Genomic DNA, 72,089 nt, shown 5'->3' with positions numbered 1-72,089 from the left:
CCCTGATTCTAAAGGCTCAGGTTATGACATTACTTTTTTAAATCCTATATAAAAGCACTTTGAAACTAAGGCAGCTCCAAATTCAGTGCAATCGGGGCTTCAGTTGCACTGCCTCTGGGGCTGCCTGACTCTGCCATCTGCTCTTTTGTTTCACACTACACTCATGAACACCGTCTGTACACCAACCTCAGCATCAGTGCCTTAGACATGTTTCAATTGATGTCATCCTCATTTAATTCATGTCCTGCTCGATAGACCTCTTATTATTCTTATTTTCACATGAGGGGACTTGAAGTACATATTGACTAAATTATTCTTAGAATATCCAACGTTGCCCACTTCACGGAGAAGGGGAAGGAGTCATAGGAGACTGGGCACCTTGCACAAGACCAGGTAGCCAGCACATGGCCAAGCTGGGGATATACGCCAGTATCCCATTTGGAAGCCTGTCTTCTTAACTGTCAGGCTGTCTAATCTTATGCTTGCAAGTCAGACTGGCCTCTTCAGGAATTCCTTCCACATGGGAGAGTGTCAAAGGGTAGATGAGGTGCCCACTCCCTGTGTTCACTTCAAGAGCCAGAAGCCCTTTGCCAAGAGGCCCTGCAGACCTTTGCTCAGGTCTCACTTGCCAGAACTATCACACCTGCCCCACCAGGTGGTCATTGGCAAGTGGACCAGCAGCAGTGTGATGGGCTCCTGCCCTCAGGATTCATCCTGCAGGGATGCGGAGCTGGGCTCACCCAAGTCTCCTGGAGAAGGAATCTCAGGACAACTCTGCCTACAGGGACTTGGAAAGGACAGTACGGTGCCCACAGCAGGGTGTCTGCTGTAGGTGTCCACCCTAGAAGCCACGTTCCCAGCATGTTCAAGCAGGCACCAAGCATGTGAAGTCAAAAAGTCCATAGCCTCAGTCTTCCCTTTGGAATTTCAAATCATGACGTCATTGTGCCAGGCACACCTCAGAGAAGACAATGCCTGAAACAAATCTATCCCCATTTGGATCCACCTTAAACTGGAAATCTGTTCTTTGCTCTGACAACATATGTGTTAAAAACCTATGTGCCATTTTTCTGGTGTTACAGATACAGAGTGAGGAAAAAGTCAGATTTGTGGAATTTACATGATAGTGGAGGAAAGACTTGGCCAAGAAAATGTAAATGAAGATTATAATAGCAAGGGAAGGGCCAGAGCTCAGAGTGGTGGGATGAGGTGGGGGATATTTTACAAAGGGTGGTCTAACAAAGCTTCTGAGAAATAGTGACAATGGATAAAGGTTTCAACAACATGAAGGAAAAAGGAGGTAGCTTGATGGAGTTTAGAATTCAAGACTCTGAGGTTCAAGGACATTGAATGCCAGGGCAGCTGCACATTTATACAAACATCACCGCCTGTGCCTCTGGTCCCTCAACTGCACAAAAAGGACATCTCATATGACCATAAGGAGAATTAAATGAATGAGTACCTTTCATGATCCTTGTACTATAGGGCACCTGGGACTGTGTGAGTGCTCAGTAAAAGTGAGCTCTTGTCATCTTTGAAATACTAGTCTGGGTAGAAGTGAGAGTGGTTATCCTAATAGCAAAGATGCTCCTGGGAAACAAAAGGCAAGGTAGGAGTCTGCAGAGTGGAGGGTGAGTGAACAGGGAAGAACGTGGTGGGGATGCGATCTGAGATGGAGGCTGGGGCCTCAATACTCCCCTTAGTAAGTCCCAACTCTGGCTCTTCATCAGATGACCTTCAGATGAGTTAATCTGAATCTCTAAGTGAAGCTCAGGGTTAGATTCTGAAGTTCAGCCAAAGAGGGAAATCACTGATGTCCATTTTGCCTGCTAAAGAAAGGAGCTTAACTTTTTATTTTAAGAGAAACACCAAGCCACTGAAATATCCATGATGTCCTGCCCTCTTCTGCCTTCAACCTTATTTCTGCACATCGAGTTCTTGACTGTCGTTCAAGGATGTCACATTCTCTGAGGCTAGAAGTCTCCTATGACAACTGTTCCTTCCTCTGGACCACCAGTACTTTTCCTTTACCTCCGGATGACACAGAACCTCATAGACTGTGTTGTGTTGTGTCCATGCCTTTCATTCCACACCAGGAGGTAAATTCTTCCACTGTAGGAACCAGTGTCTTGCACATTAAGATACAAAGAGGTATTTTTAAAGAATGAATTTAGGGGCCTTTCTTAGAAACAATGACTAAGAATAAAAGCTAATGTTATGTAAGGACTTCCCTGGTGGTCCAGTGGCTAAAACTCCGTGTTTCCAGTGCAGGGGACCTGGATTCAGTCCTTGGAGAGGGAACTAGATTGCACGTGATGCAGCTAGACTTTGCATGTGCTCAATCACTCATTCGTGTCTGACTCTTTGCGACCCCATGGACTGTAGCCCACCACAACTTCCTCTGTCCATGGAATTTTCCAGGCAAGAATACTAAAAGATCCCACATGTCACAAGGAATATCAAAGATCCCTAGTGTTGCAACTAAGACACGGAACAGCCAAATAAATATTTTTTTTAAATAGATATAAAAGTAAAGCTAATGTTATGCCAAAGTCCCCATTGCCTTGGCAAAGCAGCCAGCTCAACATACATCCAAACAAATGTCAAGCACTGAAAAATGAAGAGACCAAAGATATTTTCATCAGGTCAGAGATAGTTGCTGAAATTGGAACCACATAGAATGTCATGATACAAGAAGGAAAGAAAGACAAAATAAGAATGCAAAATGTGGGTTCTAAGTTTTATTTGCTCCAACAAATTAAAGTAACATAAATCACAAAGTTGGAACAGGAAATGGCAACTCACCCCAGTATTCTTGCCTGGAAAATACCATGGACAGAGGAACCTGGTGGGCTACAATTCATGGGGTCACAGAATTGGGCATGATTGAGCAACTAAGCATAGGTCTTCATCATGGTACACAAAAATGATAGATTCAATTTAGGAGAAACTTTCAAAGAACCAGAAAAAAATGATGGGAAAATGGGATCCCTCAATTTAGACTGATTTAAGACAAAATTGTTTGAAGGCTTAAGTGTGTGTTCTACTTCCTAGATATAAATGTGCTCAGCTTTATGTGCACAATTTATATTGATTTGTCATGTATCATCTGTTTTTCATGACTGTGATTGGCCACCAGTTTGTCATAAGTTCACAAGTGGATGAATATTGAATGGGAAAGAAAGAAAAGTTAGCTTCTGGGGTTTCTCATGTGTTTTACAATACAATAAATAAGAAAAAATTAGGTTGTCAAATAGAGGTTCACAAATAGAGGTGAACTCCATGTAGAACAATGGCAGTCACTTTACTTGGGAACTTACCTTGAACAGCAGTCTACAAACAAAATAACTGTTAAAAATGGCCTTGTGAGTTCAGGGCTGGAAAAGCATTTAAATGTCTGGCTAACTCTCGTTCATGTTGTGATGTATAGCTCTCTTGGGTGCAGACTGTCAAACTGAGTTAATGTCAATGAAAGAAAATGGGAGATGGACTTTCAGATGTTCTCATTCAGCTAAAGAGAAAATTACAGTTCAGAGTTTTTACTAAGGTAGCTTTTCAAACATCCACTCAGTGGGATGGAAACGGTGCTTTAGAAGAGAGGGCGCGTGGGAATACTAAAAGAACTTGGCATCACTCATCATTTTTTACAGCGAATCCAGGCCATCACTTCTGTGCTTTCAACTCAAAAGAGTAAACAGGTGCTAAAGATAAAGTGATCTTCCCTGTAGCTCAGACAGTAAAGAACCTGCCTGCAATGAAGAAGACCCGGGTTGATCCCTGGGTCAGAAAGCTCCTCCGGAGAAGGGAATGGCAATCCATTCCAATATTCTTGTCTGGAGAATCCCATGGACAGAGGAGCCTGGTAGGCCACAGTCCATGGGGTTGCAAAAAGTTGGACATGACTGAGCAGCTAACACTATTACTACTAAAGATAGTAATCACTGGATTCAGGTGGTCACTCAGTTGGTTAGGTGAATCGGGAATAGGTACTTTTAAGCAGCTTCCATCAAACCAGCTGCCTGCATCAACCAGCTGACACCTTCCATTCCCTCTCAGTTCATCCTCGCCAATGTTGGCCACAGCCCGTGACCTTCTGAACCTCGCCTTCTACAGACGTTAGGTCTGGAATGGTACCACAGCAGCCTTTAAAGCTGATAGCAGGGGCATTCAAGATAATCTATATGGGATTTTCTTCATTTTTTTTTTTCCTTTCCTTAACATACAGCAAAACTTGGACTTTGGTAAATGCAAATGTAAAAAACTTGGACTGAAATTTTCTAAAATTCAAATTTTACACTAACTATACCTGTATATATCATTCACTGGGAACCTTAAGTTTCCTTCTGTTTGCCAAACTCAAACATTTGTACAGCATCTGACAGCTATATATTTGGAGCTATCTCATTCTGGATGGTCCTCTGACCAGCAATTTACTTTCAGAACATCACCACTTTTGTCAGTAAAGCAAGGTTTATGCAGTTCTTTGACTTTGTTTTTGTTGGTGGTGTTCATTGGCTTTTATAAAGTATCTGCTGTTATGTTTTGAAAAATAGAATGGAAAACAAAAATTAAAGTGTTGATACTTGTTCTAACAAGTCTCAAAAACTTAACAAAGATGGATAAGATTAAACTGGTCACCTGCCCCAATAAACTACTCAGTTGGCCTGAAGTTAATCGGAAGTTGGTCTGAAGTTAGTCAGCCATGAGCACAATTGTGAAGTTAGAGATCAAAACGTAAGACATACACAATGCTAGAAGTATCCCTAATTGTAACCTGAAACTTGTCTTTTAAATTATTAGTAAAGTTTGTATAGGTCTTTTGTTTTATGAATTCTTTTTCCTCTTCAACTTAGAATAACTGTGTGTTCATGGGAGACTAAAGCTTTGCCTACTGCTATGAGACTAGCTATTGACTGGTGGAGGGATTGCAGGTTATTTAAATTTCTACAGATATGCAACTGAAAAAAAAAATAACCTCCAAATGGATCTAATGCCAAGAGTAAAAGCAAATGAGGTCTTAAGGTCTGAAACTACTGTATATCTGCAGGTGTTAAAAGGAAATGTCCCTGTGAAGACATTACTATACAGGATAAAAGGAAGCATTTGGTGTAATTCAGTCCTATCTCTAATAATTAAACTAACAAGTTTAAGTTAACTAGGAAACATGAACATAACAGTCAATAAAATACTGAGCACAGTGTCAAGTATGAAAACTCAAAATTGGGAGATTGAGTAATTCATGGAAGCTAAGGGAAGAGAGTTAGACAAGGCTGTGGTCCATGTGATCAGACTGGCAAGTTTTCTGTGATAATGGTTTCAGTGTGTCTGCCCTCTGATACCCTCTCACAACACCTACCGTCTCACTTGGTTTCTCTTAGTAGCGCATCTGATCACACGGACCATAGCCTTGTCTAACTCAATGAAACTAAGCCATGCCGTGTGGGGCCACCCAATACGGACGGGTCATGGTGAAGAGGTCTGACGGAATGTGGTTCACTGGATAAGGGAATGGCAAACCACTTCAGTATTCTTGCCTTGAGAACCCCATGAACAGTACGAAAAGGCAAAATGATAGGATACTGAAAGAGGAACTCCCCAGGTTGATAGGTGCCCAACATGCTACTGGAGATCAGAGGACAAATACCTCCAGAAAGAATGAAGGGATGGAGCCAAAGCAAAAACAATACCCAATTGTGGATGTGACTGGTGATAGAAGCAAGGTCTGATGCTGTAAAGAGCAATATTGCATAGGAACCTGGAATGTTACGTCCATGAATCAAGGCAAATTGGAAGTGGTAAAACAGGGGATGGCAAGAGTGAACGTTGACTTTCTAGGAATCAGCGAACTAAAATGGACTGGAATGGGTGAATTTAACTCAGATGACCATTATATCTACTATTGTGAGCAGGAATCCCTTAGAAGAAATGGAGTAGCCATCATGGTTAACAAAAAGAGTCTGAAATGCAGTACCTGGATGCAATCTCAAAAACGACAGAATGATCTCTGTTCATTTCCATGGCAAACCATTCACTATCACAGTGATACAAGCCTATGCTCCAACATAACGCTGAAGAAGCTGAAGTTGAATGGTTCTATGAAGACCAATGGTTCTAAGACCTTTTGAAACTAACACCCAAAAAAGATGTCCTTTTCATTATAGGAGACAGGAATGCAAATGTATGAAGTCAAGAAACACCTGGGGTAACAGGCAAATTTGGCCTTGGAATACAGAATGAAACAGGGCAAAGGCTAATAGAGTTTTGCCAAGAGAACACACTGGTCATAGCAAACACCATCTCCCAACAACACAAGAGAAGACTCTATATATGGACATCACCAGATGGTCAACACCGAAATCAGATTGATTATATTATTTGCAGCCAAAGATGGAGAAGCTCTATATAGTCAGGAAAAACAAGACTGGGAGCTGACTGTGGCTCAGATCATGAACTCCTTGTTACCAAATTCAGACTTAAATTGAAGAAAGTAGGGAAATCCACTAGACCATTCAGGTATGACTTAAATCAAATCCCTTATGATGATACAGTGGAAGTGAGAAATAGATTTAAGAGGCTAGATCTGATAGATAGAGTGCCTGATGAACTATGGACTGAGGTTCATCACATTGTACAGGAGACAGGGATCAAGACCATCCCCATGAAAAAGAAATGCAAAAAGCAAAATGGCTGTCTGAGGAGCCCTTAAAAATAACTGTGAAAAGAAGACAAGCAAAAAGCAAAGGAGAAAAGGAAAGATACAAGGATCTGAATGCAGAGTTCCAAAGAATAGCAAGGAGAAATAAAAAAGCTTTCCTCAATGATCAATGTGAAGAAATAAGGAAAAGAACAGAATGGGAAAGACTAGAGATCTCTTCAAGAAAATTAGAGGTACCAACGGAACATTTCATGCAAAGATGGGCTTGATAAAGGACAGAAATGGTATGGACCTAACAGAAGCAGAATACATTAAGAAGAGGTGGCAAGAATACACAGAAGAACTGTACAAAAAAGATCTTCATGACCCAGATAATCATGATGATGTGATCACTCACCTAGAGCCAGACATCCTGGAATGTGAAGTCAAGTGGGCCTTGGAAAGCATCACTACGAACAAAGCTAGTGGAGGTGATGATGGAATTCCAGTTGAGCTATTTCAAATCCTGAAAGATGATGCTGTGAAAGTGCTGCACTCAATATGCCAGCAAATTTGGAAAACTCAGCAGTGGCCACAGGACTGGAAAAGGTCAGTTTTCATTCTAATCCCCAAAAAAAGGCAATGCCAAAGAAAGCTCTAACTACCGCACAATTGCACTCATCTCACACACTAGTAAAGTAATGCTCAGAATCCTCCAAGCCAGGCTTCAGCAATACGTCAACCGTGAACTTCCAGATGTTCAAGAAGGTTTTAGGAAATGCAGAGGAACCAGAGATCAAACTGCCAACATCCGCTGGATCATGGAAAAAGCAAGAGAGTTCCAGAAAAACATCTATTTCTGCTTTATTGACTATGCCAAAGCCTTCAACTGTGTGGATCACAATAAACTGGACAATTCTGAAGGAGGTGGGAATACCAGACCACCTAACCTGCCTCTTGAGAAACCTATAGCAGGTCAGGAAGCAACAGTTAGACATGGAACAACAGACTGGTTCCAAATAAGAAAAGGAGTACGTCAAGGCTGTATATTGTCACCCTGCTTATTTAATTTCTATGCAGAGTACATCATGAGAAACGCTGGGCTGGAAGAAGCACAAGCTGGAATCAAGATTGCCGGGAGAAATATCAATCACCTCAGATATGCAGATGACACCACCCTTATGGAAGAAAGTGAAGAGGCCCTAAAAAGCCTCTTAATGAAAGTGAAAGAGGAGAGTGTAAAAGTTGGCTTAAAGCTCAACATTCAGAAAACAAAGATCATGGCATCTGGTCCCATCACTTCATGAGAAATAGATGGGGAAACAGTGGAAACAGTGTCAGACTTTACTTTTCTGCAGTGATGGGCTCCAAAATCACTGCAGATAGTGATTGCAGCCTTGAAATTAAAAGACATGTCCTTCTTGGAAGGAAAGTTATGACCAACCTAGATAGCATATTCAAAAGCAGAGATATTCCTTTGCCAACAAAGGTCCGTCTAGTCAAGGCTGTGGTTTTTCCATTGGTCCCGTATGGATGTGAGAGTTGGACTGTGAAGAAAGCTGAGTGCCAAAGAATTGATGCTTTTGAACTGTGGTGTTGGAGAAGACTCTTGAGGGTTCCTTGGCCTGCAAGGAGATCCAAACAGTCCCTCCTAAAGAGACCAGTCCTGGGTGTTCATTGGAAGGACTGATGCTGAAGCTGAAACTCCAATACTTTGGCCACCTCATGCAAAGAGTTGACTCATTGGAAAAGACCCTGATGCTGGGAGGGATTAGGGGCAGGAGGAGAAGGGAACAACAGAGGCTGAGATGGCTGGATGGCATCACCGACTTGATGGACATGAGTTTGCACAAACTCCAGGAGTTGGTGATGGACAGGGAAGCCTGGCATGCTGCATCCATGGGGTCCCAAAGAGTCAGACACAACTGAGTGACTGAACTGAACTGAACTGAAGGGAAGAGAGGAGCATCAGAAAAATTAATCTGTTATGTTAGGATCTTGGCATCCTTAGTTGGGAATATCTGAGTCAATGGTTCAGTCACTGCTTGGCTCCAGAGTTGTACTATAGACATCTTCAGCATCAAACTTTTTAAGAGAACCATTTTCTTGCCCAATCCCTCATCCTGCATCTTCTTTCCGCACTGTCCCCTCTTCAAAATGGAAATTGAAACTTGAATTTAGGAATCTGAATCAGACACAAACAGAAAAGAAGCTAGTCATTCCCAGTGAACACGTGTCCAGAAGCAAGGTTTGTCTCCAGTCCCGGGGGGAACGTGCTATGAAATGCTGACAGACCCTTCACTTCCAGCAGATGGTGAGGACGGGCATGTTTGTAGAGCTGTGCTGACATCTGTCTGTGAACCTTATCTCCATGGCATTGATAGCTCATGGTGAACGGTGTCCAATTCATGATCTCCGAAGAAGAAGATTTAGCTTCGGGACCAGGGACCAGACTTGATCACTCAAGAGTTTTTATGTAGCAGAGTTTTATTAAAGTATAAAAAGGGACAGAGAAAGCTTCTGATATAGACATCAGAAGGAGGACAGAGAGTGCCCCCCTCGCTAGGGTCAGCAAGGGAGTTATATACTTTTCTAGTTGATTATTAACAATAAATCAAAAGAATGTCTCAAGGTTGTAAAGATCTTACTAGACCCACTCCCACAATTTACAATTTAAGATGACAGGATTAGAACTAACAATAGAAAGATCTTACCAGACCCATTCCCATAATATACACCCGAAGATAACAGGATTAGTTAGAAGGTTTTCAAGTAGGACAAACTGTCCTCAAGCAGGATGCATTATTGTTGTATGATCCTTAGTACAGACTTTAAACTGAGCTATTTGTTGTGCAATCAACAATTCCAGTCTTAAAGAAAAAAATATTTTATGTGACTAAGACTAAGGAATGTAGGGAAAAAAAAAAAAGATGCTTGTCCTTTCCTCCTTGAGAGCCTCAAACCCCTTTCTCCTCCTGGGGGACTCTGGACTACTTACCAACCTGCCTAGGAATTGACTCTCTCATTCCGCCTTTTCTTTTAGGAGAATTATGTTGCCAGGGGAAAAGGGCGTCGTTTTGCTTCCATAACTACTTCCTGCTGTTGAGGGGTGTCATTCTCAAATTGTTGAGGCAACATATTCTCCTAACCCTGATATTGAGGATCTCTGATTCAGGGGCCCCAAGTAATAGTTGGAGGAGGCTGTGGCACTCATAGGAGCCTGGACAACCATTTGTAACTTCAAAGGTTTCAGACAAAAAAAAAACATTTTATGTGAGTAAGACTAAGGAATGTATGGGGGGGGGGGGGGTGGTGGTGGGAGGAGACATTTGTCGTTTCTTCCTCCTTGAGAATTCCAGACCCTTTTCTCCTCCTTGAGAGCCCCAGACTCCTTTCTCCTCCTGGGGGGACCCCGGACTTCTTATCAAGCTGCCTAGGAATTGACCCAGCATCAACCACACCACCCAAACAGGAAATTCACAACTAAGGCAAGACGCTACACTTAGTATCAGGAATTCATATTCGAACTGACAAAGAATCCTCACATACATTTGACAAACCCAACTAGCATCAGCTGTCCCTTGAAGAATGATTTTCATCCTGGATAAAACATGAGAAGGAAAGCAGACAAGAAGGAAGTGTTATTATGCAGCCTGTTTAACCGTCCATCTCAAGCGGTGGCTGTGGATAGCTGGTTTTAGCCTCATATTTTCCTAAATGTAACCCTAGGTCCATCATTAATTAGCTGTGTCCTTGGGTAAGTTATTGAATGTCTCTCAGTTTCAGTTTCACTGGTTGAAGGATGAGAATTGTGGGTAACTCACCACAAGAATAAATAAGATAAGAGATATCGGCAAAGCACCTGACCATTAAAAAGTGCTCAGTAAAAGTTACTCTCCCTGCTTTCCTTATAAAATAGTCTCCATTACTATGATCTGAATTCATAAGTGCTCCTTCATTGAAAAACAGATCACTGGGGCTATGAACATGAAATGGCTGTATTTTTCCAGTCACTCCTCTCAACTGTCCTCACGTGAATGCCCTTTCCTGTCCCTGAATGTCATCACAGCCAATTTCACACCTTTCTGAGTATTTTTCCTTATTAGAATGTGGTCCAGTCCAAGTTAAAATTCCAGTCTCAGATCTAATTCAACACTTCCCCTTATGCTGCTGTGAGGTTGTCCCAGAAAAGAGACATGGTCAGCTCCCCCCATCTCCAATGCCCTTGTCAGCCTGAAGCCCTGGATCGTCATGACCAGATGATGGGGGTAGGGAGGGACAGGGCAGAGGCTTCTTTGCTGAACCAAGACCCCCTGGAGGGTCATCATTGCTCCTCTAGCTGGCAATGCCTGGCCAGCATTGCCCTCTCTCAGGGGGACACCCAAGGGCCAGCCCCTCCTTGAACACACCTATGAAATCCTTTGAGGTCCCCCTAGTGCACAACTCCCTGAAATGATAGACTTGGGTCTGGTTCAGTGCCCAGGACAATCCAACTCCAGCCCCTAATGATCCAACAAGCCCACTACTACTTAGATCCCCTACAGAGCGAGCTTTCCAGAAAGACAGAGCTACTATGTGACCAACAATCCTACTGCTGGGCACATATTCAGAGAAAATCATAATTCACAAAAATACACACACACACACACACACACATACCCAATGCTCATTGCAACACTATAACACCCAAGTCATGGAAGCGACCTAAATATCCATTGACAGATGAATGGATAAAGAAGGTATGATACACATATGCAATGAAATACTACAATGCCATCTGCAGCAAAATGGATGGACCTAGAGATTATCCTAGTAAGCAAAGAACATAAAAGTAAGTAAAGTACTTACTTTCATAAGAAAAATAAGCCAGAGAAAGACATATCACATGATCTCATTTACAGGTGGAAGCTAAAATATGACACAAACAAACTTATCTACAAAACAGATAGACTCACAGACTTAGAAAACAAACTTAAGATAACCAAGGGGGGGAAAGGGGATGATAAATTAGGAGCTTTGAATTAACACATACACAGTGTTATATAATAAATAAATAAACAACAAGGACCTGCTGTATACTACAGGGAATTCTACTCAACACTCTGTAATAACCTAAATGGGAAAAGGATCTGAAAAAGAGCATCAGTTCAGTTCGGTTGTTCAGTCGTGTCCAACTCTTTGCGACCCCATGGACTGCAGCATGCCAGGCTTTCCTGTCCTTCACTATCTCCCAGAGTTTTCTCAAACTCATGTCCATTGAGTCAGTAATGCCATCCAACTATCTTATCCTCTGTTGCCCCCTTCTCCTCCTACCCTCAATCTTTCCCAGAATAAGGATCTTTTCCAATGAGTTGGCTCTTTGCATCAGGTAGCCAAAGCATTGGAGTTTCAACTTCAGCATCAATCCTTCCAGTGCATATTCAGGGTTGATTTCCTTTGAGATTGACTGATTGGATCTCCTTGCTGTTCAAGGGGCTCTCAAGAATCTTGTCCAACATCACAGTCCAAAAGCATCGATTCTTTGGCACTCAGCTTTCTCCATGGTGCAACTCTCACATCCATAAATGACTACTGGAAAACTATACCTTTGGCTATACAGACCTTTGTCCACAAAGTGATGTTTCTGCTTTTTAATACACTGTCTAGGATTGTCACAGCTTTTCTTCCAAGGAGCAAGTGTCTTTTAATTTTGTGGTTGCAGTCACCATCCACAGTGATTTTGGACCACAAGAAAATAGTCTTTCATAATTTCCATTTCTCCCCCTATCTATTTGCCATGACATAATGGGACCAGATGCCATGATCTTAGTTTTTTGAATGTTGAGTTTTAAACCAGCTTTTTCACCTTCCTCTTTCACCTTTATCAAGAGGCGCTTTAGTTCCTCTTCACTTTCTGCCATTAGAGTGGTATCATCTGCATATATGAGGTGGTGATATTTCTCCTGGCAATCTTGATTCCAGCTTGTGATTCAGCCAGCCTGGTACTTTTCTTGATGTACTCTGCATATAAGTTAAACAAGTAAGGTGACAATATACAGCCTTGACATACTTCTTTCACAATTTTGAACCAGTCTGTTTTTCCATGTCCAGTTCTAACTATTGTTTCTTGACCTGCATAGGTTTCCTTGACCTTCCACTTTCTCAGGAAGCAGATAATGTGGTCTGATTTTCCCATTTCTTTGAGAATTTTCCAACTTGTTGTAATCCATACAGCCAAAGGCTTTAGAGTAGTCAATGAAGCAGAAGTAGAGATTTTTCTGGAATTCCCTTGCTTTTTCTATGATCGAACAGATGTTGGCAATTTGATCTCTGGTTTGTCTGCCTTCTCTAAATCCAGCTTTTACATCTTGAAGTTCTTGGTTCATGTACTATTGAAGCCTAGCTTAAAGGATTTTGAGCATTACCTTGCTGGCATGCAAGAAGAGCACAATTGAGCAGTAATGTGAATATTCTTTGGCATTGCCTTTGAATTGAATGAAAACTGACCTTTTCAAGTTCTGTGACCACTGCTGAGTTTTCCAAATTTGCTGGCATATTGAGGGCAGCACTTTAATACCATCATCTTTTAGGATTTGAAATAGCTCAGCTGAAACTCCATCACCTCCACTAACTTTTTTCTTGGTAATACTTCCTAAAGCCACTTGACTTCACACTCCAGGCTATCTGGCTCTAGGTGAGTGACCACATCATTGTGGTTATCAAGGTCATTAAGACCTATTTTGTAAGTTCTGTATATTCTGGCAACCTCTTCATAGTATCTTCTCCTACTGTTAGGTCCATACAATTTCTGTCCTTTATTGTGCCCATCTTTGCAAAAAAATTTTCCCTTAGTATCTCTAATTTTCTTGAAGAGATCTCTAGTATTTCCTATTCTACTGTTTTCCTCTATTTCTTTGCACTGATCATTGAGGAAGGCTTTCTTATCTCTCCTTGCTATTTTTTGGAACTCTGCATTCATTTGGGTATATTGTTCCTTTTCTCCTTTGCCTTTTTCTTCTCTTCTCAGCTATTTGAAAGGCATCCTCAGACAATCACTTTGCTTTCTTGCATTTCTTTTTGAGATTGTGTTCACTGCCTCCTATACAGTGTTAGAAACCTCCATTCATAGTTTTTTAGGCACTCTATCAGGTCCAATGCCTTGAACCTTTTGGGTTTCAACACATAATTTCATTGAGTTAGACAAGGCAGTGATCCACGTGATCATTTTGATTAGTTTTCTGTGGTTATGGTTTCCATTCTGTCTGCCTTCTGATGGATGAGGATAAGAGGCTTGTGTAAAGTTCCTGATGGAAGAGACTGGCTGTGGGGAAAAGTGGGTCTTACTCTGGTGGGCAGAGCCAGGCTTAATACATTTTAAGTTATTTGCTGATGGGTGGAGCTGTGCTCCCTCCCTGTAGTATGGCCTGATATGTATTTATTTATAACTGATTCACTTTGCTGTACACCTGAAACTAACATAACAGAATAAATCAACTCTACTCCACTATAAAATAAAAATTAAATTACAAAAGAAAAAGAAAGAGAGTGCAGCTCAGCCCCAGGAGACCTCCATCTGACCCATGAAAACATACGTTCTTGCCTTGACGACATGGCAGGGAAGCCTGTTCTCCCCCAGATCTCCTTTTTCCCTACCCACATGGGCCCCTGGCCAAGTAGCAGGTGGGGTGCCCAAAGGAGCATCCACCTGCACACCAGACTCCAGGCTGCCCTTGGTGTCCATTTCCACAAACCAGCCTTTATCCCACATGCTCCCCTCTAGCCCCACCATGGTCACCAAGGCCAGGGGTTGGGGCTGGGCTGGAGGGACTCAGGACCGTCACCAACACTATACCTCCCAGGAGGCTGATGGCTTTTCCTTCCCTCCTTGGGCTTTGCCTCTCAGTCTTGAAGGGACTGGGCTTCTCACATTCATGGGGCTGATTCTGCAGGTGTGTCCATCTGCAACTGCTGGTTGTTCTCTCCAAACTGTGTGTGTGTGGGCGGGGGTGGGGGGAGGGAATCCAGGCTACCACTTTTAGGGTGAAGCGAAGATGTGCCATCCTAAAGGAAATCAGTCCTGGGTGTTCATTGGAAGGACTGATGTTGAAGCTGAAACTCCAAAATTTTGGCCACCTGATGTGAAGAGCTGACTCATTTGAAAAGACCCTGATGTTGGGAAAGATTAAAGGCAGGAGGAAAAGGGGACAGCAGAGGATGAGATGGTGAGATGGCATCACTGACTCTAATGAACATGAGTTTGGGTGGACTCCGGGAGTTGGTGATGGACAGGGAGGTCTGGCATGCTGCAGTTCATGGGGTTGCAAAGAGTCGGACACAACTGAGCAACTGAACTGAACTGAATTGAAGATGTGAGTCAATGTTGGATGATATTATCACCACAAATATATAAAAATGGCAAAGGAAATCTGAGAAATAGTGACACGGAATAAATGGCAGGAAACACGCATGTTTGGCCCAGCCACAGTTTGCTCTTCCCCCTGTAATGTTGTCACAAAGTTACTCCAGCTACAGTTCAGTTCAGTTCAGTTCAGTCACTCAGTCGTGTCTGACTCTTTGTGACCCCGTGAATCACAGCATGCCAGGCCTCTCTGTCCATTACCAGCTCCCAGAGTTCACTCAGACTCACACCCATCGAGTCCGTGATGCCATCCAGCCATCTCATCCTCTGTCGTCCCCTTCTCCTCCTGCCCCCAATCCCTCCCAGCATCAGAGTCTTTTCCAATGAGTCAACTCTTCGCATGAGGTGGCCAAAAGTACTGGAGTTTCAGCTTTAGCATCATTCCTTCCAAAGAAATCCCAGGGCTGATCTCCTTCAGAATGGACAAGTTGGATCTCCTTGCAGTCCAAGGGACTCTCAAGAGTCTTCTCCAACACCACAGTTAAAAAGTATCAATTCTTCAGCGCATAGCCTTCTTCACAGTCCAACTCTCACATCCATACATGACCACTGGAAAAACCATAGCCTTGACTAGACGGACCTTAGTCGGCAAAGTAATGTCTCTGCTTTTAAGTGTACAGCTTTTCTTGCCTTCCTCACAAGCTTCCACACAAAATGTGGGACTGGAAAGGGAGTGGGGCTGGAATTCAGCCTGTTAGCTCAGCTCCTCAGTTCTCCTTCAGGTCACCCCTGAAGCCGTGTTTCTCGGAGTGCAGGGACCCTCGGGCCCTTGAGGAAGCATGATGAATGGATTCTCAGGTCTGTGCAGCCTCTCCATGCCACCTTGGCTCTCCCATGGACCCCTTGATGCTTCTTGGGTGTACATAGCCTGGATCCATCCCTGGGTGATCTAACCACCATCTGTGGGTGAGTCAATAACTGACTACAGGATCAGCCTCATGCAGAGCTAGACCTCATTCTCTCCCAGAGCCCCTGGTCCTGACAGCCACTGAGACAAGTTCCCCTTCTTATGACCTTGGTAGCTGCCATGCCACCCACAAGTCCTCTGCTCAGCATCTATCACTTACAGGAGCCAAACTGCATTAGAGGTACCAATGAGCACCCTTGAGTCTGACCATCCCCCTCATCCTCTGAACAAGGATCCTGGCTCTTTTGTCCTCTGTGGGATGATTTTAAAGCTCTGTGTGCTTTTCCTGTCCATTCTGTGTAACTGTTAAGTTTCCCTTGGAAAGTTCTAATCATTGATCAAAAGAGACTGAACTGCCAAATATTTAGTGCACTGAGATTACTCAGAATTGTCATTACCTCCAACGTAGTTGGCAAAAGAAAGGTGATTTCTGGTAGGCATTTTTGTTACATTATTCTTGCTTCAATTTCATATTTAAAAAATCTTACTGCAATGTTGTAGTGAGATTGCATTGCTCTCATTAAAGATAAAGATATAATGAACTGTAGATCTGGTAATTGTGTTACCACAGACTTGGAAAGATCTCAGCATAGGTACATATTAATGTTATAGAATTTATGATACAGAAAATAAAAGTGGTGTTTAAAAGTAATCCCAGTTACCGTAGAAAATAAACATATTTTCATAATTTACAGAAGTTTTGTCCTTCTTTGAAATGATATATTAATACCATTTAGATTTTTCAAATGCATGGTACATTTGCTAGTTCAATTTGATTGCTAGAAAATCAATTTGGTAGTTGAAAAAATATAGTCATACTGAGCATCTAAAAAATGACACCCTTGAACTGAAGGTCATTCTTTCCTTATAAGAAATTCTATTACATATCATAAAAATTATTTTGAAAAAAAATGAAACTAGAGTTACCTCCCAGGCTCTTTAATTGATATGACCCTGAAAACCCTCCAGGTCATAACTTTGCAAAACCTCAGAACCAATATTTCAAAGTTGATTGGAGTGAATTTTTAAAGCATTTGTGTTCCCAGCCATCTTTGAAAATGTACCTATGTTGATTTAAATGGTTTATTTTTAATGCTACTAAAATTTAAAGATTGAAAGCAAAAGGGGATGGAGAAGGCACAGGATGAAGTGGTTAGAGAGCATCACCAACTCAATGGACACAAATTTGAGCAAACTCTGGGAGATAGTGGAGGACAGAGGAGTCTGACAAGCTGCAGTCCATGGGGTCACAAAGAGTCAGATACAATTTAGCAACTGAATAACAACAACAAAGGTTTTTCTAGGTTTGGTCAGTTTTGCTACTTTTAAAAAGTATAATTATGAGTTATGGATGTATGAATAAGATGTGAAGCCAAAATGTCTCCAAAACTCTGAATTTTCTGACCTTTCAAAACAATAAAATAACCTAGCCTTTCATTTGGATCACAGCTTTTTATTCATGGAGTAACGAGAACTTTCCCTCAGTGCGTGACACATATTTATTACTTGTTTTAAATAGCAGGGTTCACTTCTCCCAAAAGCAGGATTATTAACTGGAACAAAGGTGGGATTCATTCAGACAGTCTTTGGCCATGTCTGCAGTAGCAAAGTGGAGAACACAGGCAATTAACAACAACCACTGGATAATCACTTTTCACAAAATTTTTCTAGGATGCCCTGTGAATAACTTTAAAGAAAGCAATCATGTCTACATTTACAGTGTTTAAAATTAAATAGAAAAATCTAAAAAGGAGCATCCTTACAGATGAATGAATATGCTAGTAATTTAAAAATCTAAACAAATGTATCAGACATAGCTTTTGTTTGGAGCACACAAGCCTTTAGAGATGAGAATATCGCGGTAATTCTTTCCTTCTTCGCCCCAGACACAGTTTGAGAAGACTAGAGTCCCCAGTAATACAGGACCATCTGTCTTAATACAGAGGAATCACTATTAGTTTTCCCCTCCAGAGGTCTCCCCAGTTTCATACATTATTTTGCACATGGTCCAAGTAGGCTGGTAATGTGGCATTCCTTGGAAATGCACACCCAGAAAATGCACTTTGGAAAATTACAATGTACAGATAGTGTTTGTCCTTCCTAAAATGGAATCTTGCCCTGGGATTGCTTTCTTCCTTCAAGATAGAGATGCTGCAGGTCAAAGTCCAGACAATCTGGGCTGTTTTGAAACATTGTTGTAAATAAATTATTAACATCATTCTAAAGAGATCTAGCTGGCTATTTTAAAAATAAATAAACAGTAATGAGGTCATTTTTCTCAATTACATTGGATACAATTTTTCAATTTCTATAAACATGTTTCAATGAATCATTTTATCTTTTTCTTTTATATAAATTCATTTTTTTTATTTTTTTATTTTACTTTACACTACTGTATTGGTTTTGCCATACATCAACATGAATCCACCATGGGTGTACACGTGTTCCCAATCCTGAACCCCCCTCCCACTTCCCTCCCCATACCATCTCTCTGGGTCATCCCAGTGCACCAGCCCCAAGCATCCTGTATCCTTAATTGGAGGTTAATTACTTTACAATATTGTATTGGTTTTGCCATACATCAACATGAATCCGCCACAGGTATACATGTGTTCCCCATCCTGAACCCCCCTCCCTCCACCCTCCCTGTACCATCCCTCTGGGTCTTTTCTTTCTTTAAATTTTATTACTTATTGTTATTTACACTATGCTGGATCTTTGTTTCAGCTTGCAGACTTCTATTGTTGAGTCGGCTTAGGTGCCCCGAGGCATGAGGGACCCCCGACCAGGGATCGAACCTACGTCCCCCACACTGCAAGGCAGATTCTTAACACTAGACCATCAAGGAAGTCCCCATTCAACATAGTGTTGAGAATGTTTATTCTCAAAACCATTGAAAGTTACAAATCAGTCAAAATACACTATGAATTTAGATTATTAATAACAATGTTGCAATTCAATTTTATATATTTCAGTCAAAGTAAAGGCTAAAAATAAGCTGTTGGGCTTCCTAGATATCAGAGAAATCATGAACTATGGTAGAATAGAACAGTTTCTGCTTTTATCCCTGCCTCTGTCATTAAGACTTCCAGTCACTTTCTACATGACATCTATTCCTGTATTTGATTTTTGGTAACCCCATTCATATGAAGGCTTCAGATAATCCTACTCAGATGGTACTAAGTAAGTGAGACAAAGTTATAACATTATCTTTGATAATTAAAGACACACATATCTTTTATTCAAAACAAACGCTAGTATCACATACATGTAGCCCTTCCAATTTCAAAGCTTAGAAATTCCATCCAGATTATACAAATGCATTTAAATAGTGCAATTCCTGACATAGACAGCACTTTACATTTGAAAGAGAAAGTGAAAAAGTGTTAGTCGCTCAGTCACGTCTGACTCTGTGACCCAATGGACAGGAGCTCACCAGGCTCCCCTGTCCATGGGATTCTCCAGGCAACAAAACTGGAGTGGGTTGTCATTCCCTTCTCCAGGGGATCATCCTGATCCAGGGATTGAACCTGGGTCTCCTGCATTGCAGGAAGACTTTATCATTTAGTCTTGAACCTTGTTTTCAAATAAGCATCTGATATAGAAGTCTTCTCGTCATGAACTGCAGACTGTTTCATGGACTCAAGGCCAGTCATCAGAGATCACACAAGGATTATCTGAAATGTACACTCTACAAAACATAAGATTATTTTGTAGGCTTTTAGCATGATGGAGATTTGTCTATAGTTTGTAGAAATTATCTGCCTGGGGTACAGATAAGAGCAAACAAATTAAAAATAAAATATATTTTTTATATTTTAACTTTTATGAAGAAAATAAGCAGAGAAATGGGGTAGGAAATGACTCCCAGAATGTGTGCTGCTTGAATTATGGTGGTTGGGGGAGACATCTGAGCTGAATCTAAAAGAATAAAGGGCTGAGTGGTGTGGGTTCCCAGCAACATGGGGACTGGGGAGGAGAGAGCTCCAGGCTCAGAGGAAGATAGGCAAGATCCTCATGTGTGAATATACCTGCAATGACCAAGAGACACAGTGAGGAAGGCGGCATGCTGATGTCCAGGGAGCAAGGAGAAGCATGATACCTGGTGGGATCATCATAGCGGGCAGGTCACCAAAGAAATTTAACATAGATGACGGTGGTTTCCAGGGGGTGAATTTCAGGAGTTGCTGGGTGCAGGTCAACAGAGAAGAAATTTGCCAATGATGAGATGACAAAGACTGGGTATTTGGGGACCTTATTTCTACTCTCTCATTTACTAACTATATAGACTTGGCCAAATGAACCACTCTTAAGGCCCTCATTTCTCTTACCTATGAAATGTAGGTATCTATACTGTCAAGGTGCTATCATAGGCTTTAATAAATTAAAGATCTAATCATCTAACATTGACTGACAACTAGCATGTTATATTAAGCTTCTTTATGTTAATCATACTTGGCATCATTTTCATCCTTCAGCCTAAAACTATAATATGTATAGGTTTGCAGCTGGACAAAGCAGTATCTGATCAATAGAGAAGTAAGTGTTTCCTTTATACCAAGTTAATATCTACAATATGCTCACTTATAGATGGAATTAAAAATGCTAGAGCTCTGACAGAAACAAAAATTCTTTCAAAAGATAACTAATAGAATTTACATATTCATTGAGTCAACACATACTTGTTAAACACCCACTAAATGTCAAAAACTATGATTGATCACTAAAGAGTCAAGGTTAGTGCTAGCATAAGGTTGGGATTTCACATTTAATTGGTAATTTGTCAAGTTAATGGATAGTTATAATTAGTAAATTGTACAAATGATACTCTGGTTTCAGTTGAAAACAGATGGAAGAGAACCAGAGTATCTGCAGCAGTCAGGATTCTCCAGAAAAAAGAAAGAATACAAGAACTTATTGATTGCTTGATTGATTTATTACAAGGAATTATGGAGGATGATTTTCACATAATTATGGAGGTAAGCAAGTGTCAAGACCTGCAGGGTGAGTCAACTGGAGACCCAGCGTCTTCTACAGGATGGAGTCTGAAGACCTGCAAACCAGGAAAGCTGATGGTAATGTTCTGGTCTGAAGGTCAGTTGCCTTCAGGTCCAGGAAAAGCCAGGGTTTCAGTTTGAGTCTGAAGCGGAAGACTGCCGATGTCCCAGTTTGAAAGGAGTCAATTAGGAGTGATTCTCCAGATTAGCCATTTTGTTCTCATCTTTTTATTCGCTTTCACCTGCTTGCCCACAGCCCACCCACATCCAGGAGGGTAACCTTCTTTACACAGGCTAGTGACTTAAATGTTAATCTCACCCAAAAACACCTTCATGGACCCCTGTGCCCCAGTCAGGGTGACACATAAAATTAAACATCATGATGTCCACTTTTCAAGGCTGACTAACACAAATGAGTGATGACCGTGGCAGTAGAGCAGGGAAGAGCTGCCAAAATTTAAAAGATACGAAGGAGGTAAAGGAAGTGGGGGCAGCAGGGTTCACAACAAGCATTTCCTCCTGAACCAGATCTCCTGATGCTTATTGGTGGAGTTCGGGAAAGGGGTGTGTGTGATGAAGACCATGGGTGCACAGTTGAAGTAACTCTCCCCAACAAGTTCCCAGGCTGTGACAGTGCCACTGGGGTGTATGTTTCTGCATGTTCCTGGATTGTGTGTGTGTATGTGTTTGTATGTGGCTGGGAAGTGGGGTGTGGAGAAAACTGGGTTAAAGAAAGGGGGCAGATATACGAGGTATACTAGATACATACTAGATACCTAGGTAGGTGTGCACTCCTCCTTTGCTGGCCACTGGATCCTGGAGTCAGCACTTCAGTTTAAAGGCCGCACAAAAGCACAGGGCTATGAGCAAAATATTAATGACAACCTTGAGAAGTCGCCCAGTTCAGTCTTCTGCCTTGAAGGACGCATTTACATCTTGAGAAAATGAGACTCTATCTTTCTGTTTTTCTATTTCTTCAGAAAGGAAGATTCTGGAGGCCAATTCGTTATCAGAAACACTCAATTGCCTCTACAATACCGGCGCACACAATATTAGTGCATAATAAAACGTCCTTAGTACTTACGTGCTCCAATAACGCAATTACTATTGCTTCCTTAGTGCTGTGGGCTGGTTCTCTGCTCTGCAGCCGTAGATGCCAGCTGTGTGACAGGGGACTTGCTAATTGGCCTCTTTGGACTGCAGTTCCTTCTTTTTAAAAAGAAAGCTTGGATTAGAGAGTCATTATGGAGTCTTCCCGTTTTAATTTTGTACCTATGATTTCTATAGATTTAATACTAGATATCCGCCCCCAACTCCAGCCAGGCACGTCTCTGTTTTTAAAAGTACCATGCTGCCCTCATGTGGTCTGAGTTGAAATAACACACATTTAAGGAAACCAGTAAGTACAATTTTTGTTTTAATTAATGTCAAGTGAAATCCTATACTTTAAAATAAAATTCGTAAATAGTAACAAAATCAATTTGGATCACCTGTCCACTAAAAGCATCAAAGCTTTACCCACTCACACGGATGCATAATTTTCTTAGAGGAATAATAATACATATTCTAACATGAGTTAACATGAATGAGCATTAGCTAAGAGACAGGCAAGGTAAAATTTTACATACCTCATCTCACTTAATTTTTCAAGCATAGGCTGTTTTGATATATTATTTTTCAGGTGTGGACACTAAAACACGTATGGGGAATGTACCAGGATGTCAATAAATAAATGTAAGTGAAGTCACTCAGTTGTGTCCGACTCTTTGCGACCCCATGGACTACAGTCAGGCTCCTCCGTCCATGGGATTCTCCAGGGAATAGTACTGGAGTGGGTTGCCATTTCCTTCTCCAGGGGAACTTCCCGACCCAAGGATCGAACCCAGGTCTCCCGCCTTGTAGGCAGACGCTTTAACCTCTGAGCCACCAGGGAAGTCCAACTAAATGTAAAGCTGCTTTTTCTGACTCAGAGCCCAACCTCTTTAGCCATCATATTCTTACCTTGTTCAATTCTTTTAGATTAACAACAGTGCATTTTCTAATATTCCATTATCAGGAGACATAAGGAAAGGGACAAAGAATTTTTGAAGATGAGGTGAGATAATACAATATATATGAAAACTATACAAATGCAATGCCTAGGATGAAAATAGGAGCTAAACAATGTTCACTTTTTTCTGAATTAAGTAACTTATTGCTAACAGAATAATACTACTTTATTTGATAACTAATATTCACTACCAACCTATTGGGATGTGAATCAAAAAAATAGATTATCTTAAATTAACCAGTGAATACTGATCTTCCAAACAGTTCAAACTCTATCCCTAGTAAGTGAAAAAAGATCTGTTAAGAGCTTAGGAATGAAAGAGGATTTATTTCAGGTTTATATTTTTGTTGGTTGACTGCACAAGGCAGATCAGCAGTGACTGCATTTCAAGTTGCAAGAAAAGAATTTTTAGTTTAAAAATGAAAGGATGTGTCTACTCAGAGAAGCAGTAGCAGCCAAAATACCGTGTTAATCTCCGGCTCTTCAGGGGCTGACCATGTGAAATTTAGAAGTGTTTCATCTCATTAGAAAACTTCTCATCTGCAAATTAAAGAGATTAGATTCTAGGGTTTGATCCTAATGATTCTAAAAAGTCTGGAGTTCAGATCATCTTCATCTTTGGTCTGCTTTGTTTCATAATTCTATAGTCACGTGGCAGGACGATTTGTGTTTGCTTAGGCTTTGTTTAACTTTTTCTGTTATTTCTCAACCACCCATCTGAGATGTGAGGTTAACAGTCTTACGTTTGCCCATAATAAGTCAATGATAGAGCATGTGCTATCAGATCTTTTTAAAGCGTCATATGGACAGAGAAATCCAGTGACTGAATTTCACATGCCAATCTCTCTCCCCAAGTTCCATGCAAAAATAATGCTGCTGACTTTGCCATTCATGTTTCCTCTGTTTTGTTTAAAACTCCAAGAACCCTATTTCCTTAAATATCTCTAAAGGAAGAAATAAAAACTTAACAAAAAATGTCCAAATTTGTTAGGTCAGTGAGACTATCTAAGAAGGAATTATTATGGCATTTATAAAACCTAAACAAGTTAGTCATTAGGAAGTTACCATACGTCCCTGATAATAATAGCTAGCTTTTATGATATATGACTACTAGTGCACTCTTGAGATCAGAAAAGTTCACTAAGATGCAGAAAAGACAAAGTAAGGCTGCCATCTGCAAATATGGAATGATTTTTGCATAAGGACTTAACAATAAAGAGAGTAAAGTCTACAGATGTTGGTTCTGCATCTTATCCCAAAGGGAAATTTTATAGCCAATAACCACAGCTACTATTATGAGTCAACAGCTATGGCCTAAGATCTCTTGATCCATTATCTCTAATCCTTATAACACCAGAACTAGGAATTATGTCTAACTTATATAGAATGTAATTGAGGCCCAAGAAAGATAAGTAATTCCTTAAGGTCACACAGACAATAAGCAAACAAGTAGAAGGGTTCATGTTTACCCAAATCCAAGGTTGTGTTTTTGGCTTCCCTGAAAACTAAGACTGTAAAGAATCTGCCTGCAATGCAGGAGACCACGTTCTATCCCCAGGTTGGGAAGATCCCCTGGAGAAGGAAATGGCACCCCACTCCAGTATTCTTGCCTGGAAAATTCCACAGTAAAAGGAGCCTGGCAGGCTATATATAGTCCATGGTGTCACAAAAAATCGGACATAACTAAGTGACTAACACACACACACAAGGCTGTGTTTTATCCACTTTGTGTCACATGCACTCTGGTATTATCTAGGGTCTCAGTTCAAGAATTGTCTTAAAGACCATAATGAACATATATAGTATTAAAAATGGTAATCATCAGGAACAAGGTAAGGATACTCTTTCTCAGCACTGCTTTTCAACATCATACTTGAAGTCCTATCTAATGCAATAAGACAAGAAAATTAAGGCTATGCAGATTGAGAGGGAAGACATAAACTGTCTTTGTTCACAGATGACAGATTAATCAATGCAGAAAATCTGAAGAAATCAACTAAAAAACTCCTGGAACTAGTAAATGATCACAGCAATGTTGAAAGATGAAATGTTAATATGGTTAAGTCAGTCTCTTTTATGAGATAACAACAATGAACAAGTGGAACATGAAATTAAAAACATAATATAATTTATATTAGGACCCCTGAAATTAAATACTTAAGAAAAATTCAAAAATATTACAAGATCTGTATGAGAAAAACTACAAAACTCTGATGAAAGATACCAAAGAAGAACTAAATAAATGGGAAAATATCTCATGTTCATGGACAGAAAGACTCAATATCGTCAAGATGTCAGTTCTTCCCAGTTTAATCTGTGAATTCAACAGAATCCCAAAGTCCCAGCAAGTTATTTTGTAGATATTGACAAACTGATTGTGAGGTGTATATGGAGAGACAAAGGATACAGAAGAGCTAAGTCAGAGAACAGACACTAACTCACTTTGAAACTTTGTATGAAGTTATAGTAATCAAGACATCATGGTATCAGTGAAAGAGCAGACATATAGCTTAAAGAAATAAAACAGAAACCTCAGAAGTAGATTCATATAATATAATCAACTGGTCTCTGACACATTAATTATAATCAACTGGTCTCTGAAAAATAAGCAAAGGCAATACAATGGACTATCTCAACAACTAATGGTCCTGGAACAGCTATACTTCCACATATAAAACAACAAACCTAGTCACAGACTTACACCTTTCTCAGAGTAGATAGAGGCCTGAATGCAAAAAGCAAACTGTAAAAATCCTAAAAGATAACACAGGAGAAAACCTAGACTGCCGTGGGTATGGTGATGACTTTCAACACACAATACCAAATTCACAACCTATGAAAGAAATGAATCATAAACTGACTTCATTAAAATGTATAAGTTTTTTCTATGAAAGACCATGTCAAGCGAGTGAGAAGATAAGACACAGACTGGAAGAAAATAGTTGAAAAAGACATAGCTGATAAAGAATTGCTATTGAAAATATACAAAGAACTCTTAAAACTCAACAATAAAAACACCAATACAGTATGCTGCTGCTGCTGCTAAGTCCTCAGTTGCGTCCGATACTAACACATGTATATGGAATTTAGAAAGATGGTAACGATAACCCTGTATGTGAGACAGCAAAAGAGACACAGATGTATAGAACAGTCTTTTGGACTCTGTGGGAGAGGGAGAGGGCAGGATGATTTGGGAGAATGGCACTGAAACATGTATAATATCATATATGAAACGAATCGCCAGTCCAGGTTCAATGCAGGATACAGGATGCTTGGGGCTGGTGCACTGGGATGACCCAGAGGGATGGTATGGGGAGGGAGGGGGGAAGGGGGTTCAGGATGGGAAACACATGTACACCCGTGGCGGATTCATGTTGATGTACAGCAAAACCAATACAATATTGTAAAGTAATTAACCTCCAATTAAAATAAATAAATTTATATTTAAAATTTTTAAAAAAGAATATATATATATATATATATATATATATATAAAATCTACCCATACAGAAAATGGGCCAAAGATCTTAACAGACACCTCCCCAAAGAAGATACATAGATGGCAACTAACACATAAAAGTATTCAATATCATATGTTATTAACAAAGTACAAATGAAAACATCAGGGAGATACCACTACACACCTATTAGAATGACTGAAATCCAAAACACTGACATCACCAAATGCTGTCATGGTTGTGAAGCAACAGGAAATCAAATATACTAATGGCAGTAATGCAAAATGGTACAGACACTTTGGAAGATAGCTTGACAGTTTCTTACAGAAGTAAATATACTCTTACCATACAATACAGCAATAGACCTTTGTAGAATTCAAATGAAATTGAAAACTTCTGTTCACACACACACAAAAAAAAAAAACCCTGCACGTGAATGTTTATATTGTAGAAGCCTTAGTCATAATTGCCAACACTTGGAAGCAACCATGATGTCCTTCAGTAGGTGACTGGATAAATAAGCTGTGATTGATCCAAACTAAAGAATATTATTTAACACTAAAAAAAAAATGAATTATTAAGCCCTGAAAAAACATGGAGGAAACAAATACATATTACTAAGAGAAAGTTAAGTTAATTTGAAAAGGCTGAATTACGTTATGATGCCAACTATATGACATGCTAGAAAAGGCAAAATTATGGAGAATATAAAATGATTGACAGTAGCCAAGGGTCAGGGGTTGGGAAAGATGAATAGGAGCACAGAGGATGTTTAGGGCTGTAAAACAATTCTGTATGATTCTATAATGGTGGATACATGTCATTACACATTCATCAAAACCCATAAACTATCCAATATCAAGAGTGAGCACCAATGGAGAAGAGTGATGAGCTAATATAGACCATTGATTATGACAAACATACTATCCAGTGGGGATGCTGACAGTGGGGGTTATCATATGTGTAGGGGGAGGGACAAGAAATATGTGGAAATTCACTGTGCTTTTGTTCAATTTTGCACCAAACCTAAAACACCTCTAAAAATACAATTTATTAATTTGAAAAAGACAGTGATCAATTAAAAAGTCATTTAAGCTGAGTATGATCTCTGTTCATTTCCAAGTCAAACCATTCAATATCACAGTAATCCAAGTCTATGCCCCAACCAGTAATGCTGAAGAAGCTGAATTTGAATGGTTCTATGAAGACCTACAAGACCTTTTAGAACTAACACCCAAAAAGGATGTTGTTTTCATTATAGGGGACTGGAATGCAAAAGTAGGAAGTCAAGAACACTTGGGGTAACAGGCAAATTTGGCCTTGGAATAAGGAATAACGCAGGAGAAAAGAGAACGCACTGGTCATAGCAAATACCATCTTCCAACAACAGAAGAGAAGACTTTACACACGGACATCTCCTGATCTTCTGTCAACACCAAAATCAGACTGATTATATTCTTTGCAACCAAAGATGGAGAAGCTCTACACAGTCAGGAAAAACAAGACTGGGAGCTGACTGTGGCTCAGATCATGAACTCCTTACTGCCAAATTCAGACTTAAATTGAAAAAAGTAGGGAAAACCATTAGACCATTCAGGTATGACCTAAATCAAATCCCCTATTGTTATACAGGGGAAGTGAGAAATAGATTTAAGGGACTAGATCTGATAGACAGAGTACCTGATGAACTGTGGATGGAGATTCCTGACATTGAACAGGAGACAGGGATCAAGACCATGCCCATGGAAAAGAAATGCAAAAAAGCAACATGACTGTCTGAAGAGGCCTTACAAACAGCTGTGAAGAGAAGTGAAAAGCAAAGGAGAAAAGGGAAGATATAAGCATCTGAATGCAGAGTTCCAAAGAATAGCAAGGAGAGATAAGAAAGCTTCCTCAGTGATCAATGCAAAGAAATAAAAGAAAACAACAGAATGGGAAAGTCTAGAGATCTCTTCAAGAAAATTAGAGGTACCAACAGAACATTTCATGCAAAGATGGGCTTGATAAAGGACAGAAATGGTATGGACCTAACAGAAGCAGAATACATTAAGAAGAGGTGGCAAGAATACACAGGAGAACTATACAAAAAAAGAGCTTCACGACCCAGATAATCATGATGGTGTGATCACTCATCTAGAGCCAGACATCCTGGAATGTGAAGTCAAGTGGGCCTTGAAATCATCACAGGAACAAAGCTAGTGGAAGTGATGGAATTCCAGTGGAGCTATTTCAAATCCTGAAAGATGATGTAGTAAAAGTGCTGCACTCAATATGCCAGCCAATTTGGAAAACCCAACAGTGGCCACAGGACTGGAAAAGGTCAGTTTTCATTCCAATCCCAAAGAAAGGCAATGACAAAAAATGCTCAAACTAATGCACAGTTGCACTCATCTCACACGCTAGTAAAGCAATGCTCAAAATTCTCCAAGCCAGACTTCAGCAATACATCAACCATGAACTTCCTGATGTTCAAGCTGGTTTTAGGAAAGGCAGAGGAACCAGAGATCAAATTGCCAACATCTGCTAGATCATGGAAAAAGCAAGACAGTTCCAGGAAAACATCTATTTCTGCTTTATTGACTATGCCAAAGCCTTCAACTGTGTGGATCACAATAAACTGTGGAAAATTCTGAAAGAGATGGGAATAGCAGACCACCTGACCTGCCTCTTGAGAAATCTGTATGCAGGTCAGGAAGCAACAGTTAGAATCGGACATGAAACAGACTGGTTCCAAATAGGAAGCGGAGTACGTCAAGGCTGTATATTGTCACCCTGCTCTTTTAACTTCTATGCAGAGTACATCATGAGAAACGCTGGGCTAGAAGAAGCACAAGCTGGAATCAAAATTGCCAGGAGAAATATCAATAACCTCAGATATGCAGATGACACCACCCTTATGGCAGAAAGTGAGGAGGAACTAAAAAGCCTCTTGATGAAAGTGAAAGAGGAGAGTAAAAAGTTGGCTTAAAGCTCAACATTCAGAAAATGAAGATCATGGCATCTGGTCCCATTACTTCATGGCAAATAGATGGGGAAACAGTGGAAACAGTGTCAGGCTTTATTTTTGGGGGCTCCAAAATCACTGCAGATGGTGACTGCAGCCATGAAATTAAAAGATGCTTACTCCTTGGAAGGAAAGTTATGACCAACCTAGATAACACATTCCAAAGCAGAGACATTACTTTACCGAGAAAGGTCCATCTAGTCAAGGCTATGGTTTTTCCAGGGGTCATGTATGGATGGGAGAGTTGGCCTCTGAAGAAAACTGAGCACCGAAGAATTGATGCTTTTGAACTGTGATGTTGGAGAAGACTCTTGAGAGTCCCTTGGACTGCACAGAGACCCAACAAGTCCATTCTAAAGGAGATCAGTCCTGGGTGTTCTTCGGAAGGACTGATGCTAAAACTGAAACTCCAGTACTTTGGCTACCTCATGCGAAGAGTTAACTCATTGGAAAAGACTCTGATGGCTGGGAGGGATTAGGGGGCAGGAGGAGAAGGGGACGACAGAGGATGAAATGGCTGGATGGCATCACCGACTCGATGGACATGAGTTTGAGTGAACTCTGGGAGTTGGTGATGGACAGGGAGGCCTGGTGTGCTGCGATTCATGGGGTCGCAAAGAGTCAGACACAACTAAGCGATTGAACTGAACTGAACTGAATCCTTCAAAGTCAGGAAGCTGTGTCATTCTGCAGTTAACTGCCTCGGTCGTTCGGCTCCGAGTAGTTCTCTTTTTCGTATCCTTCCTGGACTATAGATTTTTCTGTGATTGTTGAGTGTAATGCTAGATATATGGTCAGTAAGAGCCACCCTAATTTATGCAAATTTCACCTGAGGACAGTATTTTTTATTTTTTTAATGTGTGTCCTCCCTGAAAGTCTTCCTTTTTTCTCACGTCTTAATTTGCAGCAATGTGATTTTTGCACAGGCAATAAAAGTCAAAAGGTATGTAATTGTTTCAGGCTCCATCTAACCTCAGGGAATGGAAAAGTATTAAAACATAAAGTACATAAGTACTAATGATGTGCAGAGAATAAAGAATACTAGAATTACTTTTCTTAGATTATGAAAAGGACACATTTCTGATATTTAAAACGGTTACATGAAAGAGAAAGGGAGTTTAGGCTCTTGCAAAGTACTGCTGTCATGTGAAATGTATTGTTGATACCTATGAGTCCTAGGTTTTTCTAGTATTCTTAAGACTGTGGAATCACCCAGAGCTTCCCAGGTGGCACTAGTGGTAAAGAACTTGCCTGCAATGCAGGAGACTTAAGAGATGCAGGTTTGATCCCTGGGTCGGGAAGATCCCCTAGGGGAAGGCATGGCAACCCACTCTGGTATTCTTGCCTGGAGAAACCCATGGACAGAGGAGCCTGGCAAGCTACAGTCCATAGGGTTGCAAAGAGTCGGACCTGACTGAACCGACTTAGCACAGCGCAGCACACATGGAATCACCTTAAGTCTATAAGAAGAGAACTGCTACTATTTTGTTATGAGCAGTTAATAATGGTTTTAAGATAAACCCATTAGCTGTCACCATAGCACATGCAGCACAGCAAAGCTAAAGGCTTTCTCTGCTCACATTTACTCAAATGTCAGCCACATAGAATGGATTGAAGTTTCTATGGAAACCATTTGAGGTTTCAGTTGTTTCTCAGGATATTTCATTTCATTAATTGTTTGGAGAAAGGAGATATACATTAGGGCTTTTCACTAATGACATTTTCCCTCCTGGTTAGAAGCTGGTGGGTGGAGTTACCACCTTGTCCTTTGTTTTACCACATTTTTGGCAGCCCCCAGTTGCAGTTTCCCTGTGGATGAGAAAATGGAATGAACTGCTTCTAAAGCCTACAGATCTGACCCATCAGCAGTGACTGTTCAGACAGCATCTCTCTTCTTCTGGCCTGAAAGGAAATTTGAAAGTCTGGTACCTAGAGATTTTTATAACGTATTTTCTCATTCAGGATTTATGGAGTTCCGCTTCCCTTGTGGCTCAGATAGTAAAGCATCTGTCCACAGTGTGGGAGACCGGGGTTCAATCCCTGGATTGGGAAGATCCCCTGGAGAAGGAAATGGCAACCCACTCCAGGACTCTTGCGTAGAAAATTCCATGGATGGAGCAGCCTAGTGGGCTACAGTCCATGGGGTTGCAAAAAGTCAGACACGACTGAGCGACTTCACTTCCATGAAATGTAGCCAATGCAGGATGTCAGTACAACTGTGATGACTGTATGAACCCAGTTAGCAACACAACGTAAGGGGATGCATGGTCGGGGAGAATTTTGTCGCATTAATAAATCTTTCAGTGCAAAATTCAAGGCTGAAGAAAATAAAATATTTCAATCCAGACATTGGCTAATTAATTGCCTGGAGGAATAGAATCCCCTCCTGTACTGGGAAGAGAAAAGTTGAAAAGGAGAAAAGCAGCTCTTTAACCCAGAGGTGATACAAGGACTCGAATACACTATCGAGTGTCACGTTGTTCTGTAATCATATCAAAATATAGAAAACTTGTAGTAGACTACAAAAATATTAATAATAAAGAAAAGTCAACACAAAATAAAACTAAGAAGAAGGAAAAACCACAAATGTTCCTTGGAATAACTGAGGGCAATATGGCTCTGAAGTAGGGCTTAATTTACATCTCATCACAGCTACTGACTACCTAGGGTCTTAAATAATTTTCTTTCTCACTATGCAAGTCAGTTTCTTCATCTGCAGAGGGAAGAATTCCTACCTTGCAAAGATGTTGTAAGGATAAGAGGTAGTGGGTAAGCATCCTTTTCATCAGTATATTCATTATTTGAAATCCTGAAATCATGAGGTTAGATGTTACATAATTTCCCATATCATGAAAAACATCACTAAAGTACTAATCTCTTATAAAATTAATATCCACTGAAACATTTCCCCATTTAAAACTAGGAGCTTCCTCAGTTTATGCTTGACAAATTTTAGCTGATTTAAATTTACAAAATCTCATGCATCACAGTACTCATTCAATGAGTACTGTAATGCATCTCTTAAGAATGTTCAGAATTTAATAAAGCATTCAAGAGGATGAAGGACTGGAAAGGCTGCATAGCAGAGATGAGAGCCAGACTCCGCTGATTCAGATGGACCAGTTGTCAGATGCACAACCTCAAGCAAGTACCTCAACATTTCTGTCTCAGTTTCCCACACACACAGCAGAAATAAGGATAATACCATTTCCTACAAGTGTTTGCATGAGGATTCAATAAAGGTAATACTTGTAAAGTACTTAGAACAATGCTTAGAAAATAAAAAACATGGGTGTTCATTACAATATTATAAAGTTAAAAAAAAGAAAAAAGAAAAGCAAATGAAACAACTCCATAGCAAAGTCATTTTATTTATTTTTATTTTTTAATTGAAATTTAGCTGATTTACAATGCTGTGATAATTTCTACTTTACAGCACAGGTTCAGTTATGGATATTTTTTTCCATATTTTTCCTTCATGGTTTATCACAGAATATTGAATATAGTTCCCTGTGCTACACAGAGGACCTTGTTGTTTGTTCATCCTATACATAATAGCTTGCATATGCTAATCCCAGCCTCTCAATCCATCTCTCCCCCCCTCACCCCTCCCCCTTGGCAACCACAAGCCTGTTCTCTGTGTCTATGAGCCTGCTTCTCTTTCGTGGATACGTTCATCTGTGTCATATTTTAGATTCCACACATAAGTGATATCCTGTGATATTTGTCTTTGTCTAGCTTACTTCACTTAGATAAGTAATCTCCAGGCCCATCCACGTTGTTGCAAATGGTGTTATTTCCTTCTTTGTTATGGCTGAGTAATATTCATTGTATATGTGTACCACAGCTTCTCTATTCATTCTTCTGTCAATAGACATTTTGTTGCCTCGATGTCTCAGCTATTGCAAATTGTGCTGCATAGCAAAATCATTTTAAAATAAAGCAAAATGATTATACGCTAAAGAAAGAAAACCCAGAAGGTTTATGACAAGATCGTAGAAATAATAAATAATGATTTGACTATCACAGAACTTGAGAAGCATTTGTGAAGCAGACAAAGAGCTGGATTATTGTCATGATTATTTTCATACACACACAGGTGACCATGTGGGCTGTAGGACCACTTGTATCCAGATGAGGCCTTGGCAGTTGGTTTCCCAGACACGCCAGGGGGCCCAACACCTGGTGTTCACAGCCCGTATCCTCTCCCCTCCCCGGCCCCCCAACCCTGGCCCGGACCAGGCTTGGTCTAGGTAACCCTGGGCAGCAGCATGCTGTGTGACTTCAAGGCCAGGTCCCAGAAGACACTGCTGCCTCATCTCAGTCACTCCCTTGCCTGTTCTCCCCACACCTCCAATCCTCACTCTGGAGGAAAACAGCTTACAGGCCCCATGGAGCCCTGGGGAGAGCTCAAGTGGTGGGGACCTGAGGCTTTTGTCCAAAAGCCTGAGGACATCTGAGAACTCCTACCAACAGTGATGTGAGCTTGAAATCTCAACCCCAGCCCTGTGAAGCTTTCAGGCAACCTCAGCTGCTCCCAACAGCTGGTCTGTGTCCACTGGGAAGAAAAGGCACAACCATAAAGTTGAGAATTATGTTTTATTTGGCAGACATCCTGATGATGTAAGCCTGGGACAGCCCTCTCAGATCACTCTGAAGGACCTCTTCAAAAAGGCAAGGGAGGAGCCAGGGTGTATAGGAGCTTTTACAACAAACACCAGGTAGTAGAAACTTCTAAAATTACTGTTTGTCAAAGAAAACCAAATATCTCAAGGAATTCAGAGCTTTTCTATGTTGCATTTTCTAGGGAAGATGCAAGAGTCTGGGCTCACTGAATCATTCCTCTGATGTACACCTCAGCAGTCGGGGGCCAGTATCCTGTGTTTTCTCAGCCTGAGTCACCCTGGGGTGCTTCAATGCAGGTTGGCTGCAGGACTGACTGCTGGATGGTAGGCACCCTCTTTCCATCCTGTGTTTCCTTAGGGCTCACTGTCAGGGTGGCTGTAATGTGAAGGCTTGAAGGTGACAACATCCTTTGCTTAGTCATATGGCAGGTTTCCTCATTGACATCTGCAACCGCATGAGAGAGCCTGAGCCCAAACCACCCAGCTAGGTCCCTCTTAGCTGCTTGCTCCACAGAGACTGTATGAGATCATAAAGGTTAGCACTGTCAGCTACTAAGTTTGGGGTCGCTATTGTGTAGCAACAACTAACACAGAAATGAAAGAAGTGCTATGTGCTATTCTACAAAGTTAGTGAGAAAAATTACCTCCCACATAGATGTAGTATAGATATGAGAGTCGGACTGTGAAGAAGACTGAGCGCCGAAGAATTGATGCTTTTGAACTGTGGTGTTGGAGAAGACTCTTGAGAGTCCCTTGGACTGCAAGGATATCCAACTAGTCCATTCTAAAGGAGATCAGTCCTGGGTGTTCATTGGAAGAACTGATGCTGAAGCTGAAACTCTAATATTTTGGCCACTTTATGCGAAGAGTTCTCATTGGAAAAGACCCTGATGCTGGGAGGGATTGGGGGCAGGAGAAGGGGATGACAGAGTATGAGATGGCTGGATGGCATCACCGACTCAATGGACATGAGTTTGGGTAAACTCCAGGAGTTGGTGATGGACAGGGAGGCCTGGCGTGCTAAGTTTCATGGGATCGCAAAGAGTTGGACACGATTGATTCTAAAAATTAGCAAGCCTTTGACTGTGTGGATCACAACAAACTGCGGAAAATTCTTAAAGAAATAGGAATACCAGACCCCCTTACCTGCCTCCTGAGAAATCTGTATGTAGGTCAAGGAGCAACAGTTAGAACCAGACATGGAGCAACAGACTGATTCCAAATTAGGAAAGGAGTACGTCAAGGCTGTATACTGTCACCCTGTTTAACTTATATGCAGAGTATATCATGCAAGATGCTGGGATGGATGAAGCACAGGTTGGAATCAAGATTGCTGGGATAAATATGAATAACTTCAGATATGCAGATAATACCACCCTTATGGCAGAAAACAAAGAACTAAAGAGCCCCTTGATGAAAGTGAAAGAGGAGAGTGAAAAAGTTGGCTTAAAATTCAGCATTCAAAAAACTAAGATCATGGCATCCACTCCCATCACTTCATGGCAAATACTTGTGGAAACAATGGAAACAGTGAGAGACTTTATTTTCTTGGGCTCCGAAATCACTGTATGCAGATGGTGAACTCAGCTGTGAAACTAAAAGATACTTGCTCCTTGGAAGCAAAGCTATGGCAAACCTAGACAGCATATTAAAAAGCAGAGACATTACTTTCCAACTAAGGTCCATCTAGCCAAAGCTATGGTTTTTCCAGAAGTCATGTATGGATGTGAGAGTTGGACTATAAAGAAAGCTGAGGGCTGAACAATTGATGCTTTTGAACTGTAGTGTTGGAGAACACTCTTGAGAGTCCCTTGGACTGCAAGGAGATCCAAGCACTCAATCTAAAGGAAATCAGTCCTAAATATTCATTGGGAGGACTGATGCTGAAGCTGAAACTCCAATACTTTGGCCACCTGATATAAAGAACTGACTCATTGGAAAAGACCCTGATGCTGGGAAAGATTGAACACAGGAGGAGAAGGGGACAACAGAGGATAAGATAGTTGGGTGGCATCACCGACTCGATGGACATGAGTCTGCTCAAGCCTGGGAGTTGGTGATGAACAGGGAAGCCTGGCATACACAGTCCATGGGGTCACAAAGAGTTGGACACAACTAAGCGTCTGAGTGAACCTTTCATTTTCAAGATAAAAGCTTTCTCAATCACTTTTCAAAAAACCATTTGATAAATAACTTTGATTCCCCTTTAACCTTCAGAGACATATCGCCTGAGAGTTTCTTGCCCGCCTCTTCCTCTGCTCTCTCCCACTTTCTCTCCTCTCCTCTTATGCTGTCTGATGTTTTGGGAAAGTGCAGTCACAGTCCCACCTCAAGGATGGGCAGTGACCATTCCTTCCATCTGCTTCTCTTTCCCCAGATTCAAGAGCATCTCACTGTCGCTCCTTACTCTCTTCCTTAGGGAGGTTCATCCCAAACATCTTACTGAAAATTGCAGCCCCACCTGCTCACACTTCTGACTCTCTGTATCCATTTCATTGCCTTGTAACACATTTACTGGTTTTTATGTGTATCTTTCTTCACTAGACACCAACTCCATGAGGGCAGGGAATTTTATTACTTTAATCACTTATTTACTAACAGATCCTCATCAACCAGAACCATGTCTGGTACTTAACAGGTGCTCAACATATATTTGTTGATGTGAGCTTAGAAAGCAAATTTAGTTTAAATGTTTTTTTTTCCCCTTATACCAATATTCCTGGGGTTAGGTGGCTATTCTATTAAAATTGTCTGACTCAGTAGGTTGTCAATAAACAGTAGCTATGATCTGAATGAAAACTTTTGTTTATATTGGGTTGACCAAAAAGTTCCTTTGAGGGTTTTTTTTTTTTTTTTTGGCAAGATGTTGCAGATATGTACACATATACACGCACAGTAACTCCTCTAAATATGAACAAGTTCCTTTCCAAGAACATGCTTGTTCAATTTGTTCATAAGTCCAACAAAGTTAGCCTAGGTACCCGACTAATACAATTGGCTATATAGTACTGTACTGTAAACAAGGCTTATAAAACTTTTCACACAAATAATACACTAAAAACAGGCACAAAAAATAAAAACATTTTTAATCCTACATTACAGTATCTTGAAAAGTAAGGTAGTACAGTACAACAGAGCTTCCCAGGTAGCTCGGATGGTAAGGAATCTGCCTGCAATCCAGGAGACCTGGATTCAATCCCTGGGTTGGGAAGATCCCCTGGAGAAGGGAATGGCAAACCACTCCAGTATGCTTGCCTGGAGAGTTCCATGGACAAAGGAGCCTGATGGGTCCATGGGTCGCAAAGAGTCGGACATGACTGAGGGACTAACACACACACACACATACACAGTACAACAGCTGGCATACAGGGGCTGGCACTGAGTGAACAGGCAAGAAGAGTTACTGACCGGAGGTGGGAGATGGTAGAGGTGAAGAGTCATCAGCAACAGAGGGCAAGCTGCAAAGTCACTCACTCCTGACGTTGATGCCATACATAGGTCTGGTTCTTTGATGGATTCAATTCTGTCTACCCTTGATAGCTTACAGTCAACAGTGTCAGATTCTTGATCTCCAAAGAAGAAGATTTAGCTTCAGGACCAAGGACCAGGCTTGATCACTCAAGAGCATCTGTGTAGCAGTTTTATTAAAGTATAAAAAGGAACAGAGAAAGCTTCTGACACAGACATCAGAAGGGGGAGGGAGAGTGCCCCCCTTTACTAGTGCTAGCAAGGAAGTTATACAGTTTTTTAATTGATCACAATAAATCAAAAGAATGTCTCAAGTTTGTAAAGATCTTACTAGACCCACTCCCACAATATACATTTTAAGATAACAGGGTTAGTCAGGTTTTCAAGAAGGAGAAACATGCTCTCAAGCAGGATACATTATTGTTTTATAATCCTTATTAAGGAATATAGGGGAAAAAATGTTAGTCCTTTCCTCCTTGAGAATTCCAGACCCCTATCTTCTCCTTGAGAGCTCCAGAGACCCCTTCCTCCTCCTCCTCCTCCTCAGGGACCCCGGACTTCTTATCAACCTGCCTAGGAACTGACTCTCTCACCCTCTTGAAAAAAATGGCCCAGTAAGGTCTGGGTAGCAGCTCTTCTTTCCTCGTCATAGATGACACAGTAGCACTGGGTTGAATTCTGAATGGCTGCTGCAACCTTTTTGCACCATTCTACATTCAGGCCCTTGTGCCTCAAAAGCTAACAGTGCCTCCTCCGATAAAGAAGATTCCCCTGCCATTTCCTGTGTTCTGGATCTCTTCTTACACTTGCTTCTGGACATCCTGAACTTGAAATAAAGATACAGCCCCACTGTACTCTATAGAGTACTGTGGTAAGGTACACAAAAGCACAACCACTTGTAGAGGATGCATGCAGGCCACAATGTACACTAGACATGTGAACTAATCTCTGCGATTGAACATGTGAACCCATGTTCATGCCTTTGAAAGTTCGCCACTTGAAGGTTCATATATAGGGGACTCACTGTATATATATTAGCTTGAGTGTCTTACAAGGAAGGTCTAGATGCAGAACTGTCAGGGATGATATGAACACTGACCTGTAATTCACCGTTTAAATTAAATCTTTACCATCTACATTCCGAGAGCAATCATCTCATCATATATGTGTAGAAAAAAGTTTTCATGTCTTTACTTTTAATACATTATTAACATAATCTTTCTTAACAATTTTCCATCAGAGAATAGCATGACTCACTGTACTAGGTAAAAACTGAAGATGTAAATCAGAGAGTGAGTCTAAAAAGTCTAAGAGGGCTGACCGTGACATCAATTCAGAAGACTCCTAAAAGTCGTTTAGAAAAGATTATAGCTAGAAAAGATTATAGTTAGAAAAGACCCAGGAAGCTGCCTGTGTGGGTGTGTGGCCTGGGGAGCCCCATAGGACCCTGTACGAGAGAGACTCATCCTTGGTTTAATGTTCTACTGTTGCCATCCTAAAGTCCTTACTAACATTCTGTTTACACGGGACCCTGCAAATCACGTAGCTGCCCTGAAGCCAGGGAAGACAGTATTACTCACTACCTGTAACCAAAAGTGGTCCAGCTGCTCACTGTTCAAAAGCCATCAGGCAGGTGGAGGCTAGGTTGGTGAAAAGGAATTTGCCTTTGGATTCTGGCAACCTTTGGGGAGGGCATATGCCTGTCCAAAGGCCACCCCCTTCACCCTACCCCCCACACACATACACCGACAGTCAGGGGGCAAGACATTTTGTAGATGGAGGGAGGGGGCTACATACAGAAACAGCACAGTTAGCTCTGCCCATCACCTTGAAGTTGGTTATTGAAGGTCTGACCAGTGTCATCTTGCTTGTTTTAGGTACAGTTAATCTTCAGTTTCAGCGTCAGTTTGTTTCCATTTCTTCAGGCCAGTTCTCAGAACTGTGGCAGCTACTGTCAAGGCTACAGTCTGGTCATCACGCAGTTAACTTCTCTCACCTGGTGGGGGTTTCAATATCTTTAGAACAGCTCACACGCTATGGCTTAGTGTGTGTGTTAGTCGCTCAGTCGTGCCCGACTCTTTGCGACCCCATGGACTGCAATCCACCGGGTTCCTCTGTCCATGAGATTTTCCAGGCAAGGATATTGGAGTGGGTTGCCATTTCCTTCTCCAGGGGATCTTCCCAACCCAGGAATCGAACCCAGGTCTCCTGCACTGCAGACAAATTCTTTACCGACTGAGCTACAAGGGAAGCCCCAATCTAAAGCCCTTGAGAAGGAACAAAACGTCCTTGACTTTGCTTACTAACTGAACTATTATTGCTTTGTCCTGTCAGACTGTTTTCCTTTGGGTCTGCATTTTCCCACTTCTCTGATTAAACTTCTTCTTTGGCTCAAGTTTCTTCACAGACAAAGGCAGACAGAGGTCATGAGGAACAAGAACCATAGGGCCCTGCTCTGTTTCAGTACTATTCACTGTGCAAGGAAATGAGCAGAGATAAAATGACCAGGAAAGTATGAATTTTCCCTGGGAAAGATACCCCAGCCTTCTCCTCATGTCCCTCTTGAGTTAGGGGAGCAAAGAAACAGCAGCAAGTTTGGTACACTGCTTGCTGTTCCAAACAGGAACCCTGATGCCACCAGCAGCAGGCCCAGGAGATGGTTAGAAAAGCAGAATCGGGACTGACTCCTGAACTCCTGCATTAGAATTTGCATTCAATGTGCACTTTAAATTTGAGAGACAAATCTGTGCCCTTCCAAAAGCCATCCTGGACACCGATGACAATGCACGTTACAAGTGGCCTGGTCTCCTTGTTACTATTGAACTCAGGTCGCAGCTGCTTGCAGCTCAAAAGCCAAGAGGCAAGTGTGAACAGAAAGGAAAGGTGCTTTAATCAGAAAAGCCAGCATTCTGGGGAGAAGGTGGATTCATGTCCTGAGATGAACTCCAAAGATTTTGAGCAGTCATGGTACGTTTTCAAGGGAAAAACGGATGGGAGCAGAGAGTCTCAGTGAGTCAGGGAAGCAGGAGGGTGGGTTCTGCGTGGTCCTCCATAGCTGCAGGTTGGCTGACTCTTCAGATGTTATCTTGCCTGTGTGATCCACCAGCAGGACTGCTCAGGGGGCTGTTCTGGGTAGAAAGGGAGCCACTCTTTAGCCGATGAAGTCTTCATTCTTATCTCTTTTTATCTAGAAGAATCAATAGGTCAGGCTAGGTATGGTGTGCATTCAGGAGAGCGTAAGTCAGGAGTTAGTTTTGATGCCTAAGGATCTCATTCCTACAATTAGGTTTTTAAGGTTTGAAGGCATAGAAATGGGGGGGAAAAAAAGAGAGAGAGCAAAAGAGCCACTTTCATCCTTAAAGGGGACCTTCCACCTTCACCAGAAAATCCTTAACTGGAAATGCTGCCAGATTGGGATGTTAACTGATTTGAACATTACTTCTGTTGTGTCTATGGTCCATTCTCTAGGATTAAGTTGATATGAAGTGAAATGACTTAAAAAAATAAATGAAAGAGAGAAGAAAACGTGAAGGATGGGTTACTATGAACTAAGGGGAACAGGGGGAAAGCAGTGTAATGATAATAAGAGGGGAAAAGCTACCTTAAAAACAAAATAGCTGATAAATCAAGCGTTTAAAACGCGCTGGGCATCTTACAAAGCGTTTGAAATACTTTATTTAAATTTCAACACAAATGTAAGAAGTGCTACCTTCAGAAACTGATTTCCAAATTTTGAACTGGCTATGATCTAAATCGTCAAAACGTGGTGTATTATTTTCACAACTGTGTTTTGATAGGCGATTATAAACACCTGCTGAAAGAATGTCTGTGTAAATTCACAAACATTTTGGAATTGGGTTCCTTAAGTCAGGGCTCATCACAAAGAGAAACAGAATTAAGGTCCTTCGGATTCCACTGTTGCCTGCATCCTTCCATCTGAGATGGAAAAGAAAAAAGATAAAACTTCGACTTGACGCAGGAAGTGCAGGTCACACAGCTGTCTGCACTGTCACACTTCCGAGTAAAGAGGCTCGTTTCTAGCAGAAGTGAAACTACCCCAGGGCACACGGTCCAGGGCAGGTGCTCGCACTGAAAATAGCGTGAACCCTACAGTTTGCAGCCTACCCGACATCCGGGCTCAGAGCCGCCAGGAACGAGGGGGCGTCGCCGTCTCAGCCCCACGCCCCGCCCCGGACCCGCCGGCAGGGAGGAGCTCGAAACCGAAGAGGAAGCGCGGGATGGAGCTGTGGCGCCTCTGGCTGCTCTGCTGCTGCTGCTGGGGCTCCTGCGCCGCCCTGACCCCGCCGCTCGGCCGCCACCCGGCCGCCGCCTTCCGGGTACCGCGCACGCCCGCGGGTCCCTTCCCGCGCTGCCAGCCCCGGGCTGGGTGGGGCGGAGGGGCCGCGCGAGCCCCACCCACTCCCACCTCCGGGGTCGCCGGCCCCTTCCGGTCCCGGGGCGGAGGGCGGAGCACTTGAGCTCCACACCCCGGAGTCTCCCGTATTTTCCAGCCCGGGGCTAGGCTGGGCTGGTCCGAGGTGCCACTCGAGCCGATCCCGGCGGGCTACCTGCCCCGTCCTTTCCCGGGGCGAGAAGTGGGGCTGGGGCACCTGAGCTCCACACCAGGACGGGCGGGGGCGGGCGTGGGGGAGAATCTCAAGTCCCGTCATGTCCTGGGGCTGAGGGGCCACGCGAGTGCCACCCGCGGGGTCGCTTACCCTGTCTGGTCCCGGGGCTGGGAGAGGGGGCACCTGAGCTCCACCGCGAGCACGCCCCCCTGTCCCCGGGCTGAGCGGGCTGGAGGGGCCACGCGAGCACCCCCAGAGAATACCTGCGCCGTCCTTTCCAGGGGTGGGGGCGAGGGGGGTGGCACTCGAGCGCCATCCCTAGGGGGTCACCTAAACTCAGTCCGGTGACGCGCCCGGGTTCCAGACCGGACTCCGTCCCAGGGTTTCCCAGGGCATGCTGACCCACAGATTGGTCCTCCAGGAAGGATGGGTGCCTGAGGGTTTATATGATACGTCCCAAGTTGTCCACTGATTATGTCCAAAGTGAAAGTGGAAGTGAAGTCGCTCAGTCGTGTCCGACTCTTTGCCACCCATGGACTGTAGTCCACCAGGCTCCTCCGTCCATGGGATTCTCCAGGGAGTGGGTTGCCATTTCCTTCTCCAGGGGATCTTCCCGACCCAGGGATCGAACCCAGGTCTCCCGCATTGCGGGCAGATGCTTTAACCTCTGAGCCACCAGGGAAGCCTGATTGTGTCCTAGGTGGTCCTAATTGAAAGGCACAGCCCCCGGGCGTTCTCTCAGCCTCCCCAGACTGTGCATTTCAGGGACTGGAACCAGAAGTAGGTGGAAGAAACCTGGCCGTTTTCCGGAGGGGGACACTGATCACCTCCTCCTCAAATCAGAATTTTATCCAGAGCTCAGGGAATCCTGCCCATTTATGATTATCCTGAACCCGGGCTCCTTGAACTACCCACCCTAAAAGTTCACCTGACTTGGTGGAGACTGATTTAGAGAAGGGTGTAGTGTTTAATTTCCTTTTCAGATTATTTTGAAAAAGCTTCATAATCTCAGATGGCACCCCAGCGTTAAAACTCAGGAGCACACCAGTCAGCTGAGCTTATCAATGTTTTTTCTGAAACCAAGGAAGCTGCAAGAGAGAATGATTTAGAGTGGACCTCAGTGTGTTCTATTAATAGTATCCAATACTATCTAATAGTTTTAAATTGTGAGAGGTCATTATCATGGTTTAATTTTGCTGTCAAAGAAACTTCATTCATTCCTAATCAGGAAGTATGAAGTCAGTAATCCTGCTGCTTATTGGAGTTGTATTTATTCTTTTTCCTGAGGTTTGCCAGGGATTCTGAGGCTGTGCTCCCTTCTACCTCTCCTGCTGGTCCCCTGAAGCCACAGTGTGTGGGAAGTGCCAACCTCACCTGAGTCTATTTGTATTTTTGCCCGAACCAAGATATATATATTTGTATCTCCTACTTACTGCTCCAGCTTTCAAAACCAGAAGCACTGGTATAATTGCTTGAGAACAAAGTTTTTGTGCTGTATTCTCTTCCTGCCCTGAGCTTAGTGACATGTGATGGTGAAGTAAACCCCTTTGGGAGAAAATAATCAGTCCTACCTATCCTGGTGATGTGTTCATTGACTGAAGAAATAAAAGCACTGCCATCCTCCTCAAAAATATATTTGGGGATTGGAATCACAAGGAGGCAAGAATAATGAATATATCTTAAATATGTATTTTTGTATAATTCATAGATATATGTGCATTTGTTCATATTATATAGTTACTCATACTAGAGGCCCTACCCAGACAATGGCAGCTAGGAAATACAGCTAGCTCTTGTGAGAAGTACAAGAGTGCTTGTTGGAAGATAGAATTTCTATTTTAGGTGGAGGAGGGAAGAGTGATGAAGATTCTGAGCACATTTTAAAAATCTTGAGTGGAGAGAGCCTGAAAAATTTCCAAAGCAATTGCCCCTCATAGGACTTGACTTCATGAGATGTTGGTGACTCCTTTCCACACCTGCTGGAAACTGTGTTTGAGCATTGATGGCTGTTTGAACCCGGGGCAGACTAGGTAGAAAGGGCCTTGCTTGAGCATTAGGAAGCCTCCCTCCGCCCTGACAAGAGAGACTAACGTGTGTTGTGACTGATGCTCAGTATAACTCTGGAAAACTTTACTCCTTAAAATTATGTCAGATTAGGAGTTGGTTAAGTTGAACTTCTCTGCTTACCTATCTGGGGTAAATTATGTACAGATTCTAGAAAATTCCCTGGCTCCATAATCAAGTTAAATTTTTTAAAAATGTTTAAAAATTAAAATAAAGTACACTCTGTTGTGCTAGGGAGAACCAATAGGTTTTAGGGTGAAAAGTAACAAATATGGAGGGCAAGGAGGTGTAGTTTTTGGCTCTTTATATCTTATTTAGGGAGACCAAAGAGGTCTCATGTCTACAAATGTACTGATGAACAGTGGCTCCTGAAACATAGTGTGGAAAGATATTCAGGGAACTGCAACTGTTGACACAGTTGGAGAAAGGATCTAATTGATTCGTAATTTTTTCACGGTCTTAGGTTCATGGTGAAAGATTTTGTCATCCCTGCCTTACCTGTTTTCCTAAATTCACTTCGAATATTCCATGAGTGGAAGTTAGGTGGCATCTGTGATCCTTGCTCACAAACTGTCATTCAGTTACTGTTGGGTGAAGACCAGGCCCCTCCTGGGATGATTATGGGATGCCTATCAGGATAACTGACAGGAAAGGGGGAAACAGCACCCAGCCCCAAACTTTTCACTCCTTAGAAGCTTCTGGTGCTCTGGAAGCCCCTGCTCTTTTTCAGCCTGTTCCTCAGGCTGGAACCCAGCTGTGCACTGACCTTTACTCATGCTCCCCATCTGACCAAGAGCAGCTGGTCTCCTGACCACTTCGGGGCTACAAACCCATTAAGGGAACCAGTGATAGCTGTATGTACTCACTTCAGAATAATGTTTATATGCCAGTGCATATGTGATTTTGCCTAAAATTTCAGAAGCTTCATGTTTAAAATGCTTACCTTAATGATACATGTGCCAGTTTTAAAAAAATTAAATTATGCATACTTGGAGGCATGTTTCTTTAAATAGATCATTTTATGATGAATGATCCTAAAGAATGAGCCACAGTTTGCTGTTAACAGCCCCTGAAGATCTGGATTATTTCCTCCAAATAAACTTTATCCAGAATACTTTAAACCGCAATTTTTATCTAACTGAAACGTTAAGAGGTGAAATTGATGTAAAAGACTCTTGTTCAGTTGGTAATTTCTAATGGTTCTAGCTTAATGCATATACTGCCAAAATTAAAATATACCAGAAACTTGAAATCTTGGCTCAAAATTTATTCATTCATTTGTTCATCTGTCCATCTATTTATCTAGTACTTTAACATTTACTATATAATGTGGGCTTCCCTGGTGGCTCAGATGGTAAAGCATCTGCCCACAATGCGGGAGACCTGGGTTCGATCCCCTGGAGAAGGAAATGGCAACCCACTCCAGTATTCTTGCCTGGAGGATCCCATGGACAGAGGACCCTGGTAGGCTACAGTCCATGGGGTCGCAAAGAGTCAGACATGACTGATGCATGTATAATGTGCTGACTTTAAAAATAAAAAGCACAATATAAGGGTTGCAAGTTAATTTTTGTTTGGGGCAAAATGAGAACTATAGCATGGGAGACTGCATCTTAGATAGCTCTGAGAAACTGCTCCAAAGAGGTAGCAGGGGAGTTCAGTATATATGTAATTTTAGTTAAAAGGGAGTACATGCAGTCAAGCACATATTTTTTGTAGAAGGTTTCTGCTAATCATGAGGAGCAGATGTTATCATGTAGGAGATGCAGAAATTGGGCTCATAAAATCGGCTTCTGAAGATACCTCTTGAAGAGCTGTCCTGCCAGCTTTTCCTTGAGCACAGGGCACATCATTTCTGATCTTCACACAGAACTTCTTTCAGGGGGTATTGAAGGTCAGCAGCTGCAATGGCACATGATTTAATTCTTGTAGAGGAAGATGGCAAGCACCTGTGGCAGGTGCCAATTTGTAGTTGATAATGAGATGGTCTAGGTTTTCTGATTGATTCAGTGGGGAATAAGACACAAATGGATTCTGTTAGAAGTTGGCCTCTGGTCAGAGTAGGCATTTCATCAATTCCTTCTGTCAGGTTGATCAAGTTTCCTTTCATTCACTGCTGAGAGTCCTTATGAAAGGATTATGAATTATGTCAAGTGCTTTTTCCACATCTATTGAAAATATCATATGGTGATCCTGTTTTTATTCCATGAGTAGGGTGTATTATGTTGATTGATATTCAAATACTAAACCAATGTAGTCTCTTTTAATGAACCTCACTTGGTCATGATCTATTGTCTTATAAATTTTTGAATTTGATTTGCTGATTTTTTTTAAGGATTTTACATCTACAGTCATGAGGGCTATTTGTGTATATTTCTCTTGCCATGAGGTGTTTTTGTCTGGTTTTGCAATCAGACCTTTTATAACCAGTTGCAGGGGGTTCCCATGAATGTGTGTGTACAATTGGTATTGGCATTTCTTTCTTAGTTATATGGAATTCACCAGTGAAGCCATCTGGGCCTGGAGTTTTCTTTGTGGGATGATTTTCAGCTAGGAATGTAATGACTTTAGTTGATAAAAAAAATTGTTCAAATTCTCTATTTTTGTTATATTCAGATTTGGTGATATATGTCTTCCTTGGGGGTTGTCCATTTTGCATAGGTTATCAAACTTGTTGGCCTCAAGTGCTCAAAATATGATTCTTCTAGTGCCTGAAGCATCTTTGTCGCCCTTCTTTCATTCCCAATAGTGGTGATTTATGTGTCTTCTCTTTCTTCTTTCTTCTTTATCACAGGAGTCAGGACTGAGAAAGTGCAGGGAGGGGCTCAGGGAGAGCATCTGACTAGAGCAAAGCTCTAAGTGGAGAAAAGAGGGAGAAAGGGCCCGGGGGATGTGCCCTGGACACCTTGCAGGCCAGGGCAGGGTCAGGAATCCGTGGGGATGCATTAATCACAAACCAGCCTTTAGGGGAGCTCCTCCCCCTAGTAGGACACCTGAGTGCCTGGTCATGGGCCAGGTTGTGGAAACCTGGGCCTCCTCGCTGCAGTCTGTCTGTGAGGCCCACCCTCGTGGCTGCCATGTACTTTCCTGTGCGTCCATAAAGGTCCTACACCCTCAGGATCTCCATCATCCCTCCAACTCACAATGAAGTCCAGAAGATGTCTTTAGAACCAAGGAACCCTCTGAAATGCTCAGCAGGTTACAGTCACTGGCTTATATTTGTCACACACTCGCTTTGTAGTTCAGTTCTATTTTTAGATGTATACATCTTCTTCCCAAATTAAATTCAAAGCCTTGCTTCATCAAGATTATCTTTTGAATGCCTGAAACTCGATAATTGTTGATAATTTCATAGATTAGCAATCTTTCCACGTATGCTCAGTAAGGAAAATACGATCATGATAAATCCCAGGAATGATTTGCTTAAAAATAAACAGCTTATGCCATTTGTAGCAATAAGAATGACCCTAGAGAGTATCATACTAAGTGAAGAAAGTCAGACATTGAAAGACAAATACCCATATCACTTATATGTGAAACCTAAAAATGAACTTATATATAAGCCAGAAATAGACTCACAGACATAGGAACCAAATTTATGGTTTCCAAAGGGTAATGGGGTTGGCTGAGGTATAAATTAGGAATTTTGAATTAATGATATACACTACTATATACAAAATTGATAACCAAAAAGGTCCTATTGTATAGCACAGGGAACTATATTCATTATCTTGTAATAACCCATAATGGAAAACAGTCTGAAAAATAATTATATATACATATGTAAAAAACATAGCTTAGAGCTATCAAGGGCATGATGTATATAAAATATAATTATGCGTTATTCAACAAAAAGTGCTAATTAAGCATCTGTTGTGTGCCAGGCATGTGCTCAGTGAGGCAGAAACAGCAATGAATAAGACCAGCCTGGCCCTCATTTTGCTTACAGGTTTATGAGACAGATACCCAATAAACATATAAGTGAACAAGCAAGTTTAGAGTAGCTGAAGATAGAAACTTAAGGAATGGTGGTCTCCTGAAGTTGTATTTACTCCACAGAGTTCAGTTCAGTTCAGTCGCTCAGTCGTGTCCGATTCTTTGCGACCCCATGAATTGCAGCACACCAGGCCTCCCTGTCCATCACCATCTCCCGCAGTTCACTCAAACTCATGTCTATCGAGTCGGTGATGCCATCCAGCCATCTCATCCTCTGTCATCCCCTTCTCCTGCCCCCAATCCCTCCCAGCATCAGAGTCTCTTCCAATGAGTCAACTCTTCGCATGAGGTGGCCAAAGGACTGGAGTTTCAGCTTTAGTATCATTCCTTCCAAAGAACACCCAGGGCTGATCTCCTTTAGAATGGACTGGTTGGATCTCCTTGCAGTCCAAGGGACTCTCAAGAGTCTTCTCCAACACCACAGTTCAAAAGCATCAATTCTGTGGCACTCAGCTTTCTTCCATACATGACTGCTGGAAAAACCATAGCCTTGACTAGATGGACCTTCGTTGGCAAAGTAATGTCTCTGCTTTTCAGAGTTGGTTAGTACTAGCAAATTGAAGCTTGTTTGTGTAAAAGATGAGTCTAACATACTTATCACAAAATTCAAAGTGGAAGAATCTGTAAACAAGGATCTAATTTTCTCTTCAGACAGACAAATCGAGCCATCTTCTTGGGACATTTCCAGGATTGAATCTCTTTCCCAAAGCCTTTTACCCGAATGAAATAGAGATCTCTGTAAAGCCCAGATAGAACCATACTGATTTATCCATTAGTTATTTATTCCTTTTTTCATGCTTCATTCATTGTACTAAGATAAAGATGTAGATCACATAAGTATTTACTGGTTACAATTCCTAGTAGTGTCTGGTATTTATTTGCAATTTATTTTCTTTTTTCCACTATGTTAAATAAGCATATTTAGTGCTTTCAAAATGCTTGGTAAAGAGGAATTATAAATGGATAAGACATTCCTTTCCCAGCCTCAGAAATTATTCCTGAAGTCAGATAGTGTTTTTAATACAAAACATTTATAAATCTAATCTATTATCTTAGATAACCTTTCATTGTGATCCACAGGAAATAAATCAAGCTTTTACTTTTGCATCTGAAAACTATTTCTAAGTCAGTTATATGCACATTGCGCCAGAAAGTTAACACAGGTGATAGAAATTAGTATGTTTTTTTTTCTTCTTCTAGGAAAGTCTTAATAGACAGCGATACTTGAATTCTTTGTTTCCTCATGAAAACTCCACCGCCGTCTATGGAATAAACCAGTTTTCATATTTGTTTCCTGAAGAGTTTAAAGGTATGGGCTCTGGGGTTATTAGCTGATTAATTTCCTGATTTTAATTTTTTTCCTTAATTCTTGAGAATCTTCAGTTGTGAAGTTAGTAAACTGAGTAATAGTTAACAGTGATTAAATGCTTAAAAGTCTCAAGCAAGTACCTGGTGCTGACATGGGAGAAATAAGCTCATGGCCACTTTCTTCTAATAATCACTTAAGAACGAAATACCATAAATGCAGACATTTCCCTGTGGCTCTGAAGAATAACAACTCATCCCTCCTCCAGTTTTCTATGCTATTTCTGTTCAAGACCCCCCTGGTTATGATAAAACAGATGATGTCAATTATACTCATTTTTTATTGACCAACTTCTGTCAAACCATTTCATGTGACAACCCGGCCCTATTGGAAGAATTCTCATCTTTTATAGCTTTTGTCTACTCCATTCCAATTATGGAAAAGAATAAAAAGCAGACTTTATCAGAAGCTCCACTGTTTCTGTTGAAACATCCCTCTGAAAGGAATCCCTGTAATATAATGTTAGTTGTCTTTGCATCTTGTGTGTGTCCTCAGCTATTTATTTAAGAAGCAGCCCTTCCAGGCTTCCCCGATTTCCAGCGGAAGAGTACACATCCATCTCCAACCTGTCTTTGCCGTTAAAATTTGACTGGAGGGATAAGCATGTCGTCACCCAAGTGAGAAACCAGAAGACGGTATGTCTTAGGTTTTTTTTTTTTTCCTTTTTAATCATTTTAGGATGGGAGTCACTTTTGGGGTCAAGTTCAATCAAACTTGTGATGGAACCATCCTTTCAGTAGGTAAATTCACACCTCGGTCATCACAGAACGGTGAGACCAGGAGGCCACCGCCCCCCATCCCCCGGAGGGAGGAGGCGCTGTTAGGCCCAGCTTCACTCGGGGCCGAGCTCTGCGGGTGTCCCTCCCTGCCTGCCTGGCCCCCACTCTGCACGCAGACTCGGGGCTGCTGCCTGGTGTCATGGTTCCCAAGACTCTGCAGAACAGTGGGTGGAAGGCTGAAGGAGGTGAACTTGACCAAGTTAAGTAGCTCCAAAGGGAAACAACCCAAAATCAGGCGCCTGGTCCCTCAGTGCTCCCTGAACCCTTGGGTCCATCCCTTGAGCTCCCTCAGAGACCCTGTCCCCAGCCCCACCCCTGCAGAATCACACATGTTTTATCTGTGGTCCTTGAAAAAGCTGTCAGATCTGCTTTGATATGACATAGACGTTCCTGGAAATTACCAACTGTGCAAAATCATAAAATGGAAATTAAAGGGACTGTAGGAGAAATGAGGTTAAGACTCCGCACTAAAAATTCATGACACGTTAAAAAGGAAAAAGAACAAGAAAGTAGTAAAAGTAACAGCACAGTTTTACCTGTGTTAAATGATAAAGAAATGTGTAAGTCCTGCAGTAAATGCAGCCATTTACCACCATGTGATATCACTTATATGTGGAATCTAAAATATGACACTAATAAACTTATCTATGAAACAGATACAGACTCACGACACACAGAACAGACTTCCTCTTGCCAGGGAGGAGGGGTGTAAGGGGATGTAGTGAGAGTTCGGGGTTAGCACATGCAAACTATTACATATAAAAATGGATAAACAACTAAGTCCTACTGTACAACACAGGAAACTATATTCAATATCCTGTGATAAACCAGAATGGAAAAGAATATGAAAAAGTGTGTGTGTGTGTTTATATATAACTGACTCACTTTGCTATACAGCAGAAATTAATACTACATGTAAATCAACTGTACTCAATGAAAAGATAAATTTAAAAAATGCAGCCATTTACCTTGCAGAAGTCCTGCGTGTGCCTGTGAAGATTATCTGGAATCAGAGGGAAAGCAGAACCAGATGCTGGTGGGGTGCTCATGGCCCGCAATGAGCCATCTTGCCAGCAAACATTTGAGGACAGGTGTGTGTGCCCTGCACCCCTGCCAGGCACAGGGAAGTCAGCTTACCAGGAGAAGTTGATCCCTACAGGGATGTGGTCTCAGTTTGTCTGCAGTGGGAACCTCAACAGGTCACTCAGCGTCCTCTTATAAGGCCAGCATTTTGGATCCAACAGTTCCCCAGTGACCATCTCATATTAAGATGAGATCATTTTTGTTTCTCAGATTCTGCATTTGTTGTTGTGGATTGAAATTACCACCATATTGTATGCTTTATTACTGGATTCTAATGAAGAGTGATGCAGTCTGAAACCCAGTCTGTGCAGGAAGCACTTAACGGTGTCTTAAAGTAGAACTTTCATTTAGGAATCTTTGTACTAAAGGAAAGATGTTTTGAAGCAGCCACCACCCTCTTGGGGCAGCAGTAGGTGGGTGACCTGGAGCAACCTTTTTCCAATGCAGCCTGGAGCATTTACCTTTTACAAAGGGTGCAGAGCCTGCAGTAGCATCCCTTAGTGAATGCTGTACTGTCCACATGCCCTGGAGCTAGAGGTGTAGATAAGGCCACATGAAATCCCTCAGAACTTCACTCCACAAGGACCACCAGCTGCCCTTCCTCTCTTTCCTGCAGCACCTGGTCCCAGGATTAAGGTGGTTCCACCCAGTTTCAAATCCCACTCTCATCTCTGCGATTCTTCTTTCTTATGTGAAAAATCTTCATTCCGTTCACTTTCATTCCTTTGTTGTAGTTTAGCCAATAAAAGCAAGTTAAGAGACCCAGAGTCAGAGAAATTGTTAGTATTTCAATGGGGAACGATTGCTGTGGGCTCCTATAATTGGGACATTACCTGTGCATTCATAATCCTGATGGGCTAACAAGTCATTCATCCAGGTCCTATGCTTATCTGTTAATGAGAACAAATATGCACCATGCACCCCGGCTCTGCTCACCTTTTCCCTGCCTTCTGCCCTTGGAGGGGAGGTGTTGGAGGGCAGAGCAGAGTGTCAGGGGGGAAGCGCACACACACTTTTTCATATTTTTTCCATGATGGTTTATCACAGGATATTGAATATAGTTCCATGTACTGTACAGTAGGAACTTGTTGTTTATCCATCCTATAAGTAATAGTTTGCATCGGTTAATCCCAAGTTCCCTGTCCACCCCTCCCCCACCCCCTCCCCCCTTGGCAACTACAAGTCAGTTACCTATGTTTGTGCTGACTTGTTTTTTTAAAAAGAACGTCCAAGTGTTTTCCTAATCTCTAAAGTTCACTTTTATTTTGCAATGTCTAACTTGCAATAGTGATACTACCAATTTACCTTTAATAAATAGTGTATTTTGATGCTTATAAGAGAATTTAATTGAAAATCAGCAGGATTAGCATTTATATTCTGTAGGCCTCCAGATTCTGCTCACATGATTTGATCATTTGTGTTGTCAGAGATGTCGATAGATGTGATTTGCACATTGTTAGATAATAAATATCATTCCATTTCTGTTTCTATCATCATTCTATCTCAGTGTGGCGGCTGCTGGGCTTTCAGCGTGGTAGGTGCAGTGGAGTCTGTGTGTGCGATAAAAGGGCAGCCCTTGGAGGTGCTGAGTGTTCAGCAGGTGATAGACTGTTCTTACAGCAACTACGGCTGCAACGGAGGATCCCCGCTCAACGCTTTGTACTGGCTCAATAAGGTGAGTGGCTCTGCAGTCTTTTAAACTGCTTGTTTACTGTGCATTCAGTCAGTCATTTACTAAATAATATTTTCAAGTTTGGAAATGTAGCTAACCAGAGCTTGAATTAATCCAAAGATTTCCCATATATCTGACTATGTGTATCTAGAAATGAGGTCTTTAGGAGGTTATTGAGGTTAAGTGAGGTCTTAAGGGGCTGCTTTGATGACATAGCAGTAAAGAATCCTCCTGCAATGCAGGAGACACAGGAGATGTGGGTTCGATACATAGGTTGGGAAGATCCCCTGGAGGAGGAAATGATAACCCACTCCAGTATTCTTGCCTGGAGAATCCTATAGACAGAGGAACCTGGCTGGCCACTGTCCATAGCATCGCAGAGTTGGACACAACTGAAACAACTTAGCACGCACACATGAGATCAACAGCCCGGGGCCCTAATTTGATAGGACTGTGATAGAAGAAGAGAATGAAGAGGGCAGGGTCTCTGTCTCCTGTGTGAGGACATGGTGCGAAGGTGGCCGTCTGCACCTCAAAGAGAAAGTTCTCACCAGACACTGACTCTGCTGGCACCTTGACCTTGAACTTCCAGTGTCCACAACTGTGTGAAAATAAATGTCAGTTGTTTAAGCCCTCCACCCCCCAAAATAAGAATTACTTCTGTGTAGGTCAGCCATTGGAGAAGGCAATGGCACCCTACTCCAGGACTCTTGCCTGGAAAATCCCATGGATGGAGGAGCCTGGTGCTGCAGTCCCTGGGGTCACTGAGTCGGACACAACTGAGCAACTTCACTTTCATTTTTCACTTTCATGCATTGGAGAAGGAAATGGCAACCCGCTCCAGTGTTCTTGCCTGGAGAATCCCAGGAACACGGGATCCTGGTGGGCTTCCATCTATGGGGTCGCACAGAATCGGACACGACTGAAGCGATTTAGCAGCAGCAGCAGCAGCAGGTCAGCCATCAAGAGAGAAATCAAAGTGTGAAAAATCTTACCTGCAGTCTCTGTTCAGAAAAATATTTATGTTTTCTCCCTAATATTACTTGGTAATTGCTTTTTTTGCAGATGACCCATCTTTTTTTAAAATGACAGCGTATGGTTATTCATTTCCATAGAACTTCTGAATGCCCAGGTTAAAAGGGGATTAGAGGTCAGCTGGTTGGGTGCCTCTGTGTAGATGCAGAACTGAGCCCTGGGAGGTGAGACCCCGTTGCCAGGTCAGTAGCTGAGATGGGCAGCACCCCGGTCCTCTCCCCACCTCCCACCCACCCCCGGCACACACCCTCTGACACTGTCCTGGTCCAGCAGCAGTGGCGTAAAGCCAGCGATGCAGGTGCTGCTGTGTACTGTGAAAAGCTGTCAAGACAGAGTTCCCAAAGCTGAGCATCCCTCTCTTCTTCGTTTGCTGTGTCTGGAGTCACCGCCAGATGAACGGCACAGAGAGTGGATGGAAGGATGCTTGTGAGCATAATGCACGACCTCAAGGGCTTGATAACCCGGAGCCAGAGCTGTAGAAGGAAGATGTTTATGCTCTTGAACCTTCAGGAGAAAGATGACCAGACTTTATTATCAAATCAATGGAGGTGCCAGGAACAGGAGATATAGAGAAAACAGGGGCAAAAGACAAAGACAAACAGAGTTTAATTACTTAGGCTGTCCATAAAAAACACTTAAAGTTTTAACTTAAGATTTTCATAACTCAGAGAACCCAGATAATGTGACCAAGTGGAATCTTAGACTCCTTGTTGTAAGTTCTGTTTGATCTTTTGACGCAACCATGTGACATAGATCATGTTGGATGATTATTTTCTTTCAGCTGCAAGTCAAGCTGGTGAGAGATTCAGAATACCCATTTCAAGCCCAGAATGGCCTCTGCCGTTACTTTTCCGACTCACATTCTGGATCTTCAATCAAAGGTTATTCTGCATATGACTTCAGGTAAATGTCTCCTTCTCTTGTGGGTTTCCCTCTATTTCTCAAGTTATTATCTACTGACTACTTGGAATTAATAAATTGATTGGCAGCATTGCTGCATACTTTTAAATGTTTTAAAATACACTTGATTCCCTGGTGGCTCAGATGGTAAAGAATCCGCATGCAATGCAGGAGACCAGGGTTCCACCTCAGGGTCGGGAAGATTCCCTGGAAAAGGGAATGGCCACCCACTCCAGTGTTCTTGTCTGGAGAATTCCATGGACAGAGGAGTTTGGTGGGCTACAGTCCGTAGGGTTACAAAGAGTCAGACACAACTGAGCGACTAACACTTTTATTAGAGAGATGAATTGGCAGTCACCATGGAGGTCTGAGGATGTTGTTTCTTAAATATGATCTACTTTTTTTCCATATCTCTACCAACAGAAATAAGGCAATTAAATCAACACATTTAAATTCCTTTGAAGGTATAATTGATACTTAGCACCTCCTACCAAGTTTCAGTGTCACAATTACCCTTAGCGCATTGCAGTCTTACTCTTGAATTAATAATAATAAAAAAAACTTGCTTTCTGTAGAGTCTGAAGCTAATGTCAAGCAGTCTTACTTACCAAGAAGCATTTTTGAACCCCCTCTCTGTTCTCTATATTGTTCAAGTCATTGACTGTAAGAAAGATATAAAATGAAGTTTTCCTATTAGAGGCAAGTAGACAGAGTATAATGAGGCAGGTGACGAGCTCATCCTGCAGGCGTGATGGGATGCAGGGGTGGGTGAGGAAGGGACTTGTGTGGGAATGGGAAGGGCATGATGACTTGGGGTGAGTTCAGGGGAAACAATCATTTAAAAATGCTTTAAAAACACATGGCACTCAAAGCCAGCTAAAGACCCATCATGACCAATTTTTTTTAGTGCAAAATAGGTGCTCAGAGATGAGAAACAGAACCATCCAACTCATTATTTAGAAGTATGAAGGAAGCTTTGCACAGGGTTTTGAAACAGAGAAGGCAAAAAAAAAAAAATTAAATTTGGCTAAAGTAAAGACTGGTCTACTACTTACTGAATATAAAAGCATCTCTGGGTCTAGATGGCATGTCCCTATGGAGTCTGAAAGAAATCATGAGTGACTCTGGATCCTTGAACAAAGTGGAACCCATACCAGCAGCCGTGTGTCTGAGGACGGGCTGACCGTCCCCTCAGTTCCCAGCTGCTGGAGCAACTGTCACCTGACAGCTCAGTCCCCAAGGGCAGGATGCACAGAATTGTGATAAACGGGCAGGGCCCCTGAGCACAGTGGTCCCCACCTCCCTTGAGGGTGAAGATCACAGACTTTCTAAATGAGCAAGTGAGCCCCTCTGCTGCCAGCTCCTGGAGAGTCTTAAGATGAGTGTGTGCACAGGAACCTCCTGAGGGTCACAGTGTGATCAGAGAGAACTCAAGGCATCCCTTGTCACAAGGAGCAGATTGGAAGAAATAAAAGAATAATGGGCATCAGTCTCCTTTAGAGAGAGAGACAAAGCGAAGGCGACAGCAAGATTCATCTGTCCTTGGATCAGAAGGCAGAGGCCACTGTGAAAACCCACCCCCCCATCACACAGAATATTAAACCCTAAGAACGCGGCGCCAAGCTAACCACATTAGACTCTCTTTGCAAGAATACCTTCCTTTGATTTATTCTTTCATTCATATATTTACTGAACCGTTTCAGGTTCTGGGGATTTGGCAGTGAACACAGCAGACAAAAGCTCTGCCCTCTGGACTGTATTTTAGTGATAGAGACAAGCAGTAAACTAAAGAAATAAAAATATGAATGGTCTGCTAGATGAAATAGCTTTAAAGAGAACTAAACAGCCATGAGGTGAAGAGAAAACAACAGGGGTAGGGGGTTGCAGTCTCAGGAAGGGGTTCCTGGAGGATGTAACATTTAGTGAAGACTTAACCCTGCAGGCACCTGGGGAAACACAGCTCCTGGCAGAAGGGATTGTATGTGCAAAGGCCCTGCAGCACACGCAGGTCTGGCATAGCTGTAGAGCAGTGAGGAAGCCACTGTGACTGTCCTGTCCTGTCGTGTTGTGTCATGTCATGGAGAGACACTAGACTGTAGGGGATGAGTGACAGAGGTCATCAGGGGGTGATCTTGGGGCAGTGTTGGAAGAATGATCTTAGACATATTAGATGGAATAGAGAATAAAGCCCCACAGGGCGTATTGAGGGATATTTGTGAGGATAAGAGAAGAGAATGTCAGGGAGGACTCTAGGACTTTTGCCATGAAAGACTGAAAGAATGGAATTGCCAGGCAGGAAGTTGGAGAGTCTAAGACAGAAATAGAGAACAGCAGGTCCACGTGAGACAGACACATAGAAAGTAACCCCAGGAAGCTGGGAGGACTAGGGTGTGAAGCAGAACCGGAGAGCCGAGTGTCCTCAGGAAATAAGTTAGTCCTGGGAGTAACCGGGCCCTCAGTCCTACCAGGACCTCCAGAGATGGGCAGAATATGCATGTCAGAAATGATGCCCCAGCCGTGTTGGTGTACATCATCTCCCAGGAGTTTCCCCTGACCTCTATTTTTATCATCATGCTCTCTTAGTTTTTTAGTATTCCCAGACAACACCAGCCCAGATCATAGCTATCAGCCAATAAGTTCACAAAATTGTCTGCTAACTCTGAAAATATGTATTTACATAGAAAACCCTTCTGAATCCAAAAAGCATAATCTAGCCTTAAAGCAGAATGATCATTCATACACAGGCTGCCTCCTGCATTTTTGCTCATCAGACCTCAGGAAAAACATTTCAGAAGCCAAACTAGAATATGACCATGACTAAATAAATAAAAAGGGAAAGAACCTGTCACGTATAACTATGGACAGAAAAACTAGGATGCCATAGGGAAGATGAAGTGTAAATCCATGCGCTCATCAAGGGTCTGTAACAGGTAGGACTCACCCTAGTCACCAAATCTTTGTGACAGTAATGTTTAGGATAATTCTTAAAGACTGCAGGATTTGTCTCTTACTGATCTGCGAAAGTAATAGTAAGCTCATGGAACAAGGTTTAGTAATATGATAGTAACTCCATATTGGGCTAAAATGGATATAAAGATATTTTTTGGAATATATTGTAACTTGTTTCTGGCCCACACCTTTCTGAAAGATGAGTGACAACAGCTCTGGGGCTAAATGGAGCCTTTCCCTGGAGCCTTTCCCTGCTGGTCTAGACCACAGGTGCCCTCCTATTTCCTGTTTTCCAGCAACTATGAAATCTTTTTCCTGGTCCTCCCTCAAGCAGAGACCATAACTAAACTGTTTCCATGACCCCGTAGCGTTCACCACCTTCTGCAGTTCCCTCAAACTTCTCTCTTTCATCCTTCTCCTTCCCTCACACCATCTCTGTAAAATGATCTTTGATTTTACCAGAATAATTTACTGGATAGCTTTTGTTATCTCTAAAAGGTGGAGGCAGTTGTCTTCTGGTTAATATGGAGATTATCGTGTTGGTCCGGAGAAGGCAGAATAGCAACCCACTCCAGTACTCTTGCCTGGCAAATCCCAAGAACAGAGGAGCCTGGTAGGCTGCAGTCCATGGGGTCACAAAAAGTCGGACACCACTGAGCGACTTCACTTTCACCTTTCACTTTCACGCATTGGAAAAGGAAACGGCAACCCACTCCAGTGTTCTTGCCTGGAGAATCCCAGGGACGGCGGAGCCTGGCAGGCTGCCGTCTATGGGGCCGCACAGAGTCAGACACAACTGAAGCGACTTAGCAGCAGCAGCAGCATATTTGTCATAATTGCATTACAAAACATTCTGCAAATTTAAATAAAATAGACATTATACACTAAAACCTATGCTGAAGAAAACTAATTTATTAATAACTTAGAAATGAAAGAAGGAAACAATGTTTATTATAAACCTGGGGTATAGTTGTGGGTTAGGCAGGCTATGAAATCTATGCCTATAATTGTGTCTTTATGTTGATTCCGAAGGTGGATGTGGTGGCTGTGGCGTGAAACTGGAATTTGAACCAACTCTGTGGAACCTCAAAGCCCATACCCTATCATGTTCTCCTCCAGAATTTTATAATTTTGACTCTCTTTAAAGACAACCAATTATTTTTACAGCAGCAAAAATTAGAAATGCTTGCATGTATATCTCCAAAAACATTGTCTCCTTAACAGATAATGTGAGTGATTGTTTAGAATGAACTTGTGGTTTCTATTTCAGCAAATCCCATTGGTAGGCACTCATATTTTTCCCTCATCTTTGGGCACAATATCCCCTTGATAGAAACCGGTCTCCAGCTGGCAGGATGAGGGCTTATCTGCTCTCTCTAGCCACTAATCCTCCATGCTTTGCTACAGCAATAAACTATCAAATGCTATCTTAATGGGACGAAATATCGGTAACTTGGTTTCAGTGTCCTGCACCCACAAAGCTGACCTTTAAAAATGCAATTAATGGTTTAATTATGTACTTTTAAGATTGATGAAGGCTGCATGTTATGTAACATCAGACTTTATCAATTCGGGTCCAGGTGGGAAGGCAGAACTGCACGCCCTGCTCTCTTTCCAGTTCGGCCCTAGTTCTCCTGGCATCTTAACATCCCTCCCGCCCTATAACTACACTCCCCGCCCCCGACATTTTTGGGTAACTCTTTTCTGTAGTTTTCTTTATTTGATATTCACTAACCTAGGCTGTCTGCTCTCGTGATTTTTACTTGGTGTGGCAGCGGTGATGAGATATCACCACATCCAGGCTTTCCACTCTCCTTATTAAGAGAATCCATATATTTTAGCATGGTACTTTGTCCACCAGCTATAAAATTTAATTTCCCAACTTTCTTAAAACTAACCTTGGCCGTGGGACTGACATCCAGCCAATGAGACACATGCAGATGTGTGCAGAATGTGTGATCACTTCTGAGATCTCAACAGGGACATCGCACCTCCCCTTTCCACTTCTTACTGTCTGAAATATATGAGTGAAATGGCTGGCACTCTAGCAGCCTTCTTGGACCATGAAGTGATTTTGGGAATGGAAGCCTCATATAAGAAGAACGCAGATCCTGGTGTCCTGGAGCCCCATAGCGCTCCTGGACTGCCAGTCTTCCAGACTTCTTACAGCCTCCATTGTTGAGAACTTGATAATTGCCACCAAACCTACTCCTTGCCATATACAGATTAAATGCATCACTTTTGTAAAATGTTTTTACCTTGGAAACTAAACTTCTTAACTAAATTTGTTTTTCTTTTGATAGTGGCCAAGAAGACAAAATGGCAAAAGCGCTTCTTGCCTTGGGACCTCTGATAGTGGTGGTGGATGCCATGAGCTGGCAAGATTACCTGGGAGGCATCATACAGCATCACTGCTCCAGCGGAGAATCAAATCACGCCGTCCTTGTAACGGGCTTTGATAAAACAGGTGAGTGCTGCTGAGACGTGACTGATTGCTTTGCAGCTTGAACTCCAGCTTGACACGTGATTCCATCCTTTAAAATGCTGAACCTTGGTCCTCTTACATCTAAGTTCTCATGAGCTTTACAACTCTGCCCTAAACTTCCAGGTATACACGCCCTGCAGATCCCCTGGTCAATTTTTGGTAGATGCCGTGTTAAAATGACACTGAATTCTTGATCTAAATATCGGACATTCTCCATCTGCAATGTTTAGGATAATTTCTGGGAAAAGAGAAGTGCTTATTATTTCATCATACTTATCAGATCTTTTCCTTTCCTTTTTTCAAATTGCTTGGAAATGTGTATATGTGTGTGTTTTCATTTTATGTAGTAAATGTAACAAGCAAAATGCATTTAAACCCCTTTTCCATTGATTGCAGTGTGACACTAGTACAGTTCAGTTTACTTGGCTAGTTTCTTAGCATTTTGTTAGGTTTTGCTTATTTGTTTATTTGTTTTCTTAAAACCACTCTACTTTTCAGGAAGTGTTCAGTCATGTCTGACTCTTTGAGACCCCATGGACTGTAGCCCACCAGGCTCCTCTGTCCATGAGCTTTCCCAGGCAAGAATACTGGAGTGGATTGCCATTTCCTCCTCCAGGGGATCTTCCTGACTCAGGGATCGAGCCCACATCTCCTACATCTTCTGCATTGGCAGGCAGCTTCTTTACCACTGCGCCACCTGAGCTTTAAATGAACATTCTTTCACCACAGCTATGTTCTCCAGGGTCTGATTTATATTTTGTAGGAAGTATCCCATACTGGATTGTACGGAACTCCTGGGGAACTTCATGGGGCATCGATGGCTATGTCCGTGTGAAAATGGGAGGAAATATTTGCGGTGAGTCTTGAACTGATATTGAAAATTCCTGGCTCAATGTCAAGAAAGAGAGTGAATAGATTAAAATTATAAGCCTGTCCCATCCATAGTATCATCCAGGGTTTTCAAACTGCTGTTACAGTAATAATGGTCATCCTTCAACTAATTGGTAAAAATAAAATAGTATTTTTTTAAATAAGACACTACTACACATATTCATGTTTTTAAAAGGGACTATAGTAAAAACCAATGTAATGAGCAGAACATTATAAGATATAGCAATAATTTACCAAAGCTAACTGCTTCCAAAAACCCACTTAAGAAGCTGAACTTCTCCAAAGTTTTCCAAATTTGCTTTTTATAACTATATAACTATTTAATGCATTATAATGCCTTAGGATCATCAAGAATCACTTTTTCTTTGTATCAAACTGAATGAAAATCTGAGTATTAGTGTTGTTTCAGATTTAATATACCTCTTGCCACCTATAAAATTCTAGCAAAAAATTCTGTTCCCTGGAATTGAGAGGCTTAAGAAAATACCAGACACACTCTTTTGTTGAATAATAACATTTTTATTAAAGAACAACAAATTTAAGTAGTTATTTAAGTATTTTAAATGTATTCTAAAAATCTATATTCAAACCCTATTCTAAAACTTTTGATCTGGAAAATCAGCAAGTTTTCTGAATTGAGTTGATCCAAACTATATTATGTATGAGACCAGTTATCTAATTTCTCATTAGTTCTAACAAATATACAACTTTTTAAAAGTTGTGGTATGCCCCAGGTTGTAATATTTATGATAAAATGATAAAGAGTCATTTTTAGATGTTTTTATAATTGATTTGGCATTGCTACTGAAGTGAATAAAATATGAAACAGTGGTTTGTTGCCCGTAGACCACTGGAGCACAGTTCTCTAGTTCCAAATGCAGTATTTGCAAAGAGAAATTAGAGCAATGAAACAAATATGCTAACTTAAGCCAATCCTCTTGAATAGGACCAAATAGAGTTTTTAGCTGAGGAATAGTCTACTGAAGTTCTTACAATAAATTCTAAGTTTAAAAAAAAAAAAGAGAGAGAGTTATGGAAAATTTTGGGAGCATATATATTTTTTTGCTTCTTCATATATATATATATATATATATATATATATATATATATATATATGTTACTTTGGCTGCGCTGGGTCTTCTATTCAGCCTGCAGGGTTTGTCTTGCTGTGGCATGTGGTGGCTTCTCTAGTTGCAGAGCGTGGGCTCCAGAGCAGACTGGCTCAGTAGCTGCGACATGCATGCTCAGTTGCTCCACAGCATATGGGATCTTGACTCCCCAACCAGGGATTGAACCGAAACCCTCTGCATTGCAAGGGCATATTCTTAACCACTGGACCACCAGTGGTTAAGTGGTGAGAGCTTATATTTTGATTCAACCTAGTGACAACAGCGCCATTGTTCCACTAACTGGTAACTGGAGTGTTGCAGCCAGAGCACCAGACCCCAGCCACGCCTCTCCTTTCAGCATCCCTGAAGGGCTTTGCAGGCAGACAGCTGATGTGGTTCCTGAACCCTTGCTACCTCCAGTTTATCTCTGACTGTGGAGTGCGGTGCCTGCATCTGGGCTGAGGGGCGGCTGCTGTTAAAGCTCTAGAAGGAGAGTTGCAGGAACATAATTCAAACACTGGTTCATCTTCACGCCGATCACAACTCTGTTCCCTGCCCCCACTTCTCCCAGCCGCCAGCCACAAAGGGTGGTTGGGGTCATTTCTTTCTGTTCTCCAATTAAGTCTGCACACCCTGCCTGGTTAGTCATTACATAGGAGCCCACATCCTTTCTGAAAGTATTTCCTGAAAGTTAAATCCCTGATACGATCACATTACTCTCATGAACAACCACCGAAGGCAGGTGGCAATTCTGTGGCCCCAAGAAATTTTAGAGACACGGCTAATCGCACAAATCCAGTCTTTAAATAGGATGTTTCATCGCTTCCCCCATGGCATTGTGATCTGTGCTCTTTCATGCTAAGGAAGCATAGCACACTTGTGACTGATTGAAATTTTGTTAAAGTTCAAGCCTTAGAATTTAAAGGTTTTAAGTTATATGTAAAATAATCCTATAAATTATTGTATTGCCTCTAAAGTATATATGAGTGCGTTCCATATTTCAGATACATTCATCTGTTCAGTTGATGAGTTGTTTTGAGTTTTTTTAATAGTTTCTTGAAATAAAAACATTAAGCGTTTCTATCTACTTTTGAGGTTGCCATGTTTATATGGACAGGTAACTAGAACCAGTAAGCTGTTTTCTTGGTAGATATTAACTTTCTGAACCCAAATCAAAACTGTTTTAATATTTAAAAGACATGTAGTACTCACTTCAGCAGCACATTTACTAAAACTGGAACGATACAGAGAAGATTAGCATGGCCCCCGTGCAGGGATGACATGCGAATTAGTGGAGCATTGCATATTTTTTAAACAGAGAGAGTAGCATGGAAACATATACACTACCATATGTAAAACAGATAGTCAATGGGAATTTTCTGTATCACTCAGGGAACTCAAACCGGGGCTCTGTAAAAACCTAGAGCAGTGGGAGGTGGGAGGAATGGTCAAGAGGGAAGGGACATATGTAGACCTATGGCTGATTCATGTTGATGTGTGGAAGAAACCAGCACAATATTGTAAAGCAATTATCCTTCAATTAAAAATAAATTTTAAAAATTAGTGATGAAGGGTTAAATCATAGTGGTGCATAATAAACTCATTCACGTTAGTTAAAAAAAACAGCATGTAAAGAAAAAACAGAGTAGTACCAATGACTTTCCTTTTTTTTTTAGGTATTGCAGATTCTGTTTCGGCTGTATTCGTGTAACATGTTTGACAGATTGAGAGTCGAATACAAAACTGAAGGTTCATAATGAGATCTGACACTTCATTCTTGGCGTTTCATCATTATGCTTTTGCAACTTCCCTCAAAGCCAGGTTCTAGGACCTGGTCATGTTGAAACTAAGCTATGAAAATTCTCTTAGAGAGAGATGAACTGCCCAAGCCAGACGGAAGAAGACCAGCACGATGGCCTGGGAGGACGACTGGGAACAGTTTCCTCCTGGGAGGAAGGTCAGATTGGGAAGTGTTTTAGGTCTCTTCATTCTGAAGCATCTATTATCTGGTTTTGTTTGATTGCTGTTTCTATTTGTCATTTGTTTGTCTTTAATGACATATTTCAAATAGGATTAAAGAGAGGATAAACAGGCCTTTTCCTTTATGGGATACAGTCACCGGCCTCAGCTGCCCCTGCACACAAGAACAGCCAACCGAGAACTGCGTGTGCCTGTCATAGAGGTGTTCCCAGCCTGCCAGAGGGAATTTCATAAGAGTTGTGTAATGCCAGTTGCTTTATCCCCCAAAATGGTGCTCACCCCTTGACCTGTGCAGAGGTCATGTAGAAAGAGCCAAAAAGACAATCACTTTTTAAGACAAACAATTGATTGAAACAAAGTAACCCATATGGCAACCATGTAATGGGAAAACCTCAAGTAGCCTTGCATGAGAGACAAATTGTTATTTGTGAATTTTCACTATCAGTAGGATTTCCATGCATTTTTTTTTAATGTGGACCATTTTTAAAGTCTTCATTGAGTTTGTTACAATATTGTTTCTGTTTTCTGTTTTGGTTTTTTGACCTCATAGTATGCAGAACCGTAGCTCCAGCACCAGGGATCAAACCTGCATCCCCTGCTTTGGAAACACCAAGTCTCAACCACAGGACCACCAGGGACGTCCCTCCAGCACTTTTTATTTCCTCTTTGGTTCTCCCTGGATTGAGGAGCAGTGGGCCTTCCTATATTTTCTCACATTTTCTCTTACTCTCAACTATGAAACTTTAAATCTTCCTCATAGTCTGGCTTCCCTGGCTAAAGAAGTCTCATTTTTTACCTTCTATTTCTATTTTATAACCATTTATTTGATGGTTATTTGATGGTCAGGACCTCACCTGTCTGCTCCTCTGTCATGTGCAGGCACCACTCCTTTCAAAGTTCAGTCTCAGTAATTTGAGACTGTATTAGCCAAAATGTGAGCTCCCCAGCCCCTGTTTTTCCAGTTTTCTGCATGTTTTTCAGACTCCCTTCCTAGCTACTTTTCTGTGCACCCTTTGGGCTTTCAGCTCATCCCTGGTTCTTGAGGTCATCTCCTCTTTCGCTTAGTCAGTGTGGCTGTGTAAGAACCTCAGAGTATAAAAGCTGCTTTCCTGATTGATACAAGTACAGTCATATCACAGGAGTTAATACAGCTGCACCAAATACTACATGTTTAAGCATTTCCTCTCTAAGATTCATGATCACTTTCCAAGCTCAAGAGAAGCAAAATTGTAAAGGTAGCAACAACCACTGAACACAGTTGAGACATCCACTTTTTTTCTCTCATGGTTGGCCTTTATCAGTCTCCTTATTAGAAAAAGAAAATCCACAACAGGACACTATTTCTTTTCCTTACACCAGACAGAAACAATTTAAAACGAATATGTGCTGACTCAGGTTGAGAAATGCTTCAGAATGAAAATTGATATTTTATTTGATTAATATTGTAAATATCCAACTGTACCAGAAAGGAATATGTCTTGATTGTCCTAGTTTGTGATACTAATTCTTGTAAAATGTAAATGATTTTCTGATATTCTTTTACAAATGATATCTTTAATTACAGAATGATGCATACTTTTCAGCTCTTATGGATTTTTATAAAATTAATAATGAAACAATCTATATTTGACTGACTTAAGAGACTCTGTCCTTGTGTATAACTTACATTTTGTGAACACAGTGTTAATGTGTTTTATATTCACACAGGAGTTTCCTCAGCTCTGAATCCATATATATATTGATTTTTAAATTTTTTCTATAGACATGTTGGGCTTCCCAAATGGTGCTAGTGGTGAAGAACCCTCCCGTCAATGGAGGAGACATAAGACAAGAGTTTGATCCCTAGGTCAGGAAGATCCCCAGAGGAGGGCATGGCAACCCACTCCACTCTTCTTGCCTGGAGAATCCCATGTACAGAGGAGCCTGGTGGGCCACAGTCCATAGGGTTGCAAAGAGTCAGCCATGACTGGAGCGATTTAGCATGCATGCACATAGACACCTTAACTACAATGTCTGTAAACCATCTCCTTTCCCTCCTTAGAGAAACACACACACACACACACACACACACACACACAAACAAACAAACAAAACAACTCCCCACACCTCTTAGAGTCTCTGTTTTTGGTAACATCATGAGCATTATACATTGACCCAATCAATAAAATTGAGGGAAATCTTGAGTGTTCTACCACTTCGGCTATACCTGATCCATCACCTGATCACCTGCCACTTCTCCATCTCCTCTCTCCATCCTCCCCTCATGCATATTCTTTAGCATCTCTCACCCCCACTGCCCAGGAGTTGACCCACGAAGTCCGTGTCCTTTAATCCAAGGCTTCTCAAGTGTGGTCCCCAGACCAGGAATCACCTGAGGATGGGAAACTGTTTCATCAGTCCCCCCAGGTGTTTGTGGTGGACGGGATGTGAATCCATCTACTCTTTGTTCCTGGGTTGACAGTTTTAAAAGACACCACAATCATGTTACCCCCTCCCACCCCCGTTTAAGCCTTCTAAGGGTCTCTTCATGCCTAAAAGATCACACATCAACTCTTCTGAAAGAGGTTTCCCAAAGAAGCCACCTCCTGTTGATAGCTCACAGTAAATGGTGCTGCTGGATTCAGGTCTCTGAAGGAAAAGATTTAACTCTGGGACCAAAGACAGTCTCACTCACTCAGAGCTTTGTGAAGATTTTATTAAAGTAACAGGGATAAAGAAAGCTTCCAGGAAGAGGCAATGGAAGGGGGCAGGAGAGTACCTGCCTCACTAGTTTAAGCAGGACCTTATATACTTTTCAACTACCTGCTGAGAATACATAAAAAGAATATCTCAAGTTTGCAAGAGTTCACCAGACCCTTTCCCAAGGCACGCATCCTGAAATAACTTTGGCACAAGATTAGCTAGCCAGGGAGAAGAGTTCCCTGCAATGTCTCCAGGCAAGATACACTGTTGCTGTGCAATCAGGGGTATAAGTCTTGAGAAACAGGTTCCCAGGCAAGATCTGTCACAATTATAATCATTAACTTAGAGCCTAAGAAAAGCATTTCCATGAGTAAGACATTGTGCTGTGTGGTCGTTAGTTCCAGACCTAAATATGTATCTCAGGCAAGATACATTGTTGCACAAGGCTTAAGGACAGCCTGAGCAAGACTGTTCACCTCTTAAAGGGCCTTGGACTGCCTGCCTAAACGTTAACTCTTTCACTGGCTTCTCAGCCTCACCAGCTGCTAATCCACGTGGGTGTGTGCTGTGGTCTAGCTCTGACAAGCTGCTGGGCATTCACCCATTGAGGCCAAGAGCAGAGCAATGAAATCATCATGTATTTAGTAGAAGTCATAATGAAAAACATCAATATGTTCCTGGATGTGATTTCACTGGGATCTCAGAGTGAATACTAAATTGGGCAGCCTTGATTTCTTGATTTATCTAAGAATTATTAAAAGTGCATTGTAGAAACTAAAGCAAGTTTAAGTGGGTCATTATAAGTGGTTTTGGAGTAGGAAATGGCAACCTACTCTAGTGTCCTTGCCTGGAAAATTCCATGGACAGAGGAGGCTGGCGGGCTACAGTCCGTGGGGTAGCACAGAGTCAGACACAACTGTACGCAGAGAGTACATAAGTGCATTTGACATTTACATAAGAATTAGTGATACATCATTTGAAAAAACCCTTACAGCTGTATAACCTAGCACACCAAGAAATGAGATAAAAATAATTAAATAAGATTACTTATTAAAAGAATAAGTCTTGACAACATTTGTTTCAAACTTCCAAGGCATCTTGGTGACAGAACATCCATTAACATATTTCTTCATTACTTCATGAGAAAAAGCAAAAATTGTAAACTTTATCCCCATTAAACAGATAGGAAACTGGGGATTAACCTCGTATCAAAATAGGTAATAGGTGCATTTACTGTCAAACTTAAGGCACTGCCACCGGCCACCATGCTATTTGTCTTTGGATTTTTCAGCTTAACCACCATCAGGTACTACATATATATACACACACATATAGGCAAAAGCAATTATATGTAATTTAGAGATAAACTAGACAGTATGATTTTTATAAGAAAAAGTTGCAATTGAGATAAAAGAATAGTTCAGAATCAAGAACATGCTTCTTACAGAAATAATCACTTGGTCAACGTTACTCTACATCCCAAATTTTTTATAATATTTTCATTACAGAAATTCTACCAAGTATTGCCAGGCCATGCTAGAAAGAGAAGAAAGGAACTCCTGTCTGATCTAAACTCTGGGTCTCACACTTTTCATGACAATAAACTTGGTCATTTCTTAGTTTATCTGTGTCTCCTGTCTTCTAGAAAGAATACCCCGGTCACCTCAATTCTGCCGTGCCTCAGGGTGTGCTCTGCCTCCCAGATCATGAGCCTTGGGGCTGGGAAGAGCGCTTTTCCCTCTGGGAGTCTAGAGGTGCTGAAGCATGGATGCAGCCTGAGGACAGAACTGGTCCATAACAGGGAAGAGCAAGGCCAACCCCTACTGAGAAAGAGAGGTGAGACCCAGTTCCCCCCAAGTGCCAAGAACTGAGGTCTCCAGGGCCCGCATCCATCCCTGGGGGCTCCAAGCTTCCCAAGCTTTTCTCACATACAGGATCTCCTGGAGTAACTGCCCAGTGAACCCCCTTGAGTTAAGTTTCAGATAGATTTCTGTCCTTGGTCACCAAGAGTCCTAACAGATGCAATCATGTTTCCAAAACAATATATGTCAACAAACAATCTTAATACTTGCAAAATGTTTGACTGAACACCTCTTTGTACAGAATGACACATTTTATTGCATAAAATATTTGAAACAGCTGAAGTTTACAAGCTTACAATGTTTGAAATGAGATAACCATTACATTACATGGTTACATTAAGATAAGTACTAGGACATTGTTTTTAACAGGAAAACACACTATGTACAATGTTATAATTTAACTGAATCTCTTATCTTAATGTTTAGTCTGTTATCACAAACATGAGGTGATAAAATTATTTCTAGGTTTGAATCAGTGCTACAGTGCTATATGTTTAATATATGCTATATATGTATATATATGTAAGTACATATAATACATTAGGACTCTGTATAGTGATGAAAATTCATAGAAAAATTTTTAAATGGACTGAGAAAGCAAATTCACAGATTTTTGCAGATGATTTTAATCTGATTCATCACTGCTGAAGTAAGAGCTGTCACAGTATTCAGCCGTGTAAAGGAACTTATGAATGACTGGGTTCATCTTCGGAATCCAGTGTCGGGGAACCAGATATGTTGAGAGATTAAATAAATCTACAAATACCTTGTACCTGTCACTGAAAAAACACATATATACAGATGTTTTAGAATTATTGATATGAAAGATTTTTAAAAGTTTCAAATAAATTTCTATATTCTATCATATTATATATGTTACATGTTATATATATCAAGTATTAGTATTAAGATTGCTTCTTTTTTATTCCATATCCAAAGTTTATGTCCATAAAACTATATTATGTGTTTCAGCAATCCAGACCAGACTGGGCCAGAACAAAACCTAGAGTTATTACTGTCATGCTACTTTCATGAAGATAAAGATGTATTCCTGTTTCTGATTTTTAAAGAGTGGGATGCAAAATAATAAATTGAAAGCAAATAAAATTCCCAGTTGTTCATTGGAAAATATTTCCCACCTGTAAACTAGCTGCCAAGTAACAGACATGAGTGCATTGATATATTGAAACACCATCTTAGATTATATAATAAATGTCTATAGGAGTGGTTTTCACTTTAAAATTGCTTTTGTGTTTGTTAGCCAACTATTTTCACTTGCATTTCACTTGCAGAAGAACATTTGTCTTTAAAATCAAATTTGGGTTCATATCTTGCTATAATTTGCAACTCATGTGACCTTGGTCCAGTTGTCCAAAGCTTAGTGTTTTGGTTTCCAACTTCATCACATAAAAACCACAATGCCGTCCTCTCACCAGGAATTTGTGATGATTTAAAATGAGAAAGTGACACACTAGGAAGGTGGTTTGTGTTCACTATTCCCATCACCGCTGATGGGTGTGCTCATTTTCTGTGATCATTTATGGTTTCATGCTCACAGAATTTATTTCCAGGAAAGGAGAAAATGTGTAATGATTATAAAAATTCAAACTAATAAGTTTTTAGAATCATTCAATCCAACTTTTATTCCTGGGAAAATGAAGATGTATAAAAATAATGAAAACTGAAAAAAATAATAATAATGAAAACTGAAACTGTGCATTTTATAATTTAGTTAATCAGGTGGTAAGATTAGGGATGAAAATAGGTGAACTACAAAGAATTTCAGGGTCACTTTGCTGTACAGCAGAAATTAATACAACATTGTGAATCAACTATACCTCAAAAAACTACAATTTTTTAAGAATTTCAGAGATTAAATGTGAACACCTCATTTATTCTTGAGCTGATTCTCCTTTCCCAAGGGGCCATATAAGTTTTCCAGTTCTCAGATGTGTATATCTATCTTAGCAGCAGCAGCAGCAGCATCTATCTATAACGTTGGGAATCCTAAATAAGAAAATGAATGTCCTTGAAATCTCTCTAGCATATTTTGAGTGCTCAGTTAATGTTGCCCTCTTTCCTTGTAAAGGGCACTCTGGAGAAGTAAAGGTTTTTAATACTATAAAAGTCACTTCAGTAAACAAGCTGTGTCATTCATCTGGCCAAGAGGACATCAGTGACATTAATGATACCTAGTTTAGTCTAGCCCAAACCTGAGGGAGAATGAGTTGAAAACATTTCTCCTTGGGTTAACTTGGTTCCTTTCCTCACAGGTGATGAAAATATTGGTATGGTGCCCCATCTCATCCCAGGATCCAATTGATGACCTTCCAGAAATAAGGATGTTTACAATGATCTCCAAAAGCTCCTGTAGGAATTCCTTAATTTAAGGATAAATGTGTTGCCAGCAGTTCAGACAGGAGCAACAGGAGCAAGTGTAAGTGACTTGCCTAGATAAGACACATCTCCGTGGAGAAACAGGCGCTGGTGGCCCCGCAGAGGTGAGTGGGATGCCGGCTTACCTGACGGTGGAGCGCAGGTACTGGTACCCCGAGGACCCGCCGGTGCCCGCCTTGCTGCCGAGCATCCTGTGCACCATGCACACGTGGTTATCTAGGCGAACACACACATTAGCTCCAGGGAGCTGAGGGGGATGGGTTGGAACGATTATTGCCTCTGAGAAAAGGCTCCCCTTTATCATTCCATATGGGAGGTTCGCGTGCGAGCTGATGCGGCACAAGGGGAGGTTGCCTCGCACTCTGCCTGGTCCAGGCTGGGCGGAGTATCCATTCTTCCCTAGGATTAGCTCTTGGATGCCAGGGCGGGGGGTGAGGGCACACGGTGACTTTTATGAGCCCTTGTTCCTATCGCCTTCATGGGTCCCTTCCTCCATTAAAACAAAACTATTGGCATTATATTTTCAAATTGTATTGACACAAAGATGAATACATTACTATTATAAATTAAAACATTTTCTTTGACCTAAAGTTTACTTGTTCCTTCTGATGATCCCTGATGGCTCCAACGGTAAAGCGTCTGCCTGCAATGCGGGAGACCTGGGTTCGATCCCTGGGTGGGGAAGATCCCCTGGAGAGGGAAATGGCAACCCACTCCAGTCCTCTTGCCT

At 41.6% G+C, this 72,089-nt stretch overlaps 2 protein-coding genes across 2 annotated transcripts in view; one reads left to right on the top strand and one right to left on the bottom strand.

Moving 5' to 3' along the window:
- On the top strand, window positions 20,889-66,057 carry CTSO (cathepsin O). The gene is made up of 9 exons (XM_018061204.1): window positions 20,889-20,943; window positions 41,655-41,878; window positions 49,370-49,478; window positions 50,031-50,170; window positions 52,905-53,072; window positions 54,886-55,007; window positions 60,257-60,420; window positions 61,202-61,294; window positions 64,115-66,057. Exons 1-9 carry the CDS (start codon window positions 20,889-20,891, stop codon window positions 64,147-64,149), a joined length of 1,110 nt encoding a protein of 369 aa, XP_017916693.1. The 3' UTR covers window positions 64,150-66,057.
- TDO2 (tryptophan 2,3-dioxygenase) overlaps window positions 68,035-72,089 on the bottom strand; it is an 18,100-nt gene continuing 14,045 nt past the window's right edge. The window contains exons 11-12 of the mRNA XM_005691311.3: window positions 71,485-71,575; window positions 68,035-69,741 (exon numbers count right to left, since the gene is read on the bottom strand). Of these exons, the coding sequence (XP_005691368.1) occupies window positions 69,588-69,741; window positions 71,485-71,575 (245 nt within the window). The 3' untranslated portion in view covers window positions 68,035-69,587. The remainder of the gene's footprint in view (window positions 69,742-71,484; window positions 71,576-72,089) is intronic.

This window comes from Capra hircus, chromosome 17 (assembly GCF_001704415.2).
Source record: "Capra hircus breed San Clemente chromosome 17, ASM170441v1, whole genome shotgun sequence".
Lineage (NCBI taxonomy): Eukaryota > Metazoa > Chordata > Mammalia > Artiodactyla > Bovidae > Capra > Capra hircus.
This window is presented reverse-complemented; position numbering and strand designations above follow the sequence as displayed.

Excerpts from the sequence above, each read along its gene's own strand:
- CTSO (XM_018061204.1), top strand. The coding sequence starts at position 20,889 with ATGGAGGATGATTTTCACATAATTATGGAGGTAAGCAAGTGTCAAGAC. Across the intron at positions 50,171-52,904 it reads AAGTGAGAAACCAGAAGACG|TGTGGCGGCTGCTGGGCTTT; the intron begins GTATGTCTTAGG and ends ATTCTATCTCAG. Across the intron at positions 53,073-54,885 it reads CTTTGTACTGGCTCAATAAG|CTGCAAGTCAAGCTGGTGAG; the intron begins GTGAGTGGCTCT and ends ATTTTCTTTCAG.